Genomic DNA, 70,734 nt, shown 5'->3' with positions numbered 1-70,734 from the left:
AGGCTCTACTCACTCGGTTCAAGGAATGGTCAATTACGCACATCCCAAGGGAAGAGAATGTAGAAGTAGACGCACTAGCCAAACTGGGTTCGTCCATGAAAATAAAGAGATCAAACTCCGGTACGGTCGTATAGCTTATGCACTCGGTACTGGACGCATATAGTTATTACAAGGTAAATGCGACCAATTTGGTCTGGGACTGGAAAAATGAGATCATTGACTACCTCGAGCACGGAAAATTACCTGAAGATCCCAGGGCATCTTGGGTGCTACACACTAAACCAGATCGGTACAATTTCAAGGGAGGTCAATTATATAGAAGATCTTTCCATGGCCTATTGGCCCAATGTTTAGGGGCTTCCGAAGCTAACTATGTCATGCGGGAAGTCCATGAAGGAATATATGGAAATCACTCAGGTGCGGATTCCTTAGTTCTAAAATAAATCATGGTGGGATACTACTGGCCCCGGATGGAGTAAGACTCTAAGGCTTATGTTCAAAAATGTGATAAATGTCAGCGCTATGCACTATTGGTACTTCAACCAGCAGAGCCACTACACTCAGTTTTGTCGCCATGGCCGTTCATGAAGTGGGGGATGGATATAGTCGGTTTATTGCCACCAACCCCCGATAAGGTAAGATTTCTTTTGATTTTAACTGACTATTTTTCTAAATGGGTTGAAGAAGGTCCTTATTAGAAGATCGCGAACTAGAAGTGGTAGATTTCTTGTGAGAGAATATAATTTGCAGATTCAGAATACCAAAATAGATAGCCTGCGATAAGGGTCCACAATTTATAGGCGCAAAGGTCATAAAATTCCTTGAAGACTTTGAAATCAAAAGGATCACATCATCACCTTATCACTCGAGTGCAAATGGTCAAGCAGAATCAACAAACAAGGTGATTATCCAAAATCTCAAAAAGAGATTGGAAGCAGCCAAAGGCAAATGGCTCAAAGAGCTACTAGGAGTACTATGGGTGTATTGAATAACGACCAAATCAAGAAAAGGGGAAACTCCTTTCTCTCTTGTGTACGGAGCAGAAGTCTTAATCCTGGTGGAAGTAGGGGAACTTACCTTGATATGTTTCCGGGTGAATGAAGAGGCAAACTACGAAGCAATGTTGGTCAAACTGGACCTGCTCAACGAACGCAGAGACTTGGCGCATATAAGGATGGCAGCCCAAAAGCAGAGAATGGAAAGATATTACAATAGAAGAGTCAACCTACATTATTTCAAAGTAAGAGACTTGGTTTTAAGGAAAGTAACTCAGAACACCCAGGAGCTCAACGCAGGGAAACTGGGTCCAACGTAGGAAGGCCCCTACCGGGTTTCAGCTGTCATTGGGAAAGGGTCATACGAATTGGAAAATCAAGACAGAGTAAAGTTGTCGAGCAACTGGAACGTGGCACACCTCAAAAAATACTAGCTGATGAGCCTCGCTTACATTGAAAGTGTGTGCTGCACTTTTTTTCCTTTCGTCCTATTTTTGCCCCAATTGGGTTTTTCTGGTAAGGTTTTTAACGAGGCATCAACGGAAAGCATACTATGAAGGAAGCTTCGTCAGCGGAAATAATACCTTAAAGTGAAAACACACTCAAATAATGGATCACTATGGAACGGTCAGATAATCTTTTGTTCGGTAGCAAAAGTTCCTACCGGGAAGTAAAATTTGCTATCGGTCAAGGGTTACCCAACCGTCCACGAGTGCAAGCCACTGGGGGTTGTTATATAGTCTTTGTCTCGATAACAAAGTTCCTAAGGGGAAGTGAAGCTTTCTACCGAACTAAATATTATCTAACCATCCACTAGTGGAATCTCCAAAGGATCAAAACTTCCAGTATTCAAATTTGCATCCTTCGCATTTGAACACTAGGGGGATGATACGAGAATATGGCATTAATTGCCACATCGACCGAGACTACAAAATCCAAGAACAACGTTTTATCATCGGGACTGGGGACTACGTGGTCAGCCCCGTAGAAATAAGTTGTACAAATTAGCCACAAGTAATGGCAATTTCTTTTTAGCATAACGAATGCTTATGTACTTTTGAAAAAAGAAGGAATAGTAAAGTCCTTTTATTTTTATCATGTTTCTTGTCTAAGCGATGAATTAATTTTATCATTTGAAAGTTAATCAAGTACTTCAAATGCTAGTGCCATAATGAACAGGAGATGTCCTCTTCAAGAGCACTGTAAATATAAGAGGGCCCTCTCTTATGAAACCATCAAGGTAAAAGGTTGATTCCGGAAGAACTTATACCTGGAATCCAAATGCTCTCATGAAAAAATAGAAAAATACACCCGAAGCCTTGCATAATCTAACGCAAAGAGAAAAAGTTGCGCAAATGCTTAAATGAAAAGTACGCAAAGAGAAAAACTTGCACATACTTAAACGAAAAGATACCTTTATTCACAGAAAATGTGCCAAGTAGCACAAATACAAAGATATGAAAAAGAAAAGAAAGCAAAAATTACACTACTGCTTCTCCGGAATCCGAAAGAAGAGAAGCATCGGCACCCCCGAGAGAAGTAAGCGGATCCGCCACTGGCTCAATATCTTGGCCTTCACCATCTTGGAATTCATCATCATCACCTTCCGGTTCTTCTTTACTTCCTGAAAACTTGAAACCGAAACTAGAAGAGTCGGTAGCATCAGGATGGATCGGAAGGCCCCTTTCGGGCAGTTAACTCCAGCTCATGAGCCTTAGCAATTTCGGCATCAAAGTCAATGACGCCTGCTTTGGCCTCTTCCTAGGTTTTTATCCTCATGATATAAATAGAATATGTTTCTTCAATAATGAGGGAATCTGCTCGGTGCTGGAGTTCTTCTTTAAGATGGTCAACCTCGGTTGAAAGGCTATCTTGCTCGGATCTAGTGGCCTGGAGGCTGACATCGAGGTTACGAATAGTGGAGTTGAAGACTTTATTATGCTCTATGACTTTTTTATGCCTCTCTTCCAATCGGGTATACTTCTTCTCCACTGCAATGACTTTTTCAGCTTTGTATTTCAAGGTCGCCTCTAAATAACTCAATCTTTTAGCAGAGGCAGCTTCGCGATTGGATTAAGCAAGAATGACATTGTGGACCTCGACCCACTTTGCCCTTGCTTCTTCAAATTATACCTTTAACCGGGGCAGTTTCTTAGCAAAGGGTCACTACCTCTTGCTCGCTTTTCTACAACCGAGCCTCCAATTCATCAGCCTCAGCAGCCCGTGCTTTCAGTTCTGGGGGATGAGTAGTAATTTGATTTCGCTCGACTAACAATTGATCTCGCTCGGAGGTAAGTTCCTCCTTATCAAGAATCAACCTCTGAAGGCCCTCGGAAGCAAGGAAGTTAGCCTGAAAAACAAAAATGCAAACTCAAAACCCTGCCAAAACAAAGATAGAAGAAATAACAGAGGAAACAAAGATTATACCGCCGCTGCGTTGTACATGGAATTGTTCCACAAACACTCTCCCAAGAGAGTTTGTATTTTATTCCTATCTTTTCCTGAAGCTAGAAGCTTTAGATAATTAACAAGTTCCATCGGCCGAGACAGCATATGGCATCTGGTAGAAACCAAGAGGGTGATGTTCCTCCTCCTTTAGGGATCTTCGGAGGGGGCAGAATAATTATGCCCTAAATTCCCATGAACTAGGGACTGGGGAAGAGGGACATCTTCCTCTCGGGCAACTGCAGCCAGTGGAGATGATGTACCAGTTGTTGGTAGTGAAGAAGAGTTGGTGAAGAAGGAGATGAAGCTGATGGCGTTATAGGTTGCGAAGCAGTTGCGGTAACAACAGTGCTAGTTGTTGGTTGCTCATCAAACGAAGATGGGAGAAACCCGGTACCCAGCCTCATGGTACCGGGGACAGCGAAGGGACTCGAAAGGGAGAATTGACATCTTCCACTATATTATACTCCCCCTAAAGTGATGAGGCCTCATCCTCGATTGACGTGACTAGCTCAACAGATTGAGCATTTTGTTAAGCTAATGAAGGTCGTCGTCTTCTATGTAAAGAAGCCCCCTCATTACTGGCTTCTCCATCATCGTTGATCACCTCGGTGTCTATGGCCGGCTCGGTCGTGACACTTATTACCACAGCATCCGTGGACAGCTCGGATATGACACCCATCATTTTTTTATCCCTCCCCCCCCCCAGCCGTGGAGGAACATTGCCTTTTTGGTTGCTTGTTCTCTGGCCGGGGACTCCGAAAAGAAGCACTTGCACCAGAAGCTGGCCCGGAGATGCCTGTTCAGGGGAAAGCCTCATGCAGCAGCCTCACCACGTCAGTAGGATCAGCCAAAACATCCTCCTTGGTGACGACAACTGAGCTCTGGGGTAGACCTGAACTCAAAAGGAGAGAAAGGTTAACCAATTTTCCTATACGAAAGGTAAAAACAAGATGAGTTCGACCTACCATGATTTTTGGCCTTCCACCCATATTTAAGGGTCTTTCCACGTATAGGTCTCGGGCATAGTGATATCCAAAATCTTTTGGGCCACTGGCCCAAGCCTTCAACCCTAGGTGGTTTCCATCGAGTCGCTGAAATAAGTGAAAGAAGGAGTAGTAACGTCGTGGGGCGGTCTTTAACTAGAAGAAAAGATAAACGACGAACTTACGAGTACAGTTCCATAATTTTGAATAGGATGGGGTCGTGGACGGAATGATGTCCCTGGTGAAAACTGCAGCAAACTGTTCCATCCACCCACGGTCGTCATCATCATACATACTGGTTAGCAAAGCATGGTGTCCACGTTTGCTAAAATTTATCATTTTGCAGAAAATCTGGTGGAATAAAAGTTCATTCATCGATCCAGGGATAGCTCTCCTTCCGTCTCCTGGCATAGACGCCAAATACAAGCAACTGTCCTCCACACAGAAGGACTTACCTGTGCCAGGCATACCTGGTAACAGATGCCAAACTCCATGATAACGGAGTCAAGCTCCCCGCTTAAGGAGAACGGTCCCAAAGTGAAGGGATACGTGTAAAAATACATGAAGCCCTTCTTGGGTAAGGTTATCCGCTCTGCCGGGTCAGGAGCGATGATGTTTAATCATGGCAATGATAGTCTTCCTTCACAGTAGGAATGTTGGAAGGACGGATGAAAGAAGGATACACGCCAACAGCCCATGTGCGAGGGTTAGCGGAAGGATACTTCTCTTCGAAGTCCTTAGTTGTGATGAGTTTTCTTGCAATAATGGTGCTCACCATGGGAGCGCATTGTTCTTTGAGGAACTGGATTTCTGGAAGAAGAGGCCATTGTTCTCAGAAGGGAGAAAAAGGCTTTTTCTAAAGAAGAAAATTAGAGAAAGTTGAAGAGAAGTATGAGCTAAGTAAAGTGAGTTTGGAAAGTTATGAAGTGTAAATGGAGAAGTTTGACGCGTATAAGCAAAGGAATAGACCGCTAAAATCATGGCCATAATTATCTCGATAACCGGCAAAAGCATTGCTGAATCGTGGGATGACGCGTGTTCGGGGCATTAAATACGGAGAGACGTGCGTCTAATCAACCGTCAGAAACTTTTCAAAGGGGTCAGGGACTTTCCCGCCAAAAAAGGTATCTTTACCAACTTCCCGATGACACAAGGTTATGCCATCGAAAAGTAGGGGGACTATCTGTATAGGGTAAAATATGTTCATATTAAATGATCACATGAGAAAGCGACACGTGGAGCTGAAGATAAAAGACAGTCAGGTCCAACGACAACAATCTCGAAGAATGGTATTCATAAAGGTGAATTAAATATCTATCACCCGATAGTATTTAATGGAGAATATTCTATATCAGTAAGTGCACGGTCCGTTATAGAGAATATGACATTCACTGCCTACTGTTACACGTTCTTCAATGGCCCTCATATTGTCATTTAAGAGAGGCTTGATCCTAGGACCTTGTTCCTTAGGTGAAACTATAAATAGTGAGCTCTACACTCATTGTAAAGGACATGGATTTTCTGACAAGCTAATACTATTCTCTGTTCAAAAGCTCAATAATATTTTATCTTTTTGCTTATTAATATTGTTACTACTGCCTCCGGAAGCTCTGCTCCCAGAACCAAGATTGCTATTGTTTTATCTCGATTTCAACACTAAGTCGTATATCCTTCGCTAATTTATTTATCATTTTTGGGTCAAATCGATTCACTTGTCTATAAGCCACGTATAAATTCAACTGTACCGTTTTACGGATAAACAATATAATAAAAAACTAATAATGCAAATCAGGTATCTACAAGAAATAGAAGTTCATAATAAGATCTACTTATAGGATGAATGAAGAATTTTTAATAATTTTTAGCTTGTTATAGTCGAGATAGCGGGTGCCACTAAAATAGAAGAGGTACGAACAAACAATTTCCAATTCCTTCCAAGTCAAATTGACCAATCGACGACCATTCAAAATTCAATACCCGCGTAAGGAGGGGAAATGGGTAACAAGTCCTTCGATCCCGCGTCTTTTTCGCTAAACTCTTCTTCCAGAGGGAAAAACACAAGGTAAGACCGGTACGTAGAAAATGAAAACAAAAAATGTAAGACCAGAGAACACATTATATAAGTTATTTACGCATTAAACGGCCAATGTTTGTGTGTGGATGTGTTGGGGGCCATTAAACAGACAACAAAAAAACAAAACTGTGAAAACAAAATATAGCAGAAATTTACAAACAAGAAGAAAACCTTTAAAAATCTCCCCCAACCACAACGCCACCACCAGCAAAAACAGCAAAAACAAAAGCAAGACAAGGAAAAAGGAAAAAAATCATTTTCTTGCTTTTTTTTTTCTCTCTTCAAATTTTTTATTTTTTATTTTTGTTGTTTCGACTCCACCAGCAAAGAAAGTTTTTTTGAAGAGTAAAAGCTGGTGGGTGCTGGTTTTTTGAGATTGAATATTTTTCTTTTTTGGGATTAATTTGAGGAAATATTATATATATAAAAAGATGGCAACTTTAGATATTTCGAAAATGTGGAGGGATCCTGGAGCTCCGGCTGATTCATTTTATCAAGTTCGCCCTGAATGTACAGATGTTCCCAAGTCCAAGTTTAGAATCAAGGTTTGTACATTCTGCACACCTATTATCACATCATTATTATTATTTTTTCTGTTTCAATTTACGTGTCGTACATAGTTTGACTTGGTATGGAATTTAAGAAAAAGAGACGAACTTTTGAAATTTGTGATCTTAAATATGACATAATATATATCCGCCTATAAGATTTTTGAAACTAGTGGTGTCATAACAAAAGCTTCTTATTAGGAAAAAAATATAAATGAGAAGTTTAAAGTCCATTGTTCCAAATATAGATTTTTTTTTTTGAACCGACTAACAAGGAAATAGGGAAAGAGAGCCTTGAGTTGTGTCCATGTGACCTATAAGTCATGAGTTTGAGTCGTGGAAGCAGCCGCTAATGCTTGCATTAGGGTAGACAGTCTACGTCACACCCCTTAGGGTGCTGCCCTTTTTGTCTTACAAATTTGTGAACCCCAATCTTACACTTCTCGGTCCACAGAAATCTGGATCCACAAAATTCTGAGACAAAAAAGTTGCCTCATACAACTGGTGTCAGTTGTATGAGACACAAAATAAAATTTTCCGTAATCTTGACATGCTTATAAGCAAAGATTGAACCTTAAACCTCTTTTGAAATTCCAGGTTAACTATAGTACTACTAGGAAGACATATAGAATAATGTTGCAAGAAATACTAGGGCGAAGGAGGTAAAATAATAGTCTCTTATTCGAGGTCTCAGGTTCAAGCCTTGGAAATGGAAAAGATTCTGGTAGGGAGCCCTTTCCCTTTTAACGAGCCTTATGCGGCATGAATCTGGATTAGACGGTACCCCACTCCGGGTATCTGGACGAAAAACCGGAAAAAAATGGCCTTTTATTCTGGTTGTAGGTATGTGTGTCCTCATATTGTATTGTCCGGAGGTTAGACGACGAGCATTTGAAGACAAAGAGGAGGTGTATTGACTAGCTCTGCCGTTTTTAGCACTCAAAAATTTGATCTAATTTATCTGTTTTCCGCTACAACTCAGGATCTGATAGAGTATCAATTTTACAAGATTGGTCAGAATTTATGATGTTTGGGACTGAGGCGTAGTAGTAGTTGTTGTTGTTGGTCAGAATTTCTGATGATATTTTTCAAGCAATAAGTTTTTTGCCTTACTGCATATCCCTTCTCCCCTTGCTTTCATACGTTCTACTCATGTTTTACTAACATTCTACTTATTCAGAACGGAAAAACTCTAAGCGCAAGAAAATGGCATGCTGCATTTTCCCCTGAAGGTTATCTTGATATAGGCAAAACACTTGGTCGAATTCATCGTGGGGTAAGCTTGACTTTTTGTCATGTTGGCTCTTGTCTATTGCTCTTTTATATAACATTCTTTGTGGAACGAAATGAAATGGTGTTACATAGTTTTAGTCTATCCTAAACTAATTCTAGGTGAGACGACTATTATGGTAAAATAGTAGACGATTTACATGTATCTGTGATATTTTAGGGAATTCATCCATCAATTAGAGGTGAAGTTTGGGAATTCTTACTTGGTTGCTACGATCCAAAGAGCACGTATGCAGAACGAGAGGATATACGAAAGCTACGAAGGTACTTTACTTTCTTTTCGACAAAAGTATAGAAAATGCTTATATTTGTCTAAAATTCTTATAATGCTTAATCATCAGGACACAATATGCTGTATTAAAAGAAGAATGCCGCACAATGTTTCCAACGATTGGAAGTGGTAGATTTATTACTGCACCTGTAATAACAGAAGATGGTGATCCCATTTTAGATCCTTTAGTACTTCAAGAGGCAAATGCAGCGAAAGAAGCGACTTCAGCTGGTCAAGCAAATGGTAATCTTGAAGATGTAGAGTTCTCAACTCGTCTTTTCATTTCTCTTTTTCTCTGTTTTTCTTCTATATATGGCTATAGGGTTGGTGGACGCGTATGATGTTGAGATTTGATCGTCGTTTAACCATGCAATAACAGGTGATTCCAGTGGTTTTGATATGGTAAAGGAACATGACAAAAGAGTAATAGAGTGGAAACTCTCATTACACCAAATAGGTTGGTTATTTATATAGATTTCACTTCACTTGATATATTTTCCTAGTCAATGCACACAGTTTTCAGTTAGGCAAATCAAGTATGGATTTGAGGGATGCTCTACAGATGTATCTTATCGATATGAGAACACTTATCGGCCATGTTGCTCGGACTCTCCAAAAATACTGTGGCACCCGCGTTGGATCCTCCAAGTATGTTGTGGCATCTGCACTGGATCCTCCAAAAATACACTACTTTTGAAGGATCTGACACGTATCCGGCAGCTATTTTGAGGAATCTGAGCAACATGGTTTATCAGTTTCCTTTCTCTTCACATTGAAAATTTCTTTGTATATGTCTTGAAACCTTCCATTCTTGGCTTTTTACTTGTGCTAGGACTCGATGTGGCTCGCACAGACAGGTCACTCGTGTTTTATGAGAACCAAGAGAATCTATCAAAGCTTTGGGATATCCTTTCTGTTTATGCTTGGTTTGACAAAGATGTTAATTATTGTCAAGGTCGGTTTTGTCGCAACATCTTCTTGGATTAAATTGTTTTGACTATCTTGGTTTCTCTTTGATCCTACAATTACTGAGAGATCTTGACATTGTTGAACAGGTATGAGTGATCTTTGCTCACCCATGATTATTCTTCTCGACGATGAAGCAGATGCATTTTGGTGCTTCGAACGTTTAATGAGACGACTGGTACATATTTACAATCTTTACTCAAACAGCATTATTTTCCTGAATACTATGTTACCTTTTGAGTCACATCTTCAGTTATTTGCATTACTGTATGTTTTATGTTTCGCAATTCTTATGACTGATACCAACTATTGTGCCAAATTTCAAAGAGAGGAAATTTCAGATACACAGAGAGTTCTGTTGGCGTAGAATCGCAGCTGAATAATCTAGCTTCAGTAACTCAAGTTATTGATCCTAAACTTCACCAACACTTAGGTAAAATCTCTTTACTTTCATATTTAATTTCTGAGCAATAAAGGCCACCCCGGTGCACAAGACATCCCGCGATCACACAGGGCCCCGGGGCCATTTTCATTGTTACTGTTTCCAACTGTTAAGGGCCGTACCCCAAGGAGTGTGATGTAGATACACTACCCTAATGCAAGCATTAGTGGCTGGTTCTACGGCGCGAACCCGTGACCTATAGGTCAAACGGAGATAAATATGCCGCTGCTCCAAGGCTCCCCTTCATTTGAATACTGAGCGATAAGCAAACGATATAACTTCCTCATTTCCCCTCGCGAAAAAAGTAACATAGTATTTTCCTTCTGATGTTGGCCTACAGATAAATTAGGTGGAGGTGATTATCTGTTTGCTGTCCGGATGCTCATGGTTTTGTTCCGCCGAGAATTTTCTTTTTGTGATTCATTATATCTTTGGGAGGTAAAAAAAAAATTCTACTGAAAAACCTCTTCTTGTTTCAGAGCTATTTATTCAATGATCTAACAGTTTGTCCTGATCTTTTTCGAACAGATGATGTGGGCACTGGAATATGATCCGGACTTGTTTCTTTTGTATGAAGATCCTGAATTAGCTGCTGATCAAAAATCTGAAGAATCAAAATCAAAGTCAAAATCGCGCCATATTGGGAAATACGAGCGAGAAAACATGAAAAATGGTGGCAAAGCATCAGAAGCTCCCCTACCGATATCTGTTTTTCTTGTAGCCAGCGTCCTGAAAGATAAGAGCGATAAGTTGCTGACTGAAGCAAGAGGACTAGACGACGTTGTTAAGGTTTTCGCATACATAAAACTTAAATGTTATTCTGATTTCCAACTCAAGGAGTAATACATACTTGTATTTATACTGATTTTTCGAAAAGTTCATAGTTTGCCCCTTATATGGATTCATACTTTAATCATTTGTTTACTATTTGCAGATACTGAATGATGTTAATGGAAACCTGGATGCTAAAAAGGCTTGCACTGGTGCAATGAAACTTCACAAGAAGTATCTTAAAAAGGTAATTTCTTCATCGAAATGATATTTATAGGTAAGCCTCCTGCAAATGCGGGATCTGTAATCTTGAAAATAAGACAAATTACCTGCTACGGTAGGTAAAAATGACCATTGACGGTGTATGTAACTTAAACTCGTCATTTATTAGTGTTAGTATGTTAGCAATATATGCAAGATTATTTCTGCAAGAAGCTATGACCTTTCAAATACTGATGCTGGTTAAAACAGGCGGCCAACACCAACAGGTAGCTAAGCTGAAAAGACTGGTTGATGATTCATAAATCATGAAGTTCATGTAAGTAACCTTTGTTACTCTCCTCCTTTAACCATGTGGTTATCTTTCGGATCTACGACGAGTTCGGTGGATTCAACTGAATACACTACTTTCGGTTCAAACTATGTATACATGTGCAAAAAAAAAACACTATAAGATGCATTCCTGATTCTAAATCCTGTATTCGCTGGTTGTCTTTCCGAGATTTCTCAATGAACTTAACCATTTTGCTGCAGGCCAAGAAGACTAACAAGTTTTATATTCGGATTTTTCAGCCATGCCAAAGGGACAGTGGCTGCTTATGTATACTGTGCTTGATTTAGCAAGAGAAATGTAAATTGCCATTCTTTCTGGTTCCATACTGAGACTACCATCATGTAAATGTATTGTTTTTTTTTCCAAGTAGCAAATGTGCCCTCAGCGGCTAATGTATACAGAGACACTCTTCCAAAGCTTGTATAATATGAATTTACTAAGTATAGAGCCATATTTATCTTGGTTGTGACTTGTTATTCTTTGGAAAAATGACATTGTATAGCCATTGTAAAAATAATAGCCAAAAAATGTATAAATTTTGTATATCTTTTGTATATATATACACTATGTATGTTATATAAAAAATTATACAAATTTTATACACTTTTTCGGCTATCGATGTAAATAATTTCTGACGCGGGCTAAAAGTGATAATACCCCTTATTCTTTCATGTAAACTGATAGGACAAATATTATGAAAGAAAATAACAGAATTATGATAAATGTAGCAGTAATCATGAAAGTTTTTGTCAACCGGAATGATTTCTTGCACGTAGCAAACATTTGATTGGTAACTAACGCCGTCTCTGACGGATCCACCAATTTTTTTAGGCTAATTGGACTCTGTCAATGAAATTCAGGAAAACCATCATGTATATAGGACACACGAAAGAATGGACGTATTCACTAATTCATGTTTCATGACCCCGAAACGCCAAAACACGATGTTAGTCATGGCGAGTATTGATCACAAAGTCTTTTTCGATGGACCCATCAAATTTCAAGCCAATCGGAATCTGTCAGTTTTTTTAGCGATAGAATCCAAGTGACCGTGCATAGTTTTCTTATGATCACGAAATGCCAAAAGATAATATTAGTCCTGGTGACTATAGCTCCAAGGGTCGTATCAGATGGATCCATAAATTATTAGGTCAATTGGAGTCCGTCAACTAAATTGAGGAAAATTAACATATATATAAACATATGAAATAATGAAATTAATCATTAATTTCTGTTTCATGACTCCGAAATGCCAAAAATTAATGTTAATCATGGTGAGTATTGCGCATAACATCGTATCCCATGGATCCACAGATTTTTAGGCTAATTGAAATTCGTCAATCATATTCAGGAAAATCATCATGTATATAAACAAACGAAAAATAGAAATAATCATTAATTCCTATTTTATGATCCTGAAACTCTAAAAAAAATTATTTTAGTAGTGGTGAGTATTGCTTACATGGCCGTATCACATGAATCCATCAAATTTTAAGCCAATCTGAGTCCGTCAAAAAAATTTAGGAAAATCAACACGTATATAAGCACACCAGAAATAGAAATAATTATTAATTCTTGTTCCATGTCCCCAAAGCGCAAAAAAATAATGTTAGTCACGGTGAATATTGCTCACAAGGCCGAATCTGACGGATCCACTAATTTTTAGGCCAATCAGAGTCCGTCAACCAAATTCAGGAAAACCATGATGTATATAAACATATGAAAAAATAGAATAAATATTAATTCCTGTTTCAGGACCCTGAAACACCAAAATATAATGTTAGTGATGGTGAGTATTACTTACAAGATTGTATCCCATAGATCCAAGGATTTTTAGGTCAATCGGATTCCGCCAATCAAATTCAGGAAAATCTTTATGTATATAAACACACGAAATTATAAAAATAATGATTAATTCATATTTATGACCCTGAAACGCTAAAAATAGCGTTAGTCATGGTCAGTATTCCTCACAAGGACATATCTATTGGATCCACTAATTTTTTGGCCAATCGGAGTCCTTCAACCAAATTCAGAAAAATAATTATGTATATAAACACACCAAAATAATGAAAATAATCATTAGTTCATGTTTCATGACCCTAAAACGCCAAAAAATAAAGTTAGTCCTCACAAGGTCGTATCTGATGGATCCGCCAATTTTAGGCTAATCAGATTTCGCCAACCAAATACAGGAAAATCATCATGTATATAAACATATGAAAAATAAAAATAATCACTAGTTATTGTTTCATGACACCGAAATGCCAAAAAATAACGGAAGCCATAGTGAGTGTTGCTCACAAGGTCGTATCTGATGAATCCACCAATTTTTAGGCCAATCGGAGTCTGTCAACCAAATTTAGAAAAATAATCATGTATATAATAAACCCACAAAAAATTAGAAAAAATCATACTAAATTCCTGTTTATGGGCCTAAAGCCCAAAAAAGAGGAATGGGCATGGCATCGCAATGACTATCGTTTCATTAGGTCGCTTCTTATGGATCCACAAAATTTTAGGCGAATCGGAGTCTGTCGCCTAAATTCATGATGAAATGGACATTAGCATAAAAAAAATGGAAATCGTCCTAAATTCTTGTTTTATGGCCATAAAACGCCAAGAAATAAGGAATGGTCAAGGTGAAGAATTGACTATTGTTTATTAGGTCGTTTCTGATGACCTCACAAAATTTTAGGCGAATCGGAGCCCGTTACCCGAGTTCATGAAGATGGCGTAGATATTAGCACACAAAATAATTGAAAAATCCTCCAGAATTCCCATTTTATGATCGTAAAACGCCAAAAAATGAGGTACAGTTAAGGCATAACGAGCCCCTCGGGACCACGTTCAAGCATGCCAACAAGTTCCATAACATAATATGAACCAACTCGAGGCCTCAAAATACATATAACAACATCGAAACGACGAATCGCACCTCAATTCAAACTTGATGAACTTTGAACTTTTCAACTTCCATAACTCGTGCCGAAACATAGCAAATCAGCCCGGAATGAACCCAAATTTTGCATACAAGTCTCAAATGACATAACGAAGCTCTTTCAATCCGAATCAAATATCAAAAAGTCCACTCCCGGTTGAACTTTTCAAAAATCTAACTTTTCGTCATTTCAAGCCAAATTCAACTACGGACCTCCAAATCACAATCCAGGCACGCTCCTAAGTCCAAAATCACCCAACGGAGCTAACGGAACCTACAAAATTCCAATCCGTGGTCAAATACTAAAAAGTCAAAACTTGGTTAACTCTTCCAATCTAAAGTTTCAACAATGAAATTCTTCCTTCCAAATCGATTCTGAATAACCTGAAAACCAAAACCGACGATTCACACAAGTCAAAATACATAAAACGATGCTACTCAAGACTTCAAATAGCTGAACAGAATGAAAATGCTCAAAATGACTGGTCAGGTCGTTACACGTGGATTGATGCAGATTGCTCGGACTATGGCACACGAAAATTTTGAAATCAGCCTGAATTCAAGTTTTTTGGCCCTAAAATGCCAAATAACAAGAAACTGTCATGCCGAAGCCATGACTTTTGTTCATTAGATCATTTTTAATGGCCCGCAAAATTTTAGGCGTTTCGAATCCGGTTGACCGGATTTATGAAGATGACGTGGACTATAGCACAAGGAAATTTGAAAATCGACCTGAATTCTAATTTTTTGGCTCTACAATACCAAAAAATGAGGAAAGGTCATGTCGAAGCCATAACTATTGTTCATTAGATCATTTTTAATGGTACCGCAAAATATTAGGCGATTCGTATCCGGTAGCCGGGATTCATGCAGATGGCCTGGGCTATAGCACGCGAAAATTTGAAAATCGGAATTTCAGCCTTTTGACCTTAATAAGCCAAAAAAGGAGGAATGGTTATGCCGAAGCCATGACTATTGTTCATTAAGTCATTTGATGACCCCTAATATCTTTAGGCGATTCAGATCCGGTGGCCCCCGTTCATATAGATAACGTGCACTATAGCACACAAAAATTTGGAAATCATCCTAAATTACAGTTTTTCCCCCAAAAGGGCCAAAAAACGAGGAACAATCATGCTGAAGCCATGACTACTGTTCATTAGGTCATTTTTGATAGTCCGGTAAAACTTTAGGTGATTCGGATCCAGTAGACTGGATTCATGTAGATGGCGTGGACTATAGCGTGTAAAAATTTTGAAATCGGCCCGAATTTAAGTTTTTGTACCTAAAGTGCCAAAAACAAGGAACGGTCATGCTAAAGCCATGACTATTATTTATTACGTAGATCATTTTTTATGGCCCCGCAAAATTTTAGGCTATTCGGATCTGGTAGCCCGGATCATGTAGATGGCGTGGACTATAGCACACGAAAATTTGAAAATCAGCCTGAATTCTAATTTTTTGGATCTCGGGGAATACGTCGATACCAAATAAATATCCTTAAGACGTATCTTTAGCACGTCTCAAGCTGCAAATATGTCTGCTTTTTTAACAATTACTATAATTTTTTTGGAATAAAATTCACTCCTTCGAAAGGTGCTCCATAACAATTACTTTGGGTCGTTTAATAGAAATCATGATAATCAGTCATTTCAAGAAGAGTACTTAAGCAGAAATATGTATTGAAATATATAGTACTCCTTGTATTGATACCACTTAAGAACTAGAATATAATCTAAACCCTATATTCCATTTTTATGTACTTCCTATTGAAGAACATAAAAACTTTTCAACAATATCCAACTCTCACCACCATACTCCACTACACAAGAAAAAAAGGTTCAAATATTCATTTTTGTGGGTAAGTTTAATTATGATACATCAATCAAACAAAGTACATTCATTTTTCTGTCCCAACTTTGTTACAGTCTTCTAAATTGCAAATCTTGCCTAATTTGTCTCTTTTCTTGATCCACTTCTCTTCTTTACACTCCCAACTTCATGTCCATTTGACCTATAAAATCTTGAAACAGAAAACCCTGTAATAAATAAGCACTGGCCAAAAACAACATAATAAAAGTTTAAGTTCAAGTTCAAGGCAGTCCGATGCACTAAACTCCCACTATGCGTGGGTTCAGAGAAGACCGGACCACAAAGGTCTATATTACGCAGCCTCATCCTGCATTTCTGCCAGTGGTTGTTTCCCCGATTTGAACCCTCCACCTCCTAGTCACATGGCAGCAACTTACCAGTTATGCCAATGCTTCCTTTCTTAAGTTATACACACCATATGTAAAGAATGTTTTACACTATAAGGTCAATATCTACAGTTAAGCCTCCTTAAAATGCAGGATTTTCAATCTTGAAAATAATACAGGTACCTGCTGTATCAGATAAAGGTGACCTGATGGTGTAAAAAATTCTTACATCAACGGCGTATATAACTTAAACGCTTAAGTAAAAACCAACAAACATTGTATAATTTTATTTTTTTTAAGAAGAAAATGTGACTATACCAGCTTGTAGGGATAGGAATCAGTGTAATTGATCTGTCAACAGAAGGGTGAGGAGAGCAAGCAAAACTGCAGGCAACAAACCAACTTGAGATTTGAATGCTGCATTTCTTTTAGGAAAATCAGTTGGAAGTGCACATTCTTCACCATTGAAGAATATTTTGGCAGGGAATCCATCTCCTGAAGGAATGTTAATATTTGGTGTATGGTTTTTCAAGAATGAAATCACAGATTGTTGTTTTCCAGGCACTCTTGGATCTTTACCAGGATTAGTTCCATTCACTTCTCCAACTAAATAGTTCAATCCAGGCAAACCTTGCATGAAAATCGTGTCGTTTCGTTGAGGTAACTTAGTACCATTGAATGAGTAAACATTTTCATATCCTTCAGCAATGTTTTTCTTCATCTGAATGGCTGTAAACCAGTCCTCAAACGCGTCGTTTCCCCAGTTAAAGAGAGTTACTCGAGCTGTCCATCCGCTTTTGTAATCACTATCAACATGCCAATTTATGCTCACCCCACAATTATCAGGACAAGGGAGTTTCTTAGGAAATGGACCAAAATGTTTGATTGCGTTCCAAGCTTCCGCCATTTCTTCCCTGTCTTCGAAAGGGACAAGAAGTGCTTGTGGAGGGAGAAGTAACGGCTTTCTATTCGCGTCACATTTAGACGTCTGTTGACAGCCACAAGCACAAGTGTTGCAGGGGATAACAGAATCAGCATAATATGCTGAGAATGAAACACAGCATTTGTTTTCTTTTGGCTTTGGACGTGTAATGTTGCAAGTAATTTGCCAACTAGCCACAGCAGTAGAAGTCATGCCCGTTCCACTCGGATCGGGGAATCCTGTTGGATCTACTCTAACAGGAGGGCCACATTTATAGGACGGATTAACGGTACCTTCAATTTTCCAATTCTGAGGCGGATACAGGGCGGTTCTGTTCATATCAGGAGGAAGTTTAAAGACTTCAAGCTGAAAAATGGATCTTGCCTTAGTCTCATTCATAGTAGGTGGCAAAAGTGTGCCATTTCTGCAACAATAAGGTATCTTGCCAAGTTTGTCATCATTTTCCTTTTCGGGTGGCAAATCCGAGATGAGTGGCTTCTTTTGACAATTCAGGACAGTAGTGAAGTCGAAATCCTTGTAATATTGTCCCTGAGGCCCGTAAATGCATTCAGAAGGATCTTTTTTATGAGTGTAGGCACCTTTCATGCTATAAATGAACTCGTTTCGCATCCATTCCCAAGTTAAGTTCCAATGATCAAGACGACCTAAGGGGCTGAGGTTGTCGATGGTAACCTGTGCTTGGTACTTGTTCTCATACGCGGATAGAACGTCGTATGTGAACGAGAGGTCTCCATATCGGCGAGGCATGAACTTGAGGGTAGTATTCTTGGGCTTGAATTTGGGGTCCCTCTTGCAGCAAGCATGCATATAAGTTTCTGCATATTTTGCAAACAGATAAATTAAACACTTTCAGCAGGATGATCTATCTAATAAGTTTTCTGATCAGATACAGAAGCAGACACATTATATCAGTATGTATCTTGAATCCTTGAATCCGTGTCGGGTCCTCCAAAAATGCATTATTTTTGGAGGACCCGCCACATACTCGACAGCATTTTTGGAGGAACCGAGCAAATATTCATCATACACATGAAGAACAAAATTTTAATGCAAATAGACTTTAAACATAGAAAACAATCAATTACAACAACAACAACAACGACCCAGTATAATCCCACAAGTGGGGTCTGGGGAGGGTAATATGTACGCAGACCTTACCCCTACCCCGAAGGGTAGAGAGGCTGTTTCCAGGAGACCCTCGGCTCAAAAAAGCAACAGGAGCCGATATATTAGTACCATAAAAATGCATAATAAAATAACAGCAATATAAGAGATATGAAATACAGAATACGAAATACGAAATAGATGGCTGGTATAGTAAAACTAGCAGGTAAAGCCCTGCATCAATAGACGACCAATGACATTCTTAGTCTAACTCCTAACTGGCTAGTCTCACTCTATTGTGCTGTAGAAATATTCACAACTTTCCCTAACCTACAACCTTAATGCTCGACCTCCATAATTCCCTGTCAAGGGTCATGTCCTCAGTAATATTAAGTCGCGTCATGTCCTGTCTGATCACCTCTCCCCAATCAATTATTCATCATAATTCGTTATCAGTTAGAGTCGGCTATATACATATTTTATATCCATGTTGTGAAGAGATATAATAGTTACTCCTATCTTTTTAGTTCGTTCCAAAAAGAAGAACATCTTTCTATAGTTGAAAACTGAATAACATTAAACTTCCTAATCAATCCATAATTGCATGCTCTTAAAAAGCCATGCATGACATGTTTAATTCCACAAGTTTTTTTTTCCTCGAGCTCGTGCCAAATCAAATATTAAAAGGCAGCCTGGTGCACTAAGCTCTCGCTATTCGCGGGGTCCGGGGAAGAGCCGGACCACATAGGGTCTATTATATGCAGTCTTACTCTGCATTTCTGCAAGAGGCTGTTTTCATGGCTCGAACTCGCGAACCTGCTGGTCACACGGCATCAACTTTACCAGTTACGTCAAGGCTTCCCGTATGCTAAATCAAATATTGTCATATAAAAATGTGAAAATATATACGTACTGAAGCGCTTAGGAGCAGGACACTTATATCCATCATTAAGAAGCTTAATTGTCCGAGGCATTGGAGTTGCTTTTGGCGAAACACCAAATTGCGTCCCCTTAATCTTCACTTGCGCCGCCATCTGAGTAAAATCTCCGGCGGTATCAATCGCCGTCTTCAAATCCGACTGCGGAAAACCTGCCAATACTGTGCCGTTTTTCCCAACTTTGATCGGAAATCCGTCGCCTTCAACCGCTACAGCTCCATCAGTTGACACTAAAAGCTCGTTATGTTGAAACCCTACGTGAACTTTCCATGATTTCAGCTCGTAAAGTCCAGTATTAATCACTGTTAACATGGAGTTAAATGCCCATGCTTGTGCTGATACGTTTTTAACGAACGGGTATTCACGTTCGCGGCTGTCGAATGTATATGAAACGAATATGCCGTCGCAGTTCTCTTGCTCCGGCGGTGGCGCAGCCGGTACCGACGACTCGTCGCCGCCGTAGTCTTGAGCTTTAGATATTTGAATGTTATAACATAACAATATTAGTGTAAAGCAAGAGATGGCAGCAGCATTTTTCCATGGTATTTTCATTCCTTCACTTCTTACGATCATTTGAAGGAATTAATAATGTTTTTTGGTCTTTTTTTTTTTTTTAAGGAAATGGACAATGTTGGTTGTTTTTGTTTTTGTTTTTGTTGTTGTTGTTGTTAAGATGTATCGTTGTTCAAATTTTTGGCTTTCATGCAAAGAAAGTAGATGAGGAGGAGGAGGGAGGCGGCAGAGGAAGAGGAAGGACGATTTGTTGATGCCGCGTGAAAACGCACACGGCAATCATCAATCAACTACGTCTCAATTCCAAATTAGTTAATTAATGTTGATTATCAAAAAATAATGAACGATGTAGGAGTAAGAGAAACCATGCATCAGACAGTTAAAACGGTCTTGTAGTAATAATAAACAGAAAATTATAAGACTTGTTCAACTTCAATGCTCTTCCTCTAGTTTTCCCCGATTCTTAAGGAGGACACACTGAATTTTAAGATTCTATTTTTACCAAATGAACCTTTTTTTTATTTATGGTTAAAATGAAGATAAGCTAATGTCTAGAATATGCCAGCCACTGGCTGTTGTGTCATCCATTGCAATTTCCATTTTTGCCCCTCTGTTTTTACCCTTTTTAAGGAGTAGAAATGACCCTAGGTAGTCATTCTAAAGGGCTACTATTTAAGAATTAACCGGTACAACCTGAATTGTATTTTTTCGGTTCAAATTTTTGGGACAAAAAAATGTACTGAATTGTCCTGAAGTTAGAATATTTAGTTTAAAATTTCAGGACAAAAATAAGTACTGATTAATCTCTAAATAGCATCATGTGGGGTCCAGCCCTTGAATTATGGAAGAATTCTCTTCCTTTGTTAACTTTTGTCAAATATGGCTGCTAAGCAGCACCACGTTCGATTTCTTTGTCAAATTAAGCAGTCTGCAGAACCTGTAATATCAAATGAGGTAGGCTGTATTCTGCTTATAAAATGAGAGCTTCGGCTCTCATTTTTATCATCATCAATCTCAGAGGAAAATATATTTGAGAGCTAGAAAGAAAGAGTGAGGTTTCACAGACAGGATATAAGAAAATAGTCTGTGAAGAAAATAGAGAGTATGAGCGATATTGTAGTGAGGTGAAATATCAAAAAAGGGTTATTTCTTTTGAGTATTGTAGTGGTCTTTGTAGTATTTTACTCGGGCCTACAAAGTGTAAATTCCTTACTATAGTGTATCAGTTGCTCCTCTCGGGATCGTGGTTTTTCCCTTATTCAGAAGGGTTTTCCACGTAAAAATCTTGGTGTCATTGTTACTCTTTTATTCTTGTTAATTACCGTATCTCGGTGCTACATTATTATTCCGCTTTTATTACCGTGAATATTATTTTGGTAGGGGGTTTATTCCCAACACATCCCTGAGAATGGCTATCCGTTCACTTACCCCTTTTTAGGACTAAAGGCAAAATGAAAAATAATGATGTATTAACTTAAATAGTTGTCCATACCGCTAAAACTAAAAATAACGGATGGATTTATATTTAATTAATATATATAATAAGTATGTGTATAACTATGTATAATCAACGCATAATCGTCGACTTTGTATAAAAATCCCAAAATATACTATGAAACACATTTTTGGCATAATTAAATTCTTGTTGACAGAGGAGTTAGATTGCAAATTTAGTTTAGTTGACATGACAAATTGTCAATTTCAGTGACGGTGTTATTTCAAAAACTCTAATATTGTTATTTAAGGGCCAAAGAGCAAGAGAAAAATACTAAAGCAACTTGCAGCCCCTCTTTCGTCCAATGGTTTCATAAAACATGCAGAAAAGGTCTTACTAAAATATCCAGCATGAACTAAAGAATGCATTAACGACAGTCCGTATTCATGTTTGTTTAGAGAGTTGCAGGTTATGTTAGGTTTCCGATTAGACATTAGGTCTGCCTATTCAAGCAATCAGACATTATTGTTTATGTTGACTCATGACTGGCAAATTCTTGCCCCTCTGCAGATGCAGGTTCTACATTTCCAAATTTACAGCATAAGAAGTTCAGTGGTTTTCTTTGGTTTCCTTTGACTCAACCATCGGATATTTGACACTCACCAACCCATTCACGCTAGATAGGCTCATTAAGGGGGTAAAAGCCAACTTCTAATTAAAGGTGGAAAAATCTCAGTCATCCCATCGCACCCCTTAGTAATAAGCTCGGTGGTCCTCAGCTCAAGAGGGTTGATATAATTCTGTAACCACTCGAACATACATTTTCAATTTCCTTCTAAAGTTTTTGGAAATCGGGGAGAAACTCCTCGTATCCAAAGAAATCCACACACTATGAGCGGCCATTTCCTCAGGTCAAAGAATGAGAAGTATCAAGCCCGGTTCTTGAAAACCACTATTATTTGTCAATATGCAACCAAAAACAATAAATTCAATAAACTCGAAATGTATCAGCAAAATAAGAACTCTTCATGTAATGCCTTTGGTTTCTACAGTAGTCTAATTGGACAAAATCCAGATGAATAAGTCCTGCTGCCTATAAGAGTTATCAGTAAACCTTCAACATGGTACTGACAGCTAAGGGGATTTTCAGGCAAGGCAAAGCTAATCGACCTGATGAATGAGTAAGTGAGAGACAAAGCAGTCTCAGAATGTAAGCGATAAAACAACATATTTCGTACCCACCTAAAAGGGCCGGGTCTATAAAACTGTAGACATAGTTCCATTACATTTTTGTTTGCTACTATAGGACAAATTGTTCTTCAAAACTTTGCCAGCCTGGGAGGAGATTGCCAAATAAGTCCTTTCAGTAAAACTAATTATCTACTTATATACATCCATAGGAGTAGCCCCAGCAATATACTCGCAATCAGGAGGTTATCCACCATGAATGACAAAGCTTTCTCAGCAGCAAATTTTCAGGAAGTGTCTTGGAATCCTCAAGTTCGGAGTTTATTAACCACCATTTACCTGGAATTGAAGAGACAGAAAAGGGAGAAAGGAAGGAGAATGAAATGCATCTGAATTAGGGTAAAGCATGTCAATTTTTTAACATTAGACTTCCACAGAAGTACACGTACAAGTTCATGAAGACGTACTCACATTAAGATAAGGCAACAGTGGCCTCCTCGATGCTGCCTATATCCTCAACCAATTCTACTTTTGGTTCCAAGTCTATGAATTGATTAGACTTGCTAGCTAGGTGTGAGATACTGACCCTACCTTCACGTCTAATATAGTCAGCCACAGCTTTCATTTCTTCTAGGGAGATGTATATGTATTTCCCTCTATCATCCATGACACCAGAGAGTCGCCCTGATGAAATCACATCAAAATAGTATATTGTTTAGCAAACACAGGAGGAACAAGAATTCATTGCTTATTAAAAGGACAACAAAATCCAATCAAAACTTTAAGAGATGGAAAGGAGAATACCCATTTCTTCCAGAGAGTTGATCCGATTGATACACTCCTGCATAAAGAAATATGCAGTAATGGGCAGCACGAGGGTAATTTGAGAATAGTATATAGCTATATATATAATGAAAAAATAATATATCCCTATTCATGTGTAGGAAGATGAGCAACTTTACTCAAAAATTCACTAAGCAAAAGAAGAACATAAACTAGCTTCCTTGGATCTTCCTTTTTAGAGGACCAAATTGACAAGCAATATTCTACGGAGGAAAAAAAGGCAATATGGTGACCCGTGACCAGCATCCGAAATTGGTAAAATGACAAAGGTGCTTACCTGAGTTCTTAGCTTGAATTCTGCAGCAAGATCCTCCAATGGCACACATTTGTGTTTCTGCAAGGTATATGGAAAGATTTGACCTACTCATGTCAATAATTTTCACCAAACTGCAAACTATGTATTCTGAAACTTGTTTCAGATAAACTCCCTAGCCATATATTGAAAATACAAGCTTAAGTAGATTTTGACTAATATAAAAAAGTTCCAGTGCAAAATAGAGAAAAAATGTACTTATCAAGAAAGAAAAATCCCACCACATCCAGAAGGCAAAAGATAAAGAAGAGGAACAATGTTAATATAGTATATGAATCTTTAGTTTGTCACTAGTCAACTGGCATGAATTATAATTACCTTAATGTATTCGACAAAATCAAAAAGCAGACCCTGGCTTCCATCTTGTATCTCATTTTCAGTTGTTCCTTCAGCATCAACTGAAATTTCACCTTTCCATTTCTCAAACTCTAAAGCAGCAGCTTCTTCCTCTTTGGCCTGTCGAGCCTTGGCTTCTTCTTCCTACACAGATTATTCAATTCTCTCAAAAGGATACTGCAACACATCAAGTTACTCCACACAGTCAGATACTCACCAGTGCACGCTCTTTAGCTTCACGCTCCTCCTCTTTTCTCCTTCTGATTTCGTCATAGCGACTTTGCTTTGTTTGTTTCGATTCCCGAGAAGCTTCTTCAGCCTATATAGCCAATGAGAAGAATCATAACCAACATCGATTTTCAATTTCTAAAAATTGCAAGAGGCAATAGAAATCCACATTTCTCAGAAGAAACCGGTGTTGTTTCAACAGCCTTATTCAGTTCCGAGTTTAAAAGACTAGCCATGTGCAGTATAACTTAAGATGGTATTCATAACTCTTGGAGGGAGACTTCATACTAAGGTGACACACTGCAAAATGAGTTAACCCATGCCATTCTTTTGCTGTTCATCAGCAAGATGTGATTTCCCTCCAACCATAAGTGAAAGGCAAGCAACCAGGTGCAGACTGAACTTTTAACCATCACATAAATTGAATGACACCAAAAAGATTCAGTTACATTTATCAATTAAGTATACTACTGTTCCATTTCCATCTTTTTTTAAACCATTTATAATTTCTAACTATTCTTCATAGTTGCATCAAGGACCTGCCTAACTTGAGTTCATAATATGCTTTATGTTTTGTTGGAACCTTTGCACTCTTTCTTTTTCTCTTTAAAAACTGAGAAATCCTCGAGGATCAGTGGTGCACAAATCGAGTTAAAAATAGACAGATAACAAGCCCGCCCCTCTATCCTTCTCTAATTTACCGGGCTTTTGTCTGTGGCAGAGTTTGAACCTATGACATACGCCTAATTCACACATCATTTGTGGCGCTCATACCACTAGACCGAAGCCCTAGGGGCAATTCTAACACTCTTTCTTTTTCTATGACTTTGGGAGGAAAGGTTTATTTTCGGTTTTACTTATAGATTCAGGCAGAATCCTGAAGCATAGTAAGTAACAACCGATCAAGATGCTATCATTGGCTAAAGATGTTCAACATACAATGTTGTAGCTAGCAATAGTTATAATGAAAAAGAACTCAAATCCTAGGTTTCCTGGCTCTCTTTAACGAAGAAACTAGCTAAAATCAAAAGAGAATTCTGAAATTAATTTTGAATTATTAAAAGTAAAAGGTCCTCCGACAATCAGGGACAAACACATAATGATTGACAAACTATATAAGAAAAAAAGAATAAGAAACTAAATCTTAATATAACTTCAGAATCAATCAGTCGCTTGTTCCTTCATTGCCCAGTTGCAGCAGATATTTGGAATGTCAGAGAAGCCCTTGTGAGCTGGAGTTCATGGAAAGTTGGGAAGTCCATCAAAAGGATCTGGACTTCCATTCCTGCTTGTATTTTGTGGTGCATATGGCAGAAAGGAAGCAAAGATGCTTTGATTGCATTTCAACTGCCAACCATACTCTCAAGGCCAGATGTTTGCTCAATCTTTTTAGTTGGGTTAACCTAACCCCTGTATTAAGTCTGGACTCTTTTATGGAATTTATCAGCTCCTTAGCTGTATGATAGGTTTTTTTGTCATTTAGGGGCTGATAAATTCTCTCTTATGTAATCTATGCATCTTCTTGATGCTTTTGGTAATAATATTCCCACTTCAGTTCAGTTAAAAAAATCCTAATATAACTAAATTGTTTTGCAGGCCTATTATAGCAAAATAGGGTGCTAGATGAACATTACTATTTTACCCCCTCTATTCCTATGTGAACTCTCCTTGGGTCAAACAAAATTTGTCCCAAGTTTTGGTTTTCCATGATTATTAGGTGTCTATAATTCATTACAGCCTCAATTAAGAAAATAAACTAGAGAAAAACTAAAGTTTGATAAGCATAGAAATGTATTTAAACACTTGTATGCTCATACTATACATTGCTGACATATTTCTGATAATAGCTAATCCCATTGTTTGGACATTTTTTATTTTTCTGTCCCATGCTTAATCTATGTTGCAATAATTACAATCACCACACCCCCGCAAAGCGCAGCATAGGAATCACAAGCATCAAGCTTGTTACTAACAAATTGTACTTGTTAAGACCATAAGAATTTTGCTATATAATAAGGTTCAGAACGAATAACTTGCAAGGATAAAAGGTAAATGCTTAAAAGTTTGAGGTACCTGTCTTTGTGATTCCCGCTCTTGACGTTTCTTTTCCTTTTTCTTTGATGATTTTGCAGTATAATATCCATCTCCAGCAGCTTCATCATCACTGTCATCACCCAGTTCTGCGGATATTTGAAAAATAAATAAAAACATGAAATCAGTCACCAAGTAGCATCAATTCGATCAAGTGCACCTAAAGCATGGGCGCAGCAGTTACGGGACAATAATCAGGAAGAACTAGGCTACCAAAAAGTCACTCGGAGATATACATCTTTGTGACAAAGAAAAGTAACATTACTCATGTCCTTGTCCACGAATGGTAACCCTTTACTTCTCGTTAGATTCAATAACTTTACATAGGAAGTTGCCACAATTAAGATGAAGATAAAGCAACAAACTTAAAGCCAATCCAATAAGCCATATCTATTTAGGCTCAAGTTTAATGATTGGAAGAAACTTCTACTGTAGTCTTGTCTTGCATATTCTACTTTGAAAAAGGGGCTCAAAGGTAAGAAACAGTGGCCTATTTCTTTTTACCCTTCAACTCGAAAGTTGAAACCAAGATGAGCATGATAATTACTAGAAAAACATCACATAGAAAAAGTGATACTTTATCCTTAGATTTTAACAGCATAAACAAGCTAAACAGATATGGAAAAAATATATAAATAGACATACCAGAAGAAAATTAATCAAATAGTTCCAATAAAGCAAGAGATCTAGTAGAATACCATCTGTAGTGGCTGCAGCCGAAGATGTGCTAGCAGCTGAAGAAGCTGGTCTTCGACGCATTCGACGCGTACCAGTGGCTCTTATTACAGCTTCCCTCTGCTCAACCTGATATTTAACCAGTAATAATTTCAGTTCTTGCTAAATTTACAACATGTGTTAATTTCTTATTTCTCCAAATTCAGTGATGCTTGAACAACACTGAGGCACCTTTTACAAGTTCCTCCTGTAGTGTCGCCTTAATGAATGTATTATGCTGACATCTAAATGTCTATTAGTCCCTCCGTTCCGTCCCGATTTATGTGACACTATTTCCTCATTTCAGGACATCCCAAGATGTTCGACATAATTCCATCTCTTTACGACTTTCACACTTTCAACAATCAAAAACTGTTCAAATTTCAAACATGATGTGATATTTTCTTTATCAAACTAACTTATAACCATTAATCTAATATTTTCTCCTGCTGTCATTAATATATTCAGATTAACATCTTAAACTCATATCCAGTCAAATACTTTTATATGAAATGGGACAAGGACAATTGATTATCTGCTTATACCAAAATTTTAATCCTAACATCAGTTCATAATCTTCTCAAACCCCGACGACAGTGTCATACCCACCTGCAGATCACTCTTTAGCTAGGAAGGTCAAAGAATCAATCCCCTTTCCCCATTGCTTTGTGCCAGAGAACGTACAAGTATAATCTTCTTAAATCCCAGAGTGTGTAATAGAAGACAAGCAGCAAGAAACTATCAACCAAATGGAAAAGCAAGTCAACCTGAGCTTCATCTTCATGTTCTCGGGAAGACTCATAATTTTGGTGGCGCCTCCACAGATAAAGTGGAACTAATGCTAAAATCAGAAGCATCGACAGAATCGCTACCAACATGTCCTCCATTTTTCAATACTTAGCGCAGTATCCTGTCTGATAATGCAATACACAAGGCATGATAAGTGAGCTACGAGAAAAAACATGTCCTCCACTGAGTTTAAGTTTTATGCACACAGTGTAAAGAATTTTTACACTGTCAGGCCACTTAAAAGTTAATTGTAAGTAACTCCGTTTAATTATAAGTTCTATGCACTGACGGTATAAAAAAAATATTTACACCATCAGGACAGTTAAAAGGCAACAGCAGGTAATTCTCTATACAAACATTAATTGGTAACCTTCGGAAAATGGAAGCAATCTTACACAATAGGTGAAAAATACACACATAGTGTAGAAAAAAATCATTACACTGTCAGAGCATTTAACTTAAAACTCTTAATAATCAATGATTAGCAACCAATAATAAATGGTACTATGTAACATGATATGACATGTTAAGTTCCACTTACACTGTCAGCGTATATATTCCTTAAAATAGACCAGAAAAACTCGACATTACACGGTTAGGTTACACTGATTTGGATATAAGGCGGTGTTTCAGATCAGTTGACTTCACATGATTGAATTTTGAATGATTAGAAATTGAATTCAACCAAATTGAGCAAATTAACTTGTCAAACTTACAACGAAGACTAAAAATTAGATTTCAACCTATTTACGATGAAGGCAAAGTACTGTGACCGAATTACAGTCCGTATTCCACACGTTAAACGTGATTAACAATTGGATTAGGGTTTTGTAGGAAGAACAATGGGAAATCGGATGTAGGAGAGAGAGAGAGGAGAGGGAACCTACCTGAGAATGGGATTGCCGGCGGTCGCCGGAGAAAGAGAAAAAAGAAATTCTCGAGACGATCGTCCGACGGTTCGATGGACGTGGATGAAACAGAAATTGGGGGGCCAAAATAATGAATAAAAGGGAATTGCACCGTTAGTGATATAACCCGTCTATTTACTTTTAAGTCACTATTTAAAGGCTAAATGGCTTTATGACCACTTAAACTTGTACGAGATTTTAAAGCTGATATTTAAACTTTGAATTTTTCTATTTTAATACCTCAACTCAATCAATTGAGTATAAATAAACTCGCGTGTAATTCAATTGTCTGAAAGAAGAACACGTCAAATATTAAGACCATTTATTATTTTACATGTGTCATCTGTGGGTCCCTTTTAAAGCTAATTTATTAAAATTTCTCTTCTTATTTTACTTCTTTTACTATTTCTTCTACACATTTTAGCACTGTCATCGGAAAAAAATCACAGCCATCACTTGACTGACTCAATCAGCCATGAACTTCCATAAAATTCATTTCATCTGTCACTTCTAACAAAATTCACAAAATCCATACCCAAGTCAAAGAGTCGATGAGCCACCTACTAAAATTCCGTCAATGCAACAAAAGAGCCGGCGAAGCTATGTCAAAAAAAGATACGAATGGTGAAATCAGAAAGAGAGAAGAAGTCGGATTGCATAAGTAGAATTTTTCAACCAAAATTCGTCAATTTTCCGATAGTCTTTCTCTTTTCTCTTGCGATCATCCAATTTGAGATCGATACAAAAAGGGGAGAGGAGTTAATGTGAAAGAAAGGATTGACAAATTTTTTTGACAAAATCTATTATTTTTCTTTGTTTTTCACTATTACTGGACTTTGGAACAAAAAGAGGGAAAAAACGGGGAAAAATTGGAGTGGGGGAGAAAGAAAAGAAAAGGGGAGGTGGGGGAGGTGCAGACGTCAATGGGAAAGGGAAAAGAAACAAAAAGGGGTCAGGGGGAATAAGGGTATTACTTATTTTAAATGGGGGCTTATTTTTTTCTTTTTCATTTGTAATTTTTTTTCTTCTGATTTTACATTTTTTTAATCAAAATTATCGTAGTCACGCGCTTAGTTTACGTGACTTACACACACTTTGTCCACATCATCTCTATCACTCCCACATGTGCATGATCAACGGTCAAATAGATTTATTACTTACCAAATATGTAAGTTTGAGTATTCAAAAGGGAACGATGTAAGTTCGTGTATCGGCTTTACAAATGAAAGTAAGTTTAAGTGGTCACGAGGCCATTTCACCTTGTTTAAACTTAAAATGTCTTTAGTCTTTAGTCACAGCTTTAATAAATTTTAACTGTCCGGACAAAAATACCCTTCTACTCATGTCTTTAATTTTTGAACTTAACTTCAGAACTTCAAAACTATATGTCCTTAACTTTTGAACTTGGAACTCTAAGTTCAGTACTTTAGGACTACATGTCCTTAAATGTTTAACTTAACTTCAGGACTTCAGGACTACATGTCCTCAACTTTTGAACTTGTAACTGTAAGTTCAGGACCTATTGTCCTTAACTTTTGAGCTTGTTAGTCTAAGTTCAGAACTTCAGGACCTATTGTCCACTTTTGAACTTGTAACTGTAAGTTAAGGACCTATTGTCCTTAACTTTTGTGCTTCTTAGCCTAAGTTCAGGACTTATTGTCCTTAACTTTTGAGCTTGTAAGTGTAAGTTCAGGACCTATTGTCCTTAACTTTTGAGCTTGTTAGTCTAAGTTCAAGACCAAGTGTCCTTAACTTTTGAACTTGTAATTCTAAGTGTGAGCACGTGATTTTTGCCTCATACGAATTACTCTAAAATAATTCCCAAAATTAGCTCTTGTCTTTAATTATGTGTTATTTTAGGAATTATTGTGTGATTTTCCTGATTGTTTGCATATATTTGTGTGCATGTTTAATTTTATTAATGCATTAAAAATACAAAAATATAGCATTTGCATTTAAGATTTGATTTTTTACATTTTTTGAATTAATTAATAATTAGGTGTTTTACAAAAATGAAAATTCAAAAAATAATAACATATTTTGTATTTTTGGTCAAATTGTGTGATTTTCTTTTAATTTAGTGTTTAAGCTAATTTAGGTCTTTTATAATTTAATTAGGATTCTGATTCCAAATTTTTGAAAGAAAAAGGAAGAAAAGAAAAGGAAAAGAATTAAATAAAAGAGAATAAGAAATCCATTTGGGGCCACATTTAATTAAAAATTCCAGGCCCAAGTCGTTTTACCCCAGTCCAACCCAAAATCGGTCCCCAGCAGAGTCGTCAGAGCTGTCACACCTCCTTTTTTACTACACCCCGTAAAGGGGTATATGAGGAGTTTTTCCAATTAAAAGACAATCGAAACGGGATTACTTACATTAAATTCAGAGTCGCCAGTTGGGATAATTTATGGTGTCCCGAGTCACCGATTGGGATAATTTATCGTGTATTTTTAGCTTTTATAATAGCTTTTAGCTTAATTATTTATAATTATAGAATTGTCTTGAAACGAATCACGTGTTCGTATATTTGTTTTATTTTTACATGTAAGGAATCATGTCACGCGTACGTGTACATAATTAATAACACTTTGTTTATTAAGAAAGTTTAGCCGAAGTTACGCGAACGTATACTCTGATTTATGTTTAAAGAAATCGTAATCGGGGGTGTAGTAAAAAAGGAGGTGTGACACTAAGTTCAGGACTAAGTGTCCTTAACTTTTGAACTTGAAACTCGAAGTTCAGGACCAAATGTCCTTAACTTTTGAACTTCTAACTGTAAGTTCAGGATACATAACGTAGCAAAAAATCAAACGTTATTTGTATCTTTTCACAAAAAAAAAAAAATAATTGCAATTTACATATAAGATTAAGGTCAAATTACACAACAAAAAGCAATAACAAAAAGAAATAACTAAAAAATAAAAGACTACAGAACCTAACCAACCAAAAGAAAAATAACAGCTTCTTAGATCACATTCTTAGTCCCTTTTTAAAAAAAATGGATATCACGGCTTAGAATGTGATCTTAGAAGTATTATTGGTCACTAATTTTAGAAGTATTATTAAAAAAAGGATTAAGATAGTGATCACTATGATCCGATTCATCGTGTTCTGACTGCAGAGTGTGCGACAAGATGTGAGTTTGTATTATTGGTTACTAGTTTTCCTTCCGAAACAGTTCTTCTCCCTAACATGAAAGAGATAGAAGAAAGGATAACACAGTCTTTTCATATTAATTTAAATAGACTAGTGACTACTATTGCTAAGCATTAAAAATGTTGGATAAAAAGTAAATACCACTTTAAAAAGTGGCTACCCCACACAATTTTTACTGAATAAGAACTCGGGTACAATTTGAAGTCCATTTTGTATCACAGTGTGTTGGGCTCTCTCCTTCTTTATATTTTTAGTCGCTTCCAAAACTAATAGCCGACAAAATATATGTTTTTCGTATATATAAGTATTTTACGCGTATAATATATATTCTATACACTTTTTTGCTAAAAAATATATTTAATTTTGACTAACCAACCAGTTTTGTATTTTACCCTTCTTCTTTTTTTCTAAAGGTTATTGTTTCCAAATTACATTTGTTTATATAGTTTAATCCCCTCACTTGTTAATATATAATTTTTATTTCACATTCTATTCCGTATTAAAAAAATTCTCCATAACTTAATACTGTTGGTATTATTTATAATGCAAAGTTAAAAATTTCTTTTTGAAAATCCATTTACAACCAATAGCCATTAGTCTTTTTATTTTTCAATCTATTTCCAAGTGGCTTCTTGCATGAAGCCTTAAAGCCAAGTGTTGAATGACTTTGACAAGTGGCTATGCAAAATCTACCATGTGTCTTCATGCATGGAAGACTAGGTACATTTGTCAAATGGACTAATATATTTGGACAAATGTTAAAAGACTCTCCACACTTGTCAAACATGCAACTTCCCTAATTGCCTATAAATAAGATGATCATTAGCCATCACATTCACTCAATTCTTAACCAAGAATTTATCTTGCTAATCATTACTTTCTTCCTACAACATTTTAATTTCTGTAACAATTACAGAAAAAACCTTCATCTTCTCTTCTTCTTGGCAACTATTTTGTGCAAATTCTAAACTTCTATCCATGAGTGCACGTGTTTGGAGGTGCTGTGGAACCTTGGGGAGCGACCGATCTTAACGATATGCATCCAGTCGGGCCGAAATCGCTTTCAAAGCAGTGGCTTGCCATGATACAGTATTTTTGATAAGTTGTTCTTCTTTTCTTCTTGTTCTTAGTCAGTATTATCTATTCCTTTTTCCTACAATTTGAAAGTGATTTTACATATAATGTTGACTAATGGCCACCACTTTGAATAAAACACTTCCTGATCTCTCAAAGCTTGAGCCTCTAGATGGAAACAATTATAAGGCGTTGGTCCCAGAAACTTTTAATTTCTTTGAACAATTAGAAGTTGATTATGTTTTGTTTAATGATCCTTCTGCTGATGTTGTTGCTAATAGTTCTAATATTGCTAATATTGTTGTTGTTGTTGATGCTACTAAGAAGAAATTTGAAAAGGATAATAAAACAGTAAGAGGGAATCTGTTTAATTATATGACTAACCCTCTCTTTGATCTGCTAAAGTCATATGGGACAGTTTGGAGAAGAAATATGGTGCTGATAACGCTGGAAAAAAGAAGTATGTCGTTGGAAAGTGGGTCATGTTTCAGATGGTTGATGATAAGTCAATCATGGAACAGGTTCACGAGTATGAGAACTTGACTGCTGATGTTTTGAACGAGGGCATGGAGATGTGTGAGATTCTTCAGGCTAATGTTCTGCTTGAAAAGTCTCCACCTGGAGTGATTACAGGAATCAACTAAAACATAAAAAGAAAACTTAACTCTTCAAGAATTGATCGGTCACATGAGGACTGAGGAGCAAACCGTTTCAAAGATGAGGTGTCTGAACGGCTTAAAGATAAGATGAAATCTCTCTCTCTCAATTCTTCTAAAGCTAACTTTGTGGAATTTTCTAGTACTTTTGTGAAAGACAAGTTTAAAGGAAAACAGAAGAAATGTCAGAAGAAAGGACAAGTGAAGAAGCAAAATTACTTCAATAAGCTAGAGGGTTATTTTCAAAAGTCGAAAGGACCTTGCTATGTCTGCGACAAAATTGGTCACAAGGCTTTTCAGTGCAACCAGAGACAAGGACAAAACTCAAAGAATGGAGGAAAAGCTCCAGTCCAAGCTAACCTTACTGAGGGTGGTGATGTCATTGCTGTTGTGGTTGTTGAGGCGAACATGGTGGCTAACAAAACTGACTGGATACTGGACACAGGCACTTCAAGGCACCTTTGTGCCAACAAGGAGCTGTTTCTTGACTTTGAGGAATTTGCCGATGACGAGTGTGTCTACATGGGTAACTACACTACAGCTGAAGTTATGGGTAAAGGAAAAAATCTCCTTAAATTAACTTCTGAAAAAACTTTAGCCTTGAACAATGTTCTGTATGTACCCTCCCTTCATAGAAACTTAGTTTCTGGTGCGCTTCTCAACAAAGCAGGTATTAAACTTGTTTTTGAATCTGATAAAGCTATTATTTCTCGTGGGGGAGACTTTGTTGGGAAGGGTTACCTTAGTGGGGGGTTATTTGTGCTGAACATCGCTCAAGAGATTACTAATAATGCTAGTACTTTCAATTCTGCTTATATTGCTGAGTCTATTGATTTGTGGCATGGTAGACTAGACCATGTTAATATTGCTTCTATTAAAAGACTTAGAAAAATGGAATTAGTTCCTGCAGTTAATGTTGATAATTTTTCTAAGTGTCATATTTGTGTAGAAGCAAAACATACCAAAAAGTCTTCTAAAAAATAGAATTGCTTGAACTAACACATTCAGACTTAGCAAATTTCAAGAACATTGTTAGTAAGGGTGGAAAGAAATACTACATCACCTTTATAGATGATTTTTCTAGATACACTAAGGTATATCTTTTTAAGTCAAAAGATGAGGTTGAAAGCATGTTTTTGAAATACAAGGCAGATGTAGAGAATCAATTAGACAAAAAAATCAAGAGGCTTAGGTCTGACAGGGGTGGTGAATATAGTATTAATACTCTAGAAGCCTTTTGTGAGAAAATAGTATTATACATGAAGTTAGTGCTCCCTATACTTCCCAACAAAATGGTGTAGCCGAATGAAAAAAAAATAGAACCCTTAAAGAAATGATGAATTGTAAGCTTTTGAGTTCGGGTTTATCTGATAATATGTGGGGGGAGCTGTTTTATCTACATGTTATGTTCTTAATAAAGCTCCTCATAAGAAGTTAGATAAAACTCCGTATGAGTTATGGAAAGGGTTTGCCCCTAACTTGAAAATTCTGAAAGTGTTGGAGTGTTTGGCTAAGATTGGTCTACCTGATTTTAAACAAGTAACTGTTGGACTCAATACTTTTGATGTTATATTCATTGGTTATGCTCAAAACAGCGCTGCATATAGATTTATGTCTTTGAATGATAGTTCTATTTGTGAATCTAGAGATGTAGAATTTTTTGAGCATGTTTTTCCATTGCAAAATAATGCGCCTAGTATTGTGCCTAATAATGCTTCTACATCTATGTCTGTTAATTCTCATATTGTGTCTTCTTCTAGTGTTACTGCTAATGAGCATGAAAATGAACTTAGAAGAAGTAAGAGACGTAGAATTGAAGCTAGCTTTGGTCCTGACTTTATTACTACTTTCTTGACTGAAAATATTGATCTTGATGTTTTGAGTGATGAATTAGTGTCAATATATTTAATAAAAGAAGACCCTAAGACATACAGTGAAGCAATGAGGTCAATAGATGCTAGTTTTTGGAAAGAGGCCATTAAAAGTGAATTAGACTTTATAGTTTCTAATCACACTTGGGACTTATCTGATTTGCCTAAAGGTTGTAAACCTATAAGTAGCAAGTGGATATTTAAGAAGAAATTGAGACCTGATGGTACAACTGAAAAATATAAAGCTAGACTTGTTATTAGGGGTTTTAACCAAAAGAAAAACATTGATACTTTGACACTTATTCTCCTGTGACTAAGATAGCGACTATTAGAAATCTTGTTGTTTTAGCCGCTATTCATAATTTAGTGATACATCAAATGGATGTTAAAACGGCTTTCCTAAATGGTGATTTAAAGGAAGAGATCTATATGTCTCAACTTGAGGGATTGTGATCCAAGGATAGGAGAATAAAGTATGCAAATTGAGAAAGTCTTTATATGGTCTAAAGCAGGCACCTAAGCAATGGTACGAAAAGTTTAACAGCACATTAGTGGGTAATGGTTTTGTTGTTAATGCATTTGATACTTGTATTTATTCCAAAATGATAGGATCATATTGTGTTATTATATATTTGTATGTGGATGACATGTTAATCTTTGGCCCTAATGTGAATGTCGTTAATGAGACTAAGAATTTTTTGTCTTCTAAATTTGAAATGAAAGATCTTGGAGAAGCAGATGTGATTTTAGGGGTTAAAATCAAAGAAATTCTAATGGTTTTTCATTGTCTCAGTCTCATTATATTGAGAAATATTGAAAAAGTTTAATTGTTTTGATGTATCACTTATGAGAACTCCTTATGATCCTAGCATACACTTGAAAAAGAATAAGAAATCTATTATTTCTCAAACTGAGTATCCTAAGATAATCGGTAGTGTGATGTTTCTCATGAATTATACACAACCCGATATTACTTATGTTGTTAGTAGATTGAGTAGATATACTAACGACCCTAGTAGTGAACACTGGAATGCTCTTCATCGTTTGTTAAGGTATTTGAGAGGTACTATGGATTGGTGTTTGCATTTTAATAAATTTCCTGTTGTTTTAGAAGGATTTTGTGATGCAAATTGGGTTACTGACAATGATGAAGTTAGCTCCACTAGTGGCTATGTGTTTACTTTGGGTTCAGGTGCTATTTCATGAAAGTCTTCAAAACAGACTTCTATTGCACGATCTACTATGGAGTCTGAATTCATTGCTCTTGAGTTGGTAGGGCAAGAAGCCGAGTGGTTGAGAAACTTATTGGCAGACATGCCTTTGTGGGAAAGACAAGCTTCACCTGTTTATCTACATTGTGACTCACATGCGGCAATTGAAATTGCCAAAAATAGTGTGTACAATGAAAAAAGAAGACATATACGCATTAGACATGGTGCGGTAAAATAATTGTTGAAACATGGTGTTATTTCCTTGGAATATGTAAGATCCGAAAGAAACTTGGCGGATCTTTGAACCAAGGGTTTGGCAAGGAGAGTTATCCTTGAAACGTCGAGGGGGATGGGGCTAAAGCCCATGGATTGAAGAAGTATGGTGGATACCCATTTGTGGTCAAACAAAGCCATATTAGACTTCAATATGCACTACAATTCTTAACTCTATGGTGTGTGGTAGTGCTTTATAAGGTTGAGCTTATTTTACTCTTAACATTCCATAGCCTTAAGGTAGTATATGTGTAGATAGACTTGATGGAATCATATATGTGAGTGTAAAGGTGCGGTCGCCTTTTATGAAAGACTTGGGATGTCTTTCTAGAGCACTCATGAGACCCAAGGTATGTGCATGACCATAAAAGTACTTTGTTAGTATCGCAGAGTTTGCATAAAATTAAGGATATATTATGTATTGTGGGGGTCTCCACTAATGTCTATTCAGTTCAAGAGTACTTCACTTTGTGGATGTTAGTTGTTGCCTCATTTCACTACGTGTCAATTCAAATCGAAAGATATTGACCCTTAAGTACATGTTCCTTCTTTTGCCCAGAATTGTTCTATTTTTGTTTTTGCATTAGTGGGGGATTATTGATTATTTATAATACAAAGTCAAAAATTTCTTTTTGAAAATCCATTTACAATCGATAGCCATGGGTCTTTTTATTTTTCAATCTATTTCCAAGTGGCTTCTTGCATGAAGGCTTAAAGCCAATTGTTGAATGTCTTTGACAAGTGGCTATGCAAATCTACCATGTGTCTTCATGCATGGAAGACTAGGTACATTTGTCAAATGGACTAATATATTTAGACAAGTGTTAAAAGACTCTCCACACTTGTCATACATGCAACTTCCCTAATTGCATATAAATAAGATGATCATTAGCCATCATATTCACTCAGTTGTTAACCAAGAATTCATCTTGCCAATCATTACTTTCTTCCTATAATATTTTAATTTCTGTAACAACTACAGAAAAAAATTTCATATTCTCTTCTTTCTGGGAAACTGTTTTGTGCAAATTCTAAACTTCCAGCCACGAGTGCACGTGTCTGGAGGTGTTGTGGAACCTTGGGGAGCGATCGGTCATAACAATTTGCACCCAGTCGGGCCGAAATCGCTTTCAAGGCAGTGGCTTGCCATGACACAGTATTTTTGATAAGTTGTTCTTTTTTTCTTCTTGTTCTTAGTCAATATTATCTACTCATTTTCCCTACAAATGCATGTATTTATTAATACCATCAACCAATGTTACATTAGTTATGACTTATGCGGCATTTGTTTTTCTTCTTAAACAGCAAATCAAGCCATGTATTATCTTATGCGAATTTTTTGATGGAATAACGTGTTTCCTGATTTGAAAATGTTCTTACATGCTGAGTTTCAAATAAAGGATCTGGGTGACTAATCTTTTTTTCTTGGCATTAAAGTCCTTAGGGATCCTCAAGGTCTGATTCTCAGTCGGCGCAAATTCACCCTTGAGTTGCTCTCCGAATTTGACTGTCTTGTTGAGTGACCTGCTTCTTCTCCTTTGGATCCTACTTGCAAGTTGTTTGCTGATGGGGGACCCTATCCCTGATCCTTCTTTTTACCGTCGTCTTTTTGGCAAACTCAATTTTTTGATCCACACTCATCCGGACCTTTCTTTGGATGTGCAACATCTTTCTCAGTTCATTCAAGACCCTAGATTCCCTCACTTGGATGCTGCCAAATATTGTCTCCGTTATCTTCTCAAAGATCCTGGTTTGGGCCTCTTTATGACTTCCTCTCCTTCTTTTGACTTTCTTGCTTTCTGCGATTCTAACTGGGGTTCATGTCTTGATACTCGCCACTCCGTCAGTGGATTTTTTATCGGTTTGGGGTCTTTCCCTATTTCTTGGAAATCCAAGAAACAACCCTCTATTTCTTTATCCTCCGCCGAGGCAGAGTACAGATATATGCGTCGTGTTGTGTCTGAATTAACCTGGCTAGTTCGCCTCCTCTCCGATTTGTCTATTCCTCCTTCCTTACATGTTCCGCTTCACTCTGACAATCAGACAGCCATTTACATCGCCAAAAACCCCGTCTTTTACGAACGCACTAAACATGTGGAGCTTGACTGCCATTTTGTCCGGCAGCAGTTATAATTTGGGCTCATCTCTCTTTCTTTTGTTCCTACTCGTTTGCAATTAGCCGATATCTTTACTAAATCGTTGTCGGGTCCCTTGCATCGTGACATTTTGGGCAAGTTGGGGGTTCAATCTCCACCCTCCAACTTGGGGGAGGGGTGTTGAGGTTAGAGATGATCACTGTGGTGAGGCTGATACTCTCAGAGATCTGGGGTGTTGAGGTTAGAGATGATCAACAGTTGTCTATATATCTTAGTCATAGATTAGCTAGGGATATTTATATCTTTTTTTTGTTTCACACACTTGAGTGTGTTAGTTTAGATGGAGGTTAGTTATGCCAGTTGTTAATTAGTGGAGTGGTTTACATGATTAAACAAGATTACTGTTTTGCTCGCTAGACAAGATTAAACTAAAGTGTGATTGATGTAGTAAGTACAGTATTAATCATAACACTATGAATTATCTTTTATTTACCACCAAAGTTTTGTGGTGAAACAAATAGAAACTCTTCACCCTTAATAAGAAAAATTCCAACTTTAGAAATGAAAAAAATCTTATTAACGAGAAAATATCTCCTCCTTAATGGGCCACATTCGATAAATTAATCGAAACACTAATGTAAATACCCAATACGCCAATCTAGGCAGTGTTGACACAAGCTTCAAGTTTATACCGAATCATTTGTTTTTCTCCTCGTAAGACTAGACCGGGAGAAATGAACAAATATGAAATAAAAGAAAACAAATCGCACCTCCTCTATAACAAGTTAATACGCCTTTTCTTGTTTTTCTTGCAGTAGCCACTAGCCAGTGTTGGGCGGCTTAAGAAGTATTGGGGAGAGGTGATCAGGCAGAACATGGTGAGGCTTCAGATTACCGAGGACATGGCCCTAGACAGAAAGTTGTGGAGATCGAGCATTAAGGTTGTAGGTTAGGAGGTAGTTGGGAATATCTCTACGGCGCCGCAGAGTGAGGCTAGTCTGTTAGGACTTGGTCTTTGACGGTTAGTGGTTAATGTTGAGTTCCCACTACTCTTTCGTTCCTCTTAGTGTTGTGCTTTATCTACTGATTACTGTTTTGCTTTTCACTTATTTTATGGTTCTGGTGATGTTGTTCTTTGTTCTATGGTTTCTATTGATGGTACTGATAGATTGCCTCTTTTCGCCTTTTTTTTGTCTTCTTGAGTCGAGAATCTTTTGGAAACAGCTTCTCTATCCCCTCGGGATAAGGTAAGGTCCACATATACACTACCCTCCCCAAACCCCACTAGCAAAATTTCATTAGGTCGTTGTTGTTGTCGTAGCCACTAGCCAGCGTCAACGCTGTAGTTTCTCTAACAGAGCATTCTACCCAATAGTTCTCACATGAAGTATGGCAACCAGTAGTAGTACCCTACCAAGACGAACGATAATTTTAGAGTGAAACTCTCTTGCATGATTTGCCAAAGGAATATAATGAGTTCCTTTGTTCGAGGTGCAAATACAATTAAGCAGTTAAGCTTCGAGCCAACCCTTTTGTATACTGCCGAAACTGGGTTCGTTTATTGCATGACCAGTCGAGATTGAAACGCGACAAGTCAAAGTTCGAGCACAAATTATATCGAACCAAGGCACGAAGATAAATCGTTGAGTTCGTGACTTCTGGACCGAACAAGATCGGGGGAATTTTGTCGAGCCAAATAACGGAAGACAGAAATACCCGCGATTAGTTGGAGATCACGGCGAAAATTTCGTCACGTATCAAGGAGAGGCCGATTAATTAACATTAGAGTTTTTGCCTTTTATAGAATTGTATCAAGACTAGGGCTCCCCTACTATATAAAGGAAGGTTTAATCATTTGTAGAACACATTGTAATACACATAAAAAAGGCAATACACTGTTATTTCTATTTTTTATATCTTGTTATCCTGTTCAGATATCAGTTGAGGTAGTTCTTGATTCGAGGGTGATCAAACTCTAAGGCCAAAGTTGTTCAGTTTGTGTGATTTGCATTTATTTTCTTATCATTAATTTCAATATTAATCAATTTTCTTAATTTGTATCAAGTTATATTATGCATCCTTAAAACCGCATATAAATTCAATTGTTATCCCATTTTGAGGGTAAACACAAGCATACATGTAAATGCTAAACAACAACTGAAAGATGATAAAGCCATCCATTGTATTCGCATGCACAATGTTTGTGCTGGAAAATATAACAGAATCCATAACTACGAGGCAGAAAGCCGAGGGAAAACACAGCATTTATATCAAACTAGCAGAAAACCAACACTAGCAATTTTTTTCCCGTTTGGGATTAAAAGACACTAGGAAACTTTATTATCACTAAGTTTGGATAGCATTTCCTGCACTGGCACGACAAATATGATAACTGCACGATGAGTGATGATGGCAATCAGAAACCATGAATTTTGATGTGCTCTTTCTTCACGATTTCAGCCTGTTTCCAAAAGTTAAAGGGGAAAAAATTAGCAACGACAATACATTAAAACTGCAACACCATCAAAGCTAATTATCACAAGATGACAGTTCAGTCAAAACTTAAAGAATTTAGTTGTATGCAATTCCCTCGTCGCTTGTTTTCTATTTTGCGAGAGATTTTCAGCAAATAATAGCAACAAAAATAGCACGTGACTAAAAGAGAATTATGTTGTTAGTGAACTCAAATGGCCGCTCAATAGAGTTGAAAATTTAAGGAAGAACTAACTGTGTCGAATCAGTACAATGATAGAAAGATTTTTGTATACTGATAGTGATATCAAGGATAACTTATTTAGCACACGTCTTCATGATGGCAGCAAATAGTTAAAATGAACAAGAGAGAGTTATTGGCTGATGTAAAGAGCAATCACCTGGACAAGAAATGCAGAAACGTTCTTCCTCTGATCACCCTGGAGTTGAATAACCTTCAAAAACAACAACCACCGGTATATTAGTCACAGCACTGAAAAATGACCATGAAGTTGCAAGACATTAACAGACAGATACACAAACCTGGCCTAGTTCTGGATCCTGGACAACAGTACCATTGCAACAAAACTCTTTTTTAAGGTCCTTCAGTATTTTATTGTAGCTGAATTCTTTCTTCAACCCTTGCACAGTTGTCAGGCTTTTCCGACCATTCCTTTGCTGTATGCGAATGTGAACATAATCTTTTGACCCAGCTCCAGAATTGTCAGCATTTGCCTCAGCAAAGGGATCTAAGGATGACATCAAAGCAACAATATAGGTCAATCATAAATCAAACTACAACAATTCACCTCCTTAACTAGCAACATAATCTTTTTCATGTGCCCTTTGCATCTAATCCATCAAAATACAACATATAAAAAATTGCTGGTTGCAAGCTTCTAAGAGAAACTGAAAGAGAATTAGAAGTATGATAGAAACAACAACATACAAAATGACTGAAATTATGTTATGACAAACGAGTTGCATACCAAAAGCAGTGGGAACTTGGAGGTCGAGCTCAGACATGAAACTTTTCAGAGAATGGAAGACAAGAAGCGCGCTGAAATAACAAAACTTGGATGCTCAGACCTGGGTAGAAAAAAAAGTTCATCAATTATACAACCAGAAATCATAAGCAAACATGTCATTCATCAATTATATCAACACATGCCAACATGGATATCGAAAGCATCTACCTAAACAAACTCGTAGTATGCGAAGATAGATTATATCATCTGATGTGTAATGATCACAAGTGACACAGGACTTAAAATACAACCAAACTTGCACTCATATAGCTGGATAGAATAGACGCAAAAGAAAAAAAAAAAAAAAGTGGTAATAACTAGAATAAAAGTCAGAAGACATAATTCTGGAAACAGAAAGATGAAGAAAACCCATGGCACAAATACCAAAAACCCGTACAGAGAAGAAAGATGAATCCTTTATTACTAACAGGTCTGGGAAAACCGTCTCACACCAAGATTTCATGACGAATACAACAATCAAAGGCATGAAACCACATCAAGTAAAAACATTGAGCTAATAAAACAACCTAAAAGAAGAGATTGTTATTTAAAATATACAGATTATATAAATAAATAAAAAGATGAATTCTTCATCATAAACAGATCTGGAAAAACTGTATACCAAAAGATTCATGACAGAGACAAACGTATCAGGCATGAAAACGACGTCGAATAACCAAAATATGGCTCACTGAACCAACCGAACTAATGAAATTCCCGACGAGATACCAGTTCTTGAAAGAAAAATCCGATTTTTAAAAGGTTTCATAGCAAAAATAACACTCCAAGGCATGGAAATAACCAAAATCATGCAAACAAATGAAACCCCAAAACAAAAGATCTATAAAGCCATAGAAATCTATGTTGCGCGGACTCTCCAAAATGTAGCCGCACCCGTGTCGGATCCTTCAAAAATGCACTACTTTTGGAGGATCCGACACGTATCCGGCCCCATTTTCGGAGAGTCCGAGCAACATAGATAGAAATTGAAGAACAGTAAAGAAAGATTGTGACAAGATAATAGTTATTCACAGAAAAATCTGGTTTTTATAAGCTTTCATGATTAAAGTAACAATCAAAGGCATGAAACCACATCAGATAACCAAACTTAGGCTAACAAATTAACCCAAATCAAAAAACAAGCTAACTGATAGATCAAAAAGCTGTAGGCTAAATTCCCCAACAGGGTAGCAGTTCTTCAGAGGAACAATCTGATTCTTATAAAATTTCAAAAGGCAACAATCGAAGGCATGAAAATGGTTGAGCAAAAAAGACCCAAAACACAATATTTGCTAAGCTATACATATATAATAACTGTTAAATAAATTTCCCAAAGAGATATCAGTTTCAAATAAAAATCTGATTTTTATCACAAGTAAAAACAAAAGATTAATTAAGTGATAAATCCAATAACTATAGAGTTAAATTCCCAAAAAAAGACCATACTTTCTATTTTCTAACCCATATAAATCGAGTAACTGTTATATAAAATACCGAAAAATGGAGTACATGTTTCAAATAAAGATCAAATTTTTATCACATGTAAAAACTAGAGAGACAATTTAATTCAGCGGCCAAAAAAGAGCCGAAAACAACATCTTTGCTAAGCTATATAAATTGAATAACTGTTCATTTAAATTCCCCAAAAGATTCCAGCTCCCAAATAAAAAACCCTGATTTTTATCACATGTAAATACAAGAACAGCCCAAAACACCTTATTTGCTAATCTATGCAAATCAAGTAACTTCAAAATAAAATACCCAAAAACGAGTACAAATTTTCAGATAAAAATCTGATTTTTCTCGCATGTAAAAGCTAGATAGTACAATTTAATTCAGCGGACAAAGAAAAACTCAAAAAGCTAAATCGAATATCTCTAACATATAATTCCCAAAAAGATATCTATTATCAAATAAAAATCTGAATTTTATCAACAAGAATATCACACAAAAAAAAAACATATTTTCTAGGTATATAAATCGAATAACTGTAAAGTAAAATTCACAACAAGATACCAATTTTCAAATAAAAATCATGTAAAATCTAGAGACAGGTTAATTTAGCGGATCTGAAGATTATAAAGATTACAAACAATTAGGAATTAGAGATTACCTGATCCGAAAATTAGGGTTTGGAGAGATGGGAAAGGTTGTTATAGAGCAAACCCTCACGCGTTCGGATAAGTCTGAGCAAATAGCGAGAAGTGAATGCACGCAGATTAGTTGATTTCAATAAGAAAAGTCTATATAATGGCTTTCGGGTTTTGGGCTGTGTCGGTCGAGGACAAAAAAAATACTTAGGCCTCATTTATTTTTAATTATTATTAATGGAGTTATAAATTTGAAAAAAATAAAGGAAAAAATGTGCTGGAATTATAATTTAGCAATTATTTATACAGTCGTAATTATGAAATTATCATTAAGGGGTGTGATGAGATGAATAATATCCTTAAATCTTAACAGGAGGTCTCGGATTAGAGGTATCGATACGGAAAGAATTATAGTAAGGAATGATTTCTTCTTTAATGGGCATTAGACCGACGTGAATCCAAATTAGTCGAATTTCAATTCGGTTGTTGAATACTAAGTAAAAAATAAAAATTATTTTACAAAAATTATTAGCATTGTTACAGAAGAATTTATAATAAAAATTTTTATTATGCAGAAAATTACTTGATTTTAGATTATTTAAATATTTTAACGCTCCCACCAAAAGCTCGAATTAGTTATGAATCTTTTGATGCATTATGTTTTTCTTGTGGAACCGATCAAACGCTTCATTGTTACGTAAAAATCATTATTTTCTAATATGACTAATCAAATACTATATTATTTAATATAAAAGAAAAGCTACAAAAAGAACACAAAAACACACCGAAAATTACACATAAGTACAACTCGTACACACATATTGCAATTAAGTAGCATAGTTATAAGTTTAACTTTGCAAATCTATAGCCCAAAATTAGACCCAAATCCGAAAAAACCAACATTTTTTCACACAATTAGCATTTTTTACGATCAATAGTAGGCAACATTCCTACTGCTGAGGAGAGATTATGTACTTAACTCCTACCAAAATCAGTGTTTTACTATTAACTTTATGAGATAATTAATAAAAATATATTTAAATATAAAAAGAGAGGAAAAAAAAAAGAACTGGTAGCGTTTTCCCGTCAGTTGCAGAAAATTTGTTGGGTTTCAATTAAATAGTTACTAAACATATAGTATATGAATATAGAAGTAGAAGAACTCAAATTAACAATTAGTAAAATATACATTCATTTATAAACAAACAAATAAAATAAATTTCGCAGTTTTTTTGCTTTGTCAATGGTAGAACATACGGCAATTCCTTCTCATACACACATCATTGCTAGATTTTAGTTCTTTATTTTTTTTTCAATGGTACCATTAATGGAGTTTAATCCAAAACAGATAAATAAGTTAAAATAAAATAGGTTGTCCCGCTTGAGAAGAGGTAAGAAACCACAGAAAAATTTAATATCGATGTTGTACATTCTTATACACTAGTATATACAAAATTATACATACTTATATGTATTTATACAATATACATACACTTGTATTTATAATGCCTAATAATGTACTTACATTGTATAATTGTGTATAAGCAACAATTATATACGTTTACAGATAAAATACTTTTTAGCCACCATTACACCTCAATTTTAATACCGAAGAAGATAGTAATCCATCAAAAGTGTATATAAGAAATGTTTATATATCCATATATATTATTATACAATATTATATATTATTATACAAATGAATCCTATCAATGGAGTTTCACAGGTTCTTCTTTTTCTTTCTCGAGTCTCTTCTAAAACTTGAGTTAAATCTAGCTCAATTTTGCTCTAAATCACTTCAAATTTAAGTTTTAAATTCCTTTTGATATTTCCAACCAATTGGAATAACACTCAATGATATTTTCAAGCAAACTCAATAGCACCCAGTTCAAAATTAATCTCAAATCTTAGATATAAAAGCTTCAACCTTCAATGGGTTTTTTTTTTAATCAATCAAACTTTAAATTTGAGAAACTTGAGCTTCAATAATGGAGGTTTTATGATTATATACACTGGAAGGAAGAGGATACTAACCCTAGTAGCAAGGATGAGGCAAATTCGTAACTGAACAATTTCAAATCTTGTTCAAAGATCCAGCTTCCCACTTGGAGTTGAAGTGTGCTTATATGATAGGCGTAATGGCTTCTGGGCCACTTAAACTTGCACCGGATTTTAAAGTCGATACATGAACTTTCGATTTTCCCATTTTAGCATCCAAACTCGATAAAAATACTTATAATAAACTCCTCGCTCGGAGCGTGTATCTCAATTGCCTGACATGAATATCACGTCAAATACTAAGACTATTTATTGTTTGACATTTGTAATATCTGGGTCCCATCCTTTTTAAACCAATTTACCAAATTTTTAATTTTTGTTCTCTTTCCTTTCTTCTCCACCATAGCTCCACCAAAACCTTCCCTTGCACAACCACTATTTCCAATAGTAAAAATTCAAATATGATTAATTCATATCCTAATACATACCTTAACCAAACCTCAGTATAGAAATTAGTCCAAACAAGCCATCAGATCTTCTAAAAAAATATCAAAATCATTCCGACAAGATTTTCATCAGAAAAATGGCATCTCGGCGACACTCGTCAAATCAAAACTAACAGACCTCCTTGAGAATCTATTACTTCTTCCCCCTAAAAATTTTCAGTAATTTCGTAGTCTCAACCAACCAAAGTAGATCGCCGAAAACACTGTCACCACTATACCTTTGTTGTCAACTGAAAAATGAGATAGACCGACCAAAATGATTAGTTTGTGGAGAAATGAAGACTTGCCAAAGGATTGTTCAAAGTTGCAATGAAGAGAGGGGGGGGGGGGGGATTGTAAGGAAGAAGATAAAAAAGGGGTTTACAGGAGGGATAATTTAGGATTTAGGATGTTTTTATTTTAATTTTTTTGTCTTTTATTTACTTTTTCTTTTTTTATTCGGATTTAATATTCTTAAATATAGTAATTCGAGTGACACTCCTTTTCTGCATGATTAGCACGCACTTTGACCAAGTCAGTTGTGCTACTGCCACATAAACATAGTCAACGGTTAAATGTGTTAAGTAATTGGTTGAGTTGAGGTGTTAAAATGGAAAAATTGAAAGTTCATGTATCAGCTTTAAAATCCGGTGCAAGTTTAAGTGGTCCAGAAGGCAATTATGCCTATATAATAAGGCATAATACACATAAAAAGAGAACTATCAAGAAGCTTAAGTAGGTGTATAACATATATTGAACATTCTTTATCGATGATTTTTTTCACTTTTTTCAAATTTAAACACCCTTGAAGAAATTCTTAACTTCACCGAATATTCAAAACTTCTAATCTGCTTGACAATAAATATAGGGGGATATATGCCAAACGTGGGGAAAACGGTTGGATGGTCCATTTACAAGTGCTATTTCAATTATGACCCTTTCTACAAGAGATTGCTAAAACAACCATAGAATAACATAGATCTTTGTAAAGCCATTTCTTATATTAGAATTGTAACTTGTACTATTTGCATCATTGTGTAGGACTTCCCAGAAAAGAAACATCTCTACTTTTCTAGCATTCAAGATCTCTGACAATGGCCCATTTATAACAGTGACCGAAGCTATAAATTTGCTAGAACCGTTATAAAAGGTTTTCAAGGTTTAATATATATTTATAAAAATAATTTTTAACTAATATACATAATATAATATTTTATATACTTGGTGCCACTGCGTCTATTGACACGAACCAAAACGTTTAAAGGTCCATTGACACCCTTAATATTAGACAAATATAGACATGGATGTATAGGTTGTTAAAGTGTTGTCCACAGCTGATGTCCTGAACATCGCTCCAAAAAGCAAATTGAGCAATTTAGGTGAAATTCAAAACCACAGCTAAAAACTCAGAGCCGTTTTGGTACCCAACATATCATTGACCTCAACACAATCTTACAGGAGAGGCTCCAACACATATCAGGAAGCTAAGCTTTATGCCAAAACAATTATATGACAGTCTCGTTTGTATATTCTATAACAGCCTTGTTTGTACAGCAAAGTGCTATTATAGACATATAATAATATAACACAAAAATTGATTCCGAAAGGAATGTCGTTATAGAAAAATTTGGGATGTATATATCTTTGGTGGGTAGAAGAATAGTCTGTCATTTGGATCATCACGTTTGAGATCAAATACGCAATAGCAGAAATCAAATTTGTAACTACTACACAAGATATCATATCTAACAGCTTAATACCAAATGTTGAGATATAGTCTTCTCATTTGATTGCACAGAAAAAAGGAAGTTCAAGGCCAACATTTAAACCATAATTCGGACTTTATTATTCACAAACAGAGACAAGAGAACAAGTCTCCTTGCCTCTTTTGGAGACATGACATGATGACAAGTAACAGAAACTACACAAACTACTAAATCATGAATCAAACAAACAGCAAACAGACCCAAGACACAGACACAGGCATTGCCACCACTACCGACGGACAGTTTAGAAACCACCACGGAGACGGAGGACAAGGTGCAGAGTCGACTCCTTCTGGATGTTATAATCCGCCAGAGTTCTTCCATCTTCCAACTGCTTCCCAGCAAAAATCAGCCTCTGCTGATCCGGGGGAATACCCTCCTTGTCCTGAATCTTAGCCTTCACATTGTCAATAGTATCGGAACTCTCCACCTCCAAAGTGATGGTTTTCCCTGTCAACGTCTTCACAAAAATCTGCATCCCACCACGAAGACGAAGCACAAGGTGCAAAGTTGACTCCTTCTGGATGTTGTAATCAGCAAGGGTTCGGCCATCTTCCAACTGCTTACCAGCAAAGATCAGCCTTTGCTGATCTGGTGGGATACCCTCCTTATCCTGGATCTTCGCCTTAACGTTGTCGATAGTGTCAGAGCTTTCCACCTCAAGAGTGATGGTTTTCCCGGTCAAAGTCTTGACAAAAATCTGCATTCCACCACGAAGACGGAGCACCAAGTGAAGAGTCGACTCCTTCTGAATATTGTAATCAGCTAAGGTCCTTCCATCTTCCAATTGCTTACCAGCAAAAATCAACCTTTGCTGGTCTGGTGGGATTCCCTCCTTATCCTGGATTTTAGCCTTAACATTGTCAATAGTGTCGGAGCTTTCGACTTCAAGGGTGATTGTTTTCCCAGTTAAGGTTTTGACGAAAATCTGCATCCCACCACGAAGACGAAGGACCAAGTGAAGGGTCGATTCCTTCTGGATGTTGTAATCAGCTAGGGTTCTGCCGTCTTCGAGTTGCTTTCCGGCGAAAATCAACCTTTGCTGGTCTGGTGGGATTCCCTCCTTGTCCTGAATCTTAGCCTTAACGTTGTCGATAGTGTCGGAGCTTTCGACTTCAAGGGTGATTGTTTTCCCGGTTAGGGTTTTAACAAAGATTTGCATACCGCCACGAAGACGGAGCACCAAGTGAAGGGTCGATTCCTTCTGGATGTTGTAGTCGGCTAGGGTTCTACCGTCTTCGAGCTGCTTTCCGGCGAAGATCAACCTCTGCTGGTCCGGTGGGATTCCTTCTTTGTCCTGAATCTTAGCCTTAACGTTGTCAATAGTGTCGGAGCTTTCAACCTCAAGGGTGATTGTTTTTCCGGTTAGGGTTTTCACGAAGATCTGCATCTGTATATACAAAAAAGGCTTCAATCATCAAAATAACTCACACAAAATTCTAACTTTGTGCTAATACAAATCAATGAGCAACACTAATATCGATTTTTTACTGTATACATAAAAAAATCAACCAAAATTAGCACACAGATTCAGCTCCATTCATATATAAACTACAAAAGGATACAATAAAATCAAAGCTGAATTTTTCAACTGTATACATAGCAATAACAAATTCAACCTGGTAAAACAAAATCAAGGTTGATTTTTTTTTCTCAGCAAAGGATATTTTAGATCTTAAAATATAGACACAACAAAATAAACGTACAAAAATTTCAACTTGGTGCATATATAGAGCGATAAAACAAATCAAAATTGATTTTTTAAGATCCTAAAAATATAGATCTAAATTAAATAAAAGTAGCATAAAATAAGAGGAACAAAAAGAAAATGAATGAAATTAATTTTTTTACCTTGAGAAGTGTTTGAAGAAAGAGAGAAAAACTGATATTTGAGAATTGAGAAATCAAAGGATGAAGATTATGGGCACAAAGGGGCTCCTTTTAAAGGTGCAATGGCCGACTTAAGACGAAATTGCCTTATGGATTATCCTATAGTAATGTAACACGTGTCTTGTTTATTTTATACACCAAACCTGCACGCTACTGCTACCTTGTCCTTTCCTTTGAGCGGTGGAGAAAATTAGGTGCCTTTTGGATGGCAACTTCCTACGTTACATTATTATTATCACGGGTTACCAAGTATTCCATGTTCACGTAGGATTCGAAAAGAATTACATTCTATAGAAGTATAATATAAGTTGCGTGGCTAATTCTACGATTCGAATCCGTAATTTATAATTGCTCCAAGGATAATTTATTCTAATACAAATATTAATAACTGATTTTACGTCTCAAACTTAACTTGTGATATGCAAATCACACTATATCATTGCTCCTAGACTCTCTATTATTTATCGTCAAGGGAAGAATGTTATTATTAAGTTCAAAGTGGTGAGCTTTAGTGGTGAGCATTCTCCACTTCCAATTAATAGGTCGTGAGTTCGAGTCACCCTAAGAGCAAGATGAGAAGTTTTTAGAGGGAAGGAACCGAGGGTGATTCGGAAACAGACTCTCAACCCCAGGGTAGGGGTAAGTTTTGCGTATACTATCTTCTCCAGACCCTATTAGTAGGATTATACCGAGTTGTTGTTGATATCTTCAAAAGGGATAATCCAAATATCTCATTTTTAATGCAATACAATAATTTATTTATTGGAAAAAGCCTAAAAATGCCACTCAACTTTGAGAAATGGTCTATCCATGTCATCCGATAAAAAAATGCTCATTTCATGCCATTGCAGTTACATATTTGGCTCATCCATGTCATTATTGACTAACGGCTCAATTTTTGTTTTTCTAAATATTCATAACACCCACATTTTCACGTGTCATGTTGTTATTTGTCCGAATTAACCCATGCCCTACTTAATTTTAACCTTGGTTAGGTCCACCTACCCAAATCAATAACCCAACCTAAACTCTTCATACCAAATCCCCTTCTCTTCGGTTGTCTTCCCCACTTAGTTCAAGGTGCTGGCAAAAAAGTAATTCGGAGAAGAAAGAAAAGAATTTTCCGCCGCCATTGTCGTCCTTAAACCAAGACGGAAAGCCAAATTTCTTCATGCGTGCGGTGAGTAAAGATGGAAGGTTAGAGTTGACAGAGGTGAAAACTGGTCGGCCCGAAACTCTCCTTGCTTCCGGCCAAGATGGACGACTGAGATTACATCTCATTCGTGATGAAGAAGAAGAAACAGAAGAGGAAAACGAAGATTTCCCCCTAGACAATGAAGAAGAGGTGATTAAAACAATTCAAGAAAATGATGAAGAAAAGAAGAAGAAGACAAGGTTGAATAGTGGAAGTTTCTGGTGACAAGCGGTGGCAGTAGAGATGGTGTTCGGAGATGTACGGTGGTCATCATCGTCATAGCAACCACCGCCATGATTTAGATCTTGAGGAAGAGGATTGGAGAGAAGGGGATTTGGTATGAAGGGTTTGGGTTGGGTTAATGATTCGAGTAAGTTTTAATTGGGTGGGTTTGGGTAAATGGACCTAACCAAGGTTAAAATTAAGTGAGACATGTGTTAATTCGGACCAATAACGACATGACACGTGAAAATATGGGTATTATAAATATTTAAAAAAATAAAAATTGAGTCGTTAGTCAATAATGGCATGGATGAGCCAAATATGTAACGACAATGACATGAAATGAACATTTTTTTATTGGATGATATGGATAAACTATTTCTCAAAGTTGAGTGACATTTTTAGGCCTTTTCTGTTTTTTATTTTAAAAAAGGGCTAAGGCAAATATCAGGTGCACACTTTTCTAGACTCCAAATATCTCATTTTCAATGGTCCTCACATTGAATTACATTACGCTTTATTTCCAAGCAGGAATGCTGACATAATTATGCTATCCTCCTTTTAAAATGGTGAAATTTCTTCATTTTTAACAAAATTTAATTATTTATCTAGATTTTCAATTTTAATACTAACAGTCACTTTGCATATACAGTAGGTTCCAGAATAAATATATTTTCTTTTTATTTTGTTTCATAAAAAATAACCTATTTTTAAAGTTAAAAATAATGTAACTTTAAATATCTCATTTTATTATTAATAAGATGGTGTATAATCTATCAATTATTTTTGATCATAAGTTTCAAAAGTCTTCAAATTATTTATTAAATTCTATACCTAATCAAATAGGTTCATTCTTTTTGAAACTGAAGGAGTAAATTTTTTTTAGGATGAATCATGTCACCCTTTTCTAATTACCTAAAGTAAAAATTATATTCTTTTTTCTTTAAAGGGTTTTAATTATCTAGTTAATTTTACATATTATAGTAGATTATCTATCTTGTATTAAGAAGGTTTACGCTTGAGTCGAGCAGCTTTCAGAAGCAGACTTTCTACCTCCATAAAGTAGGGGTAAGGTCTATCCCAATCTCCATAATATAGTATTGTTGCTATAAGGTTTACATATAAATATTTTTTGAGTAATCAAGTAATATAAAAAATTTATTTGCATTATGAGGGATGGCAATGGGCGGGGCGGGGCGGGTTTACTCTTATGCAGGTGTGGGTGCGGGGCGGGCCGAGGCTGATTAAAACAGTTTTAAAATTTTTTAAAGCGGAGCGGGGTAGATTGCGAGTTTAATGCGGGGCAACTTTAAATTTTAGCTTTTTTTGAAACAAAGCAATCATTTCAACTACATTTTCACATTCTTTTAATTTGAATAAAATTAAATTTATCCATTTCATCATAAAATCAATCTTAATTCCTAACTTGGCATCTTAGAATAACTTGGTCTGCACCCTGGATTAAAATTTAGAAATGATCCAGTTCTTACTTTATTTATTTTGCATTTTGTCTAAGTTTTATAAAAAATTTAGGAGTTTGCTTGAATCGTAGTTATCACTTTTTTACCGCATAGATTAACAGTTTACACTTAAATTTGTGTATGTTTTCTAATATGCATATCCATTTTTCTGCACAGCACTTTGAATATCTTTTTTTTTTTACCATAATATTTCTCATATTCTTTTGCATTTATTCATTTCATCTTTTACTTATTTATTTATAAGCTTTCTTCAAACTGGTATAAGCCTTTTAGCCATTAATCAATTGAAGAACATCGACATGACATTGACTGTGGGTAACCTTTTAGCCTTTCGTCTTAATATACTGTCATTTCGGTTAAAAAAATTAAAGAAAAATTAAGTGGGGCAGGACGGGTTGAAAATTAAAAAAATAACTATGGGGGGCGAGGCGAGTTGATATTTTTGTAGGTTTTGCCAAATTCGCCCCGCACCCGTCCCGCCCGATTGCCATCGAACGCTCAAATTCTTAACATAATGACTCTCTCAACGCGTCAACTCGACCCGAAAAAGAAAACTGAGATTTAGTTCCCGGGTTATAGTCCAATCGGGCCTAGCCCGTTTACTGCTAATCATCAGTATTTTCTTCTACAGTCTTAACTTCTAAGCTGGCTCAGACATAAATCGATCGGAAAATAAGCAAATCTCAAAGCTCACATGGCTCCCGTTGCCCCCAGATCCGGCGATGCCATTTTCGCTAACGTTGAACGCGTGGTATTCTAAAAATCTCGATTTTATTTAATTTTTTGTTGAATTCAGTAATTAATGTTACACTAATTTTGTATTTTTTCAACAGAACGCTGAACTTTTCACCCTAACGTACGGTGCGATCGTGCGGCAATTGCTTACCGATCTGGAGGAGGTCGAAGAGGTCAACAAACAGCTTGATCAAATGTAAATCCTTTACCTAGTTCTACTCACGGTTCCAATTTATGTGACTTAGATTGACTCGCTACAGTGTTTAAGAAAAAAAAGGAAGATTTTTTTTAACTTGCGCTCTTAGATATATCATTAATGTGTGGTTATAAAAATGTCTTAGTTTATAATTAAATTGTTTTTAAATTTAGAAAACTATCATTTTGGAATGGACAAATAAGGAAATAATATCACATAAATTGAAATGGAGGGAGTAGTCTTTTGTTACTGTTCATAGAGTTTTCGGTTGAACTCCACCTATGTGATCCGAAGTCCATATAAATGAGGGAAGTTACAGCCAGAGTAGTAGTGATGAATCCTCTGAAAATGGATCCCGAGGATTCATATAGCCGACTCTAACAAGGATTGAGGTATCACTGATGTTGATATTGGTTGGAATTATCAGTGGCAATTCAATTTATTTATTGGCCAAGAAGTATAAACTAATTTTGAGAGGTTTAACTGAATTGCAGGGGTTATAACATTGGAATTCGGCTCATTGATGAGTTTCTGGCAAAATCTAACGTCTCTAGGTGTATCGATTTCAAGGAAACAGCTGAAGTCATTGCCAAGGTCTCTCTCCCCCTCCAAATTGCATTTCATTTAATTGTGTGTTGGTTTAGTAACGGAGTTCCAGTTTTGTTTTGAATAGTAGTTCTGAAATCCTACGCGTGCCAGTAGCCAATGCAAAGCAGAAGGAACAATATGGAAGTATCAATTTTACAATTGTATTGGAGGTTAATGTGGCAGTAGTTTGAATTGAAAAAAGATTGAGACAAAACTTTGAACACAATGCATCTAGTTCTGGAAGCTGCACTATGATGCTTCATGCCAAAATATCCTTATACTCAAATAGTCTTTTAGCAGTCAGACCTGAACAAGAAAGTATAGAGAAAATTTGGTCATGTTGTTTGTACCCACTTGGAGTCTCTATACAACTGAATAACCTCTTCTTTATTTCTCTATCAAAGGGGATCATGTAAATGGTACGTAAAGTGAAAAGAAAATGCATAACAGAACATCTAAATTGTACAAAAAATAGATCTTCACTTTTGCAAGCATCTATATGGTGCAGAAACAAAGAGATGATCAGATTAGCAAAGAAGATGTAAACACACAGCATAACACGTTGTTTTTTTTCTTTTTGAAGAGAAAGACTTGTGCCACCATTTTTCTTCATTCTTTTCAAAGTTGAGAAATATAATTAACCAGAACAAATGCAAACAGATATGAGAGCAAGGGAGGGGGAGGGATGGAGACGATGAGGGTTTTCTAGAGGGAGTGTGGGAGGGTCACGCATTTTCTCTAGGGTTCTACAGAAGAAGAAGAGAGAAAAGATGGAGATAGGGTAAATAGAAAATGAGAGAAAGGCTGGTCGTTCTTTTCCCATTGTTTAGAGGGATTGTTGTTACCCCTAGGATATGATAATGATGGATTTTTAGATAAATTTTATTCCTAGCTAATTCTTGACATAGTGAACGCCTAATAAGGCTGGATAAGTTTTCTGGACCTCAATACATTCCAAATGTATTACCATGTGTGTAACCAACAACATTCTCTTTACACTTTGCTTTGCAATAGAAGATTGACGGTGTGCATGTCTACACACACACACACACACACATACATACATAAAGTATGCAGCAGGAGGTAGTAATTGCTTCTATCTCTAGCTCCTCTTCCCTTCATTCTGTGAGGAAGTTTGTCTTTCGGATGTTTGAGTAAGTTGGGAATAAACCTCCTAGTTGATTTCTGGGTGGAGCAGAGTATATTGTAGTTTCACTGCCAGTATTCATGGTAGTGAGCAGAATATCCAGTTGTTCTATTTATATAAAAAAAGGAAAAAGAATATCGTGTTGTTTCTATGTCATTTGTTTAGCTGAGCACCTCAGCCTATAACTACCCATCGTATTCTCAAGTTCATTTTCTTTATAGTACACTCTTAGTTAATCTTTCTTTTAAAAAGTTTATGCTGAAATTCTTGATTTAAGAAACATGATTTCTTGCTGCACGTAATGAACAGGTTGGTCTCAAAATGTTCCTTGGTGTCACAGCAACTGTGGGCAACTGGGATGCTGAGGGAACAACGTGCAGTTTGATTTTGGAGGACAACCCCTTGGTAGACTTTGTTGAGCTTCCCGATACTTGTCAAGGTCTATATTACTGTAACATCTTAAGTGGAGTAATCAGAGGAGCATTAGAGATGGTGAGCTTCACCCTTCTATAGCATGTGCTAATTATCTATGTCTTCTTGTGCACAATATACATGCTTTGTGATAGAAGAAGAAAGCTGTTATAGATGTAGACATACGCACGTCCTGATTTACTGTCAAGTTATAGTAGACGTGACCAAAGCCCTGTCCTTCCGACTGGAATGGCAACTAGCGTGCAAATGAAAGGGTGTTTTTCCCATATGGAAATATATGGAGTGTTGTTGCGCTTTTTCCCTTTTGCTTTCCTTATTCATCGTCTGTTTCATATCATACTAAACTCAGATGAGTTTTCATTTTCCAATGTTGCAGTCTCCCTCATAATCTATCTTAAATGAATCCCCTTAATCCATTGGCAATTGTTAGGTTTAGTAGGAGACTTACTGTGGGATATGAGAAGCAAAAATGTACTCTTTAATCTCCCGCAGTAAGGGTGGACAAGTATTAAGAACAGATGAAATTGGTAGTGTTGCATATATATTAGCTAATTGCTGGAACACCAAATTTATCTGCATTTGCCCCATGTTCAGGTGTCAATGAAAACAGAAGTCACATGGATCCGTGATATGCTTAGAGGGGATGATGCATTCGAGTTGCAGCTGAAACTTCTGAAGCAAGTTCCTGAGGAGTATCCATACAAAGATGACGAGTAACAGCTGAAACGTACGAATTTTATATTGCTTCTTTTATTTGGTCTTAAAGCATTTTGTGCTTCCTCTCTATGTGATCTAGAAATATTAAGCTCCCTAAACACCCTACATTGGAGAAAACATTTCTTTGTAGTATTACACTGTTATGATGTTAATGATTAGCTATCCAGAATTTCTTTATTCATCCTCTTGCGCCTCTTAAGTTCTTTTTTCTTCTGCTGCTTTTTCCTTTTGTGAGTCCGATTTCCATTGGTGTTTTAGAGGAACTATATTAATTTTCCAAGTACCCATTGAAGGTGAGAATCTGGTTTGAAGAAAAGAATTTGCACTCTCTTTAGACATTGTTGAGCAGCAGTACACAGGTGCATGGCTAGATTTTGTAGGAGTGTCGTGCCTTACACATGCTACTTTTTATTTGTTTGCCGCTACATTGGTGGGTCAATTGTTTTGAATATTGTCTTGAAATTTCTTGTAGAGTTGGTCTTAAACCAATGAGGTGCAAGATATGTGTGCAAAGAAACATATTGTATGAGGGTCAGTGTTGTCAAAGGCGCGCTTAAAGCACGCTTAAGCCTTAAAGCGAGGCTCAAAACATGTTGGGCTCTTGGCATCGCTTTGCGGGTGCTTCACTATCCCATTAAGGCTCTAAGACATACTTTTCCTTGCCAATGAGTGTAATCGTGAAAAGGTGACACTGAACAATTGATACTTCACTTTATCGTATATTGTTTTCAATTTTTTTGTCCATGTATTTGTTATTCATGCTTATAAATATTGGTATGGACTACATATACATATTTTTATTTATTCTCCAATTGCGCCTTTTTCATTAAAGCCCACTCCTTATTTGCTCTTTGCGCTTAAAGCCTCAACCAATCTTAGAGCTTTTCTGCGATTTTCACCTTTGATAACACTGATGAGTGTGCATGGATATTTACTATATATGTACCAAAAAAAATGAATATTTACTATTTACTATTGAATTTGAGTCCAAGATCCATATATACAGTAGTTTTAAATTTTTGTCATTAAAAAATTGAGTTAATACCCTAATACCCCTAAACTATCACGTTTTTATCAATTTCCTACTTAAATTATCCGGTGTACCCAAAACCCTCCTAAACTATATTTTCCTTCATATTGAAACACTCTTTGTGCACGTGATGACTGAAAAATCTATCAAAAGGTCCCCACTTTACAACATGTAACGACTAATTAAACCTTTCTTTCCTTTTCCCCACCATTTTTCCGCATATTTTCTCCTTTCTTCTTCATTTCCCCATCTGGTGCCATCCGAAATTCTCTATCTCTTGTTATTACTAAGATCTATTTTTTATCTTTCTCATTTTATTCTTCTTTCATTTATTACCCGAATTTATTTGAAAGAAGAAACACTCATGCAATAACTCACAAAAAAGATCAATTTTTTTTTGGTAAAATTAACTTGAAGTTACCCAACAAATTTATACAATAATTTTGTAACAAAGAAGTAGTACCTGTGTGGCTGTGCATAGCTATCTTCTTCAAAGCAACTCGAAGTTTTACAAAATAAGACCGAGCAATCGAGGGTTATTGGGGGGGGGGGGGAATCAAGGTTACAACGAAGCTTAATGGTGCAAATCGCTATTGAGATGTGTAGTATCCATCATCGGAAGTGAGGAGAGAAAAAGGGAATTGACAGAAATAATTTTATCCTACCCCCCTTTTTTTGTTTCTAACTGGGTGAATATTTATCCCTCTAATAATACTTGATTATTATTTAAAATAATTAATTATGTCAATTTTTAGATTAAGCTAATTAACCCCACACGTGAATTGCCACATGGCAAATGTTTTTGATAATTTGGAGCGTGTAACACACACTATCAGAAATATAACGAGGGTGTTTTAATATAAATAAGAATATAGTTTAGAAGTTTTTGGGGACACCGGATAGTTTAAGCATGAAACTGACAAAACGTGATAGTTTAGGGGAGTTTTAAGGTACTAATTTTTTTTTTTTTTTTTGTTTGTTTGTAGTTTCTAGTCTGTAGTCCGTGGCTCGTAATTGTGATTTTACAAATGCTCTTTTGACTTTTAACCTATGTTACTTGGACTCTCCAAAAATGTTGTCGCACCTGTATCGATTTTTTCAAAAATACACTACATTTGGAGAACTGGCACACCTACTGGCATTTTTGAAGAGTCCAGCCAGGCAATATAGCTTATAACATTCGCACTTAATTTTCCCGAATCTGAGGTATATCATTTGTTTTGTAGTATTTGCATATTCGAACAGAACGTTTGGTCAAACAGATAAGTGTAGCATTGCCAAAGTTTAAATAAGGCAGTGCATTTATTCAAATTTCCAGTTTTGAACTTGTGTGCGGGTAAATTGGGGATAACCCCTGCTTTTTCGGTAAAGAAACGAGAGGACAGTGCGACCCATATGGCCTCGGGCAAATGCCGAGGATTTTCACAGACCAGAATCCGGGGAGGACGAATGGTGCGTCCGGAACCGGATACGGCCAAGCATTTAGCTCGAGCAAAGTGAAAAACGGGGACTAAGGGAAAGACGGTTAGACAGAACAAATAAGGGGCCGAAATATCCGCCTACCCCCAGATATTGCAGCGTAAGTCTCGCCCGCGTATCAATTGTGTAACAACGTTTACTGGAAGCAAAAAATCTTTACCTTAGTTAGACTTGTACTAGGATTGAAACTCTCCTGCTATATATAGAGGAGAACTTTTATGTTTTAAGGACCATTGTTTGCACGCATACTAAAGCAATAAAGTTAATTTTTGTTCTCTACCTATTTTTTAAAGTGTTCTTCAATTGCTTGTTCATTGAGTTATAACCGAGCCCGTTCCGAGGGCTGGATCGGAACTGATTTCCAACATCCATCGTAAAACTAGGCTTAATCATCCATCGCATTTGGTTTGATCACTTTGTTTCCTTTAATTCAATTATTTACTTTGTGCACAAATAGCTGCTTCTTGGACCTCTATTTAAGACATAGCTGAGATTTACAAAGTATTTAAAATTTAGCCACTTCATAATCAAAAGTTCAAACCTTGAGATTTACAAAGTATTTAAAATTTAGCCACTTTTTAATCAAAAGTTCAAACCGCTAAAGTTTGAACTGTTAAACTCAAACTTCGTACCTGGTTTGAAGTTAGGTTCTAACATTCAGAATTTTAGATCCAAAGGTCCAAAGGAGGAGGAGAAAGAGGAGCAGTCTGAGGTTTTCTAAATCTGGTTAAACTGTAAATAGGTTTTAAAAAATTGGCTAAAGTTTAAATAGCATATCTAAAAGCAGTCATCTTGTGCTATTTCTACAATTCATGCCTTTTTTTCTCTTTTTTTGATTACAATGGTGTTCAGATCAATTAGCACCGATATTGATTATTTCACTGAATATCTCTGCTACTTTATATCATCATAATATCAGATAACTATGTCCTTAAGGTTGAGGCAAAAAAATCATTTAATTTTCTTTGATTTATTAAAATCACACAAGATACAAATGAAATCGAGTTTCGAACGGTTGGAGCACTGACTTCTTTAAGGGAAAAAAACTTGAATAAGCTTAATTTTCTGAAGGAATCATCGTTTTCTATCAGGAACGCTATGTTATTTTCAACTTTCTTTTAGTTGTTGTATTTTTATTTTGATCCTTTTTTTTTTTTGTATTTTATTGTAGTCTATTGGAACAAACTACGTTAATATCTCCTATTTAGCTCATTTCATTGTTACTCAGTTCTTACTTCTTACCAATATTTCTATTTGGTTCGAGTGATATGTTAACGATGTCAAAAGTTATTAAACTTTGATCTGTCTAACAAAATTGTTTTCTTGTACCCAAGACATCTACATAGAATGGTAGAGATTTCATATTGAAGACGTAACAGATAACCTTTAAAAACAATGAAATAAACAAATAAGAAGACACCATATTCGCTAAACTTGTACCGGAACTAGCAAATCAATAGGGAACTTTTCCTTGGTATACTATAATAAGGACTTTATTACCAATTTTTTATAGGTTTAATAGTTTTTAATAAATACCCTACGTTTTTAATAATTTATATACAATTAGTATATTAGCTTTCCAAGCCCGTAGGATTTTCCTTTATTACTATCGTGATATGCGTGATCAGTTACAATCTAAAAATCTGGGATTCATCTACCTCAAAATCGCTTGATCGCCGCCCAGAATCTCCCTTTCCTACAATTAATGATAGCTTTGTGAAATCTAAATAGCATCGATTAAATCGTTATTTTGCTACAATTGAAGAACAAAATTCGATTGGAGGGAAAAAAATCACGGTCATTGTGATATAATTTTGAAGTTCGATATTGTGTAGGCTTCTAATTCAAAGCCTGATAGAGATTCAACTGGCGACTATGACAATCATGCTTCAATACTCAGGCTGATGGGATATTACTGGCCGATATGTCAATTTCAATGTCGACGGAGTGGTAATCAACATAGAGGCAAGCTACGATGAGTTAATTTTAGTCATTGCTCGTTAATTATCTATAGATACTTTTGTTAAAATAATGGAGATCAAATAAAGAGTCAATGACAGGTGCCCTCCCATAAAAGTTCACAATGATATGAGGCTGCAAATGTATATAGAGACGAAAAGGAACTACAAGGAGTTCGAAATGTAACCATCTTGTATAACACTGAAGGAATTCGCACTGAATGGAATACGACAAACGAGAATAACATTGAAGGGTCTTCTGAAAATACACAAAATAGCCTGCTACAATTACCATACAATTTTGATAGATTCAGTAGTGTTTCCGAGAAAGAAAAGTTGTTTGAGGTGGATGCATGTGATGATATTGATGGTTGTGAGTGTTTAACAGTATCAAACACATTACCTAAAAGTATTGATGTTGGTCAGATTTACCAAGGCAAAGATACGATTGTCAGTGCGATGAAGCATTATGAGTAAATTCCAATTCATGGTGAAAAGGTCATGTGAAAATAGGTAATTAGTTTTGATAAATATAAGACTAGCTTGACTTTGTATTGGCATGCAAAGAAATGTCTTGTTGTGTTTCTTATAGTTTTGGTGAATGAATCCTATAACATTGGGTTTGTTGTTTAAGCACTTTATGTACGGTTACTGTATGTAATTTTTGTATGGTAAGTGTATCAATTTCGTGTGATGGTTGAGTAAGTGTAGTTTTGCTAATTAAGCAGTGCATTAAAGGGATTTTACTTTTGATTTTTGTATTTCATCAATTTTATTGTTTGATTTCTTAGCTACTGCCTCGAGTGCTTCAGGGAGCATTGTGCATGAAAATTTAAATCTACAAGCCTGAATAAATCGACCATGTTCAAGGTAAGGGAATTCAATAATGTACACACATGCTCGTTGGTGGATAATATTTATACATGTAGGCAAGCAATTGCCAAGGTTGTTAGGAGTACTATCATGACCAAATATGCAGATCCTAAAACTATATACACACCGAAGGACATACAATTTGAGGAACATGGTGTGAATTTAACATATATGCAGGCTTGGAGAGCACAACAAATTACTTTCTAAATGTTGAGAGGTGATCCAGGTGAGTCCTACAACCGGCTACCTAGATATTTATACATGTTAGAGAAGACTTACCCCGGATCAGTTGTGATGGAAAAATAGACGAGGGGTGTTTTGTGTATGCATTTGTAGCTCTATACACATCGGTAAGGGGGTGGGAGTATTGTAGGCCTATTGTAGGTGTGGATGGAAGCTTCCTCAAATTCGCATACAAGGGGACCATGCTAACTGCAAGCACAATAGTCATTCAATTCCCTTTTTATCATTACATTAATCATTTGATGTTATGTACATATATCAGGCGGCAAATCGAGGAAGTATCCAAAGCATGACTTCCTAAACAATTTTAGCGCACCGCTCTTGACAACGAACTTTTGTCTCTGAATTAACCAACCAAATAGTAGGATAAATCTTAAAAAATGACATCCAGCGACACACATGTAAAAATATAAAATCAGGACACAAGTATATACAAAAAGATGTATTGTTAAACGATAGTGTTAAAAGTAAAATTGCATAAACATATGAACTTGATAAAATAAATTCATTTGTAATACATTAAACATACAAAATATGTACAATTCCAATAATAATAAAATAAAACAAAATTAATACATCTGGAGAACTCATATAATCGGTATACAAAATAAACAAGTTATATAATATAAACATATAAAATACAATACAGAAATATATAATAAATATACAGATAATATATAATATATCATTATCAAATAAACAATAATACTACTCCTACAAAAGCGGATACATTCAAAATATAGCCTACATACTAAAAACATACAAAAATTATAACAAAAGTCTTCTATGTCAAATAATCACTACCATACATAGTCGGATACATATGTACATAGTCAAAATACAAAATTATTAATAGAAAAGAACCATAATAATAATAATAATAATAATAATAATAATGTCATATGAAATATTTTTAAAGACATAGTGTACCTTATGATCAGAGTCATCCTTACTAGAGTCGAACTCCTAATCAACCTTATTATTCTATTTTGCTTAGTATCGTCATTGACTTTACTCCTCTTTATTGCTTTGAAACCAATTCTTCCTCTTCAAAATCATCATCTTGAAGTGCCTTACCATTTCTCTTAGAAACTGAACCTTCGTCAATCACTACAGGTATTGCATGCTTAGAATTCGACTTCTTGATGTATTCTTCTTTTGTAAATACACCTAAGTCGAAACTAGGTGTGTCACCCACAACTTTTTTAATATGTTTCCGTGGAGATCTTCGAACTGCTGTTTTACCTATTGATGTATCACCAACAGATTTTCTGCTATGTTTTTTGAAGATTCATGCAAAGGTTTCTTACCATTGTTAATTCTGAAAAAGGCCGAAGCAAGTATTAAAGAGACATTGTTTAAATAGATTGAAAACATAAAGAAAAACAAACACAGAGGAATTGGTACAGAACCATTGTTACTGCAGAGTAAAGCTTGAAAATTAGAAAAACTAATGAAATAAAACAAGATTCAAAACTTACCCACGGCTTGATTCTACAACAATATTTCGAATTTCGTTTGCATTGTATTAATAAGAAAGAATTGGGTTTGAAAACCTTTGGAAAAAGGAAAAGAATCGAAAATTTGGGGGGCGGGGTATAAAAAAGAAAGAGAGATTTTGGGTGATTACTAAGAAAAAAGAGAAAATGTGTTTGAAATCCTTTGAAAAAGGAGTCAGAATCGTAAATGTAGCGGGGGTTATTGGAAAGGGAGTGGGTGTCGTGTAACTAATAGTGACTAAATTTAAGGGATCTTGATTTTTTTTAGTTTTTTATTTTATGATTTTGTATATAACTTGTAAATATAGATATACAATGTAATTAAGAAGGAACTTAGATAAAGGTGGTAAATATGTTTCTATTACAGTATAGCTAAGTAAATTACTACCCCGTATAATGGAGCAATAGCTATACTATAATAGAAACCTTTTACCACCTTTATCTAGTTTTCTTCTTAATTACATTGTATATCTATATTTACAAGTTATATACAAATCATAAATAACAAAAAAAAATTAAGATCCCTTAAATTTAGCCACTATCAATTATTTTGTTTCTTTTCCAAAGGATATCAGACACATTTTCTCTTTTTCTTAGTAATTACCCAAAATCTCTCTTTCTTTTTGATACCTCGCCCCCAAAATTTTCGATTCTTTTCATTTTCCAAAGGTTTTCAAACCCAATTTCTCTCTTTCTTACTAATCACCTAAAATATTATTTGTTCGCCCACAAAAGCTTAATTGCATACGCAAACCTTCACCTCTTGCGTTTTTGTATCCTATTAATGATCAACTTCCAATGTCATTATCAAAACACCTGTAATAACTGTAAACACGTGATTTTTGCCCTATATGAGAATTACTCCCAAAAATTCAAAATAAAACAATTTTCCTTTTGTGTGCAATTTTGAGAATTTTCGCGGCATTTTTGATAATTATTTGTATTTGTCCATGCATGTTTATTTGTTAAATTAATAAAAAAATACAAAAATATGTTGCATTTGCATTTAGGATTTAATTCTACAATTAGGAGCAATTAAGGTTGTTTTTACAAGAACAAAAAATCATAAAAAATATTGTACGTTGCATTTTTAGCATTTAATGTCCAAATTGTGTGATTTTATCGTAATTGCTATTTAATTGTGTGTTAATTGTTATTGAGAGTTAATTTGCACTTTTATAAATTAATTTAGTTCTATAGGATAATTTAGGATTTTTAGAATTTAGTTTAGTTTAAGAAAAAAAAGAAGCAATAAAAGAAGAAGAAAATCGGATTGGGCCACATTTTAATTTAAATCAACCATGGCCCAAACCAAATAATCGGGTCGACCCGACCCAGTCCGCCCCATAACCCAAACGAGTTACCCCCCCTCTTCCCATTTTTCACTCTTCATTTCCCCAAACCCTAAAACACCTACCCGCCCCCCTCTTCTTCTCCTTCCAAACCCTCCTCCCATGGCTGCCCTTGCTGCTTCTTCTTCTTCGTCAGCTCCCATGGCTGCCCCTTCCTCCTTCATCTTCTTCTACTTCTCCAACTCCATCTCCAAACGACCTCGCCATCCATGGCTTCCCTCGCTGCTTCTGCCCCCTCACGTCCCATGGCTGCCCCCTCACCACCATTTGCGTCCACCACGACCACCCCAACTCCACTATGAACGACCAACAACCATGGTTGTTGTTTCTTCGTCTTCGTCTTCAACCAGTCAGCTCGCCTCCAGCTCCACCATGACCATGTCCCTCTCCAAAACTGAGCTTCGTCCAGTAGCCATGAACACCACCCAAACCACCATTGCTGTTGTCCTCCCGTCGAGCTCCAGTAGCCACTGTTGCTGCTTCACCTCAACACACACACACACAGCCTCACGTCCAAACAACCATAACACCAAATGCTGATGTTCCTTCTTCAGCCCGTCGCCCAGCCACGCCGAAAACCACTGACCGTTCGGTCATGTTCAGTGGTGTTCGTGGTCGTCTTCGTCGTCCAGCTTCATCGCTTGAAATCAACAGGAAAACATACAAAATTTCCGGGCAGATTCGAGTTATTTTGGTTTCAAAGTTTTCGGGCAGATTTGTTTCCGTTCGAGTTCGTCGTTGTTCCGATCCGGTTAGTTGGTTTAAGTTTCATTTCTGTCCGTATTTTGTTTGATATTCTCGGATTTGAAATCAGTATATGTTTGATTCTTTTCTTGTTCGTTGTTTATCATTTCTTGATTATTTCTTCAGTTTGTTTTTATTCATTTGTTCTTGTTTAGTTTAATATAAAAGTTGTTGGTTGTAATGTTGTTACATTTAATTTGAATTTCAACTGATTTTTGAGTTTAGTGATTTGAGTTTACTTGTTTGTTATGTTCAATTTGTTACTGTTATTGAATCTGAAAGTATGTTTGTTGTTAAAAAAATATTGTTCAGTCAAAATAATTTCAGTTGTTTCTTTATTGTTCATCATATGGTTTGGTTCCCTGAATCCTTAGTCTTTGTTGTGATGATATTTGACATAATCTGAGCTTCTAGCTTAAATTTGTTGATGAAATTTGATTAGGATTTTGTTATAACTGTTGTAATTTGATTAATTGATTAGGTGAATTGGTTATAGCTGATATGGTTTTGGTACAGATTGAAAGGGATGGGGGTAGAATGGTAAATTGCAGTATTTTCAGGGATAGAATGGTAATTTCAGTAGTCTCAGGGGCATTTTCGAGATTTTAAATGAGTCTTAAAAATAATTAATGAGTGCTATGTCCACTAAGTATTAAATAATATTAAAATAATACGTAGTGAGGGACAAGACATAATGGTGGGGAATTAATACATTGTTTAATATAGTGTGGGACAAAGCATGCGGTAGTGGGGCAATAAGGGAATTAAATAAGGAAAAGATATGTGTTAGTGGGAGTTAATACATTGTTTAATATAGTGGAAGACAAAACATTAGGTAGTGGGATTCAAAAGGGGGATGGGTAGAAGATGGTGAGATTTAATTTTAAATGCTTCAAGTTTGGCTATAAATAAGGGAGCTTGACACAAATAAGGGGAGAGGTTTTTCTGAATATAGAAGGGGCTGGACACGAGTAAAAGAGGTTTTCTGAATATTAAGAGATTGGAAGAGGGATTTCGAGAGAGAATAGAGGGAATTTTCGGAATATTAGGAGGGGATTTCTGAACATTAAGAGAGATTTTAGGATTTTTCGGAAAAGAAAAAAACATTCTGGAAATCTAAAGAGAGAGTAGTATACATCTAATATACAATCTGCATACACTGGATATACAGAGGGGTCAGAATTTAAGGGTTAAACATTAACTGGTCTTTCAATCTAAAAAGGTTCACTTTGTTTCTGCCCGTTGATTGTTGGTGTTTTTGGATCTTCATTTGGTTTGTTCCTTGAGTTTGGTTGGTTGTTTGCTACTACTTCACTGGTTATTGCTGCATTTTTGCTTGATTTTAAAATCTGTCACTAGTTTCTCGTTGCTGGTTGTTACTGGTTGCGGGGTGTTGCTGTTGTTATATGCTACTGCATTTCTGTTGATCTTCCTCTTCTTTTGCTTCCAATATCAGGTACACAACTGACACACTGGTTACTGTAAGCTGAAACATGAATATGAAATGAAGAGTTGAAGTTCTGAATTTATCTTAGTTATATTCTGAATTTAGTTGTATATATACATTATTTAGCTTCCTCTAATTAGAATCATGTAGTTGTTTAATATATATAATGGAACATCTGACAGTAGATTAGTGGACGAACTGTCTATGTATTGCTAGTAAAAAGAAATGGTGTAGTAGCTCTGTTCAGTTAGTTCGTTATTATTTGATGATTATCATGTCTCAAAAAACATGTTAGCGGATTTAGACTATTCTTAAATATTCAACAGTTAGCTTATTAAACAAATAGCCCGTCTCAGAACTTGTAGGAATATTGTTTAACTAGATACTATTGATTAATTTCAGCATGTAAATGGTTTAGGATTAAAATTAGATTGCTAAGTTCTTTAATTTGGCAAACTGTGAGCATGTGTAGTATGATGTAACTAGGTAGTAACATGTGAATGAGATGGCCCGGGTCCAGTTTTGTACCATACACGTTGGGCCTGGGCCTGCATTGACAACGGACTGCCCTGCTTGCATCATTTTCAGATTTTACGAATCATATTCGAAACCCAACTATAACAACTCGCAAGCATATAAATAAATTAGGACCTTTTCTCTTTCATTTTTAGAGACAAATTTAATAGAAAAAATGTAGGCATTTTAGGATTATCCTTTTAAAATAAATGAGATGAGCCTCGCCCAATAAAACACACAAGTTGCGGGGCCCTCAATAATTGGTTAATAATTGTATAGACTTCGGGATCGACCGTTTAGCAAATTTCACGGCCTTACCCAAAATAATGATACGCTAGTCGCTTTAGGCGCGCCTTTAACAATTTACTTTCTTAAACTCGGGTGCACATTTATGTGACCCAAATCCAAATCTCAACAGAGTCGAAATGTGTCGATAACCACGGGTACATTGATGTGACGTGGTTCGAAATACGTTTTTCACAATGTTGTAATTCTCTGTTAAAATAATAATAATAGTAATAAAAGCGGTAAAGAGTTTAAAGTTTGCACATAAGTTCATAGTTGTATAAAATCAGATAATTAAGCTAAATACGACAGTTGAGCGACCGTGCTAGAACCACGGAACTCGGGAATGCCTAACACCTTCTCCCGGGTTAACAGAATTCCTTATCCAGATTTCTGGTTTGCGGACTGTAATACAGAGTCATTCTTTTCCTCGATTCGGGATTAAAATTGGTGACTTGGGACACCATAAATCTCCCAAGTGGCGATTCTGAGATAAATAAATAAATCCCGTTTTGATTGTCCTTTAATTGGAAAAAACTCCCTTCCGCGTCCTTTCACGGTGGCGCGGGCGAAAAAGGAGGTGTGGTAATAACTAAGAAAAAGCTACGAAATAATATCTAATCAGCTTTCTATTATCTATTGAAATCCATTTAATTTAAAGGAAAAATCAAATAATTTTTAATCAAAGTGGCAACTTGTGCTAGCAATAGCAATAACAAGGAGTTAGAAGATCTAAACGGATAATAACATAGATTAGAAGATCTAACGATTCTATGATATAAACAAAGCTACCAAGATAACCTTTGCAATATTAGGAGATTCAAAATATTTTTTGAAATCGGCTAATCAAATTGAACTGTATAAAAGCCAACAAACCTACGCATCTTGATAAGTTTACCATAATTCTGAATTAAATATCTAAACAATCAAGAATAGGCTACCCATAATTTATGAACGTTATTTTTCTCAGTAGTATAAAAGAAATACTTACCACGCAATCAGGCCTCTATAAAAAACTAAAAAGTTAAATACCTCTCGAGAAGTTTGCCGAACTTTCTTTTCTTCTTCTACCAAAGCTAAAAACTAATACTTCTTAAAAAGTTTATGATCTAGCATTTGGAATCTGGGCTACTTTTATAGAAGTGTTCACTCCTCATTTTTCAGAATTAGATTAAATTGTAAATTTATTTCAAATAGAAAAAGGAAAGGAGATCAAAGTTATCTAAACCAATATTGTTATTCTCAATTTTTTTCATATCTAAAAAGTTGAAATATACCAACTACTTGAAATTTGGTAACCCCAACCACTTGGGATTTGCAGCGTGCAATTGTATAGAGTTTGATATAACATAGATTGTAGACTTCACATAAAATATTAGTATTTTGTGAAATCAAAGAACACCTGAATTTTAAGACTTTCGGTAGGTGGCAACAATTGCCCTTCACCCTGTCAGTTTGGTACATGATGGAAATATTAATCTCACATTACAGGAAAAAGCAGAATTTGGCGTTTAGTTCTAGTTTTGTATTTCTCGTGAATGTGTATTCTCGTAAAAGTATCATGTTAAGTTATTAATATTACAGAATGTGATTCTGTAAAGACTAATTTTATTTTATGCAAAGACTAATTTGATCTTATAAGATATCAATATTACAGAATGTGATTCTAACTTGGACTGTCCAAAAAAAAAAGGATTCGAATAGACTA

The 70,734-nt window shown here is 36.1% G+C and overlaps 6 protein-coding genes across 9 annotated transcripts; 2 read left to right on the top strand and 4 right to left on the bottom strand.

Annotated features, from left to right (window-relative positions):
- Positions 1-6,540: 6,540 nt before the first annotated feature.
- LOC104239832 (rab GTPase-activating protein 22) lies at positions 6,541-11,802 on the top strand. Its single transcript, XM_009794557.2, has 13 exons — positions 6,541-7,045; positions 8,229-8,324; positions 8,499-8,602; positions 8,680-8,852; positions 8,989-9,066; positions 9,442-9,564; positions 9,665-9,753; positions 9,903-10,008; positions 10,358-10,455; positions 10,546-10,806; positions 10,952-11,035; positions 11,260-11,326; positions 11,542-11,802. The coding sequence occupies exons 1-12, from the start codon at positions 6,932-6,934 to the stop codon at positions 11,278-11,280; spliced, it is 1,347 nt and encodes a 448-aa protein (XP_009792859.1). The 5' UTR covers positions 6,541-6,931; the 3' UTR covers positions 11,281-11,326; positions 11,542-11,802.
- A 4,130-nt stretch (positions 11,803-15,932) lies between these two features.
- On the bottom strand, positions 15,933-20,307 carry LOC104239831 (COBRA-like protein 10). 2 transcript variants are annotated; one of them, XM_009794555.2, is made up of 3 exons: positions 19,441-20,307; positions 16,799-18,238; positions 15,933-16,296 (listed from the first exon to the last, which is right to left on the bottom strand). In XM_009794555.2, the coding sequence occupies exons 1-2, from the start codon at positions 20,036-20,038 to the stop codon at positions 16,818-16,820; spliced, it is 2,019 nt and encodes a 672-aa protein (XP_009792857.1). In that variant the 5' UTR covers positions 20,039-20,307; the 3' UTR covers positions 15,933-16,296; positions 16,799-16,817. The 2 variants fall into 2 exon arrangements, with proteins under 2 accessions (XP_009792857.1, XP_009792856.1); XM_009794554.2 differs by having other exon boundaries at positions 15,933-16,305; positions 19,441-20,306.
- A 2,111-nt stretch (positions 20,308-22,418) lies between these two features.
- LOC104239830 (DDRGK domain-containing protein 1) lies at positions 22,419-28,947 on the bottom strand. Of its 3 annotated transcripts, none has more exons than XM_009794553.2 (10): positions 28,803-28,947; positions 27,894-28,040; positions 27,111-27,216; positions 26,395-26,501; positions 24,311-24,412; positions 24,076-24,237; positions 23,722-23,778; positions 23,406-23,442; positions 23,069-23,285; positions 22,419-22,940 (listed from the first exon to the last, which is right to left on the bottom strand). In XM_009794553.2, exons 2-9 carry the CDS (start codon positions 28,011-28,013, stop codon positions 23,074-23,076), a joined length of 903 nt encoding a protein of 300 aa, XP_009792855.1. In that variant the 5' UTR covers positions 28,014-28,040; positions 28,803-28,947; the 3' UTR covers positions 22,419-22,940; positions 23,069-23,073. The 3 variants fall into 3 exon arrangements, with proteins under 3 accessions (XP_009792855.1, XP_009792853.1, XP_009792854.1); XM_009794551.2 differs by having other exon boundaries at positions 23,073-23,285; XM_009794552.2 differs by having other exon boundaries at positions 22,747-22,940; positions 23,051-23,285.
- Positions 28,948-41,323: 12,376 nt separating this feature from the next.
- LOC104239829 (protein translation factor SUI1 homolog) lies at positions 41,324-44,929 on the bottom strand. The gene is made up of 5 exons (XM_009794548.2): positions 44,772-44,929; positions 42,620-42,719; positions 42,174-42,379; positions 42,032-42,085; positions 41,324-41,619 (listed from the first exon to the last, which is right to left on the bottom strand). The coding sequence occupies exons 2-5, from the start codon at positions 42,654-42,656 to the stop codon at positions 41,575-41,577; spliced, it is 342 nt and encodes a 113-aa protein (XP_009792850.1). The 5' UTR covers positions 42,657-42,719; positions 44,772-44,929; the 3' UTR covers positions 41,324-41,574.
- Positions 44,930-49,053: 4,124 nt separating this feature from the next.
- Positions 49,054-50,929, bottom strand: LOC104239828 (polyubiquitin). The gene is made up of 2 exons (XM_009794547.2): positions 50,849-50,929; positions 49,054-50,387 (listed from the first exon to the last, which is right to left on the bottom strand). Exon 2 carries the CDS (start codon positions 50,385-50,387, stop codon positions 49,242-49,244), a length of 1,146 nt encoding a protein of 381 aa, XP_009792849.1. The 5' UTR covers positions 50,849-50,929; the 3' UTR covers positions 49,054-49,241.
- Positions 50,930-54,313: 3,384 nt separating this feature from the next.
- LOC104239827 (uncharacterized) lies at positions 54,314-57,781 on the top strand. The gene is made up of 5 exons (XM_009794546.2): positions 54,314-54,536; positions 54,619-54,716; positions 55,211-55,310; positions 56,761-56,943; positions 57,478-57,781. The coding sequence occupies exons 1-5, from the start codon at positions 54,480-54,482 to the stop codon at positions 57,598-57,600; spliced, it is 561 nt and encodes a 186-aa protein (XP_009792848.1). The 5' UTR covers positions 54,314-54,479; the 3' UTR covers positions 57,601-57,781.
- The last annotated feature ends 12,953 nt before the right edge of the window (positions 57,782-70,734 follow it).

Source organism: Nicotiana sylvestris, chromosome 8 (assembly GCF_000393655.2).
Source record: "Nicotiana sylvestris chromosome 8, ASM39365v2, whole genome shotgun sequence".
Taxonomy (NCBI): domain Eukaryota; kingdom Viridiplantae; phylum Streptophyta; class Magnoliopsida; order Solanales; family Solanaceae; genus Nicotiana; species Nicotiana sylvestris.
Note: the sequence above shows the minus strand (reverse complement) of the source record. Positions and strands in the feature narration are given on the sequence as shown.

Excerpts from the sequence above, each read along its gene's own strand:
- LOC104239832 (XM_009794557.2), top strand. The coding sequence starts at position 6,932 with ATGGCAACTTTAGATATTTCGAAAATGTGGAGGGATCCTGGAGCTCCG. Across the intron at positions 8,325-8,498 it reads TTGGTCGAATTCATCGTGGG|GGAATTCATCCATCAATTAG; the intron begins GTAAGCTTGACT and ends GTGATATTTTAG. Across the intron at positions 9,565-9,664 it reads AGATGTTAATTATTGTCAAG|GTATGAGTGATCTTTGCTCA; the intron begins GTCGGTTTTGTC and ends ATTGTTGAACAG.
- LOC104239831 (XM_009794555.2), bottom strand. The coding sequence starts at position 20,038 with ATGATCGTAAGAAGTGAAGGAATGAAAATACCATGGAAAAATGCTGCT. Across the intron at positions 18,239-19,440 it reads TCCTGCTCCTAAGCGCTTCA|AAACTTATATGCATGCTTGC; the intron begins GTACGTATATAT and ends CAAAATATGCAG.
- LOC104239830 (XM_009794553.2), bottom strand. The coding sequence starts at position 28,013 with ATGGAGGACATGTTGGTAGCGATTCTGTCGATGCTTCTGATTTTAGCA. Across the intron at positions 26,502-27,110 it reads GGCTGCAGCCACTACAGATG|AACTGGGTGATGACAGTGAT; the intron begins GTATTCTACTAG and ends AAATATCCGCAG. Across the intron at positions 23,779-24,075 it reads ATTTTGTCGAATACATTAAG|AAACACAAATGTGTGCCATT; the intron begins GTAATTATAATT and ends TATACCTTGCAG.
- LOC104239829 (XM_009794548.2), bottom strand. The coding sequence starts at position 42,656 with ATGTCTGAGCTCGACCTCCAAGTTCCCACTGCTTTTG. Across the intron at positions 42,086-42,173 it reads AGGATCCAGAACTAGGCCAG|GTTATTCAACTCCAGGGTGA; the intron begins GTTTGTGTATCT and ends TTGTTTTTGAAG. Across the intron at positions 41,620-42,031 it reads TTTCTGCATTTCTTGTCCAG|GCTGAAATCGTGAAGAAAGA; the intron begins GTGATTGCTCTT and ends TTTTGGAAACAG.
- LOC104239828 (XM_009794547.2), bottom strand. The coding sequence starts at position 50,387 with ATGCAGATCTTCGTGAAAACCCTAACCGGAAAAACAATCACCCTTGAG.
- LOC104239827 (XM_009794546.2), top strand. The coding sequence starts at position 54,480 with ATGGCTCCCGTTGCCCCCAGATCCGGCGATGCCATTTTCGCTAACGTT. Across the intron at positions 54,717-55,210 it reads AACAAACAGCTTGATCAAAT|GGGTTATAACATTGGAATTC; the intron begins GTAAATCCTTTA and ends ACTGAATTGCAG. Across the intron at positions 55,311-56,760 it reads CAGCTGAAGTCATTGCCAAG|GTTGGTCTCAAAATGTTCCT; the intron begins GTCTCTCTCCCC and ends CGTAATGAACAG.